This window comes from Apium graveolens, chromosome 5 (assembly GCF_009905375.1).
Source record: "Apium graveolens cultivar Ventura chromosome 5, ASM990537v1, whole genome shotgun sequence".
Classification (NCBI taxonomy): Eukaryota; Viridiplantae; Streptophyta; class Magnoliopsida; order Apiales; family Apiaceae; genus Apium; species Apium graveolens.
In genome coordinates, this window is record NC_133651.1 from 18552225 (window position 1) to 18623067 (window position 70843).

The 70843-nt window shown below is 34.4% G+C and overlaps 8 protein-coding genes and 1 non-coding gene across 14 annotated transcripts in view; 5 read left to right on the forward strand and 4 right to left on the reverse strand.

Annotated features, from left to right (window-relative positions):
* Positions 1-9518: 9518 nt before the first annotated feature.
* Positions 9519-11600, forward strand: LOC141659877 (uncharacterized). The gene is made up of 2 exons (XM_074466804.1): positions 9519-9581; positions 11055-11600. Exons 1-2 carry the CDS (start codon positions 9519-9521, stop codon positions 11598-11600), a joined length of 609 nt encoding a protein of 202 aa, XP_074322905.1.
* A 1153-nt stretch (positions 11601-12753) lies between these two features.
* Positions 12754-12826, reverse strand: TRNAE-CUC (transfer RNA glutamic acid (anticodon CUC)). The gene has a single exon. It is a non-coding gene; the product is annotated as a tRNA-Glu (tRNA).
* A 16-nt stretch (positions 12827-12842) lies between these two features.
* On the forward strand, positions 12843-15683 carry LOC141723562 (protein CHAPERONE-LIKE PROTEIN OF POR1, chloroplastic). The gene is made up of 5 exons (XM_074525396.1): positions 12843-12997; positions 13332-13460; positions 13551-13657; positions 14508-14952; positions 15222-15683. Exons 2-5 carry the CDS (start codon positions 13333-13335, stop codon positions 15370-15372), a joined length of 831 nt encoding a protein of 276 aa, XP_074381497.1. The 5' UTR covers positions 12843-12997; position 13332; the 3' UTR covers positions 15373-15683.
* A 969-nt stretch (positions 15684-16652) lies between these two features.
* LOC141723566 (fructose-bisphosphate aldolase 1, chloroplastic-like) lies at positions 16653-18846 on the forward strand. The gene is made up of 6 exons (XM_074525402.1): positions 16653-16857; positions 17290-17559; positions 17665-17774; positions 17872-17962; positions 18053-18322; positions 18415-18846. Exons 1-6 carry the CDS (start codon positions 16675-16677, stop codon positions 18685-18687), a joined length of 1197 nt encoding a protein of 398 aa, XP_074381503.1. The 5' UTR covers positions 16653-16674; the 3' UTR covers positions 18688-18846.
* Positions 18847-19040: 194 nt separating this feature from the next.
* Positions 19041-29535, reverse strand: LOC141723565 (putative serine protease EDA2). Its single transcript, XM_074525401.1, has 12 exons — positions 29217-29535; positions 28168-28293; positions 27691-27846; positions 26431-26613; positions 25389-25505; positions 23527-23580; positions 23375-23446; positions 22491-22684; positions 22246-22340; positions 20682-20756; positions 19912-19995; positions 19041-19471 (listed from the first exon to the last, which is right to left on the reverse strand). The coding sequence occupies exons 1-12, from the start codon at positions 29394-29396 to the stop codon at positions 19356-19358; spliced, it is 1452 nt and encodes a 483-aa protein (XP_074381502.1). The 5' UTR covers positions 29397-29535; the 3' UTR covers positions 19041-19355.
* Positions 29536-29952: 417 nt separating this feature from the next.
* On the forward strand, positions 29953-38680 carry LOC141723564 (kinesin-like protein KIN-7F). 3 transcript variants are annotated; one of them, XM_074525398.1, is made up of 15 exons: positions 29953-30070; positions 30298-30548; positions 31400-31489; positions 31587-31687; positions 31779-31892; positions 31969-32050; positions 32125-32192; positions 32292-32357; positions 32452-32570; positions 34060-34396; positions 35598-35702; positions 35787-36233; positions 36312-36470; positions 37705-38006; positions 38148-38680. In XM_074525398.1, the coding sequence occupies exons 2-15, from the start codon at positions 30332-30334 to the stop codon at positions 38479-38481; spliced, it is 2541 nt and encodes an 846-aa protein (XP_074381499.1). In that variant the 5' UTR covers positions 29953-30070; positions 30298-30331; the 3' UTR covers positions 38482-38680. The 3 variants fall into 3 exon arrangements, with proteins under 3 accessions (XP_074381499.1, XP_074381498.1, XP_074381500.1); XM_074525397.1 differs by having other exon boundaries at positions 35787-36470; XM_074525399.1 differs by lacking the exon at positions 29953-30070 and having other exon boundaries at positions 30420-30548; positions 31404-31489; positions 35787-36470.
* A 7226-nt stretch (positions 38681-45906) lies between these two features.
* On the forward strand, positions 45907-49653 carry LOC141723567 (uncharacterized). Its single transcript, XM_074525403.1, has one exon. The coding sequence runs from the start codon at positions 46154-46156 to the stop codon at positions 49511-49513; it is 3360 nt and encodes a 1119-aa protein (XP_074381504.1). The 5' UTR covers positions 45907-46153; the 3' UTR covers positions 49514-49653.
* Positions 49654-52768: 3115 nt separating this feature from the next.
* On the reverse strand, positions 52769-58386 carry LOC141723569 (protein ANTHESIS POMOTING FACTOR 1). 2 transcript variants are annotated; one of them, XM_074525404.1, is made up of 11 exons: positions 58267-58386; positions 58063-58157; positions 56657-56757; positions 55835-55935; positions 55685-55751; positions 55493-55592; positions 55299-55412; positions 55060-55197; positions 54863-54947; positions 54061-54110; positions 52769-53331 (listed from the first exon to the last, which is right to left on the reverse strand). In XM_074525404.1, exons 1-11 carry the CDS (start codon positions 58271-58273, stop codon positions 53188-53190), a joined length of 1002 nt encoding a protein of 333 aa, XP_074381505.1. In that variant the 5' UTR covers positions 58274-58386; the 3' UTR covers positions 52769-53187. The 2 variants fall into 2 exon arrangements, with proteins under 2 accessions (XP_074381505.1, XP_074381506.1); XM_074525405.1 differs by lacking the exons at positions 58063-58157; positions 58267-58386 and adding an exon at positions 56037-56110.
* A 5847-nt stretch (positions 58387-64233) lies between these two features.
* Positions 64234-70843, reverse strand: part of LOC141723570 (transcription initiation factor IIF subunit alpha) — a 6728-nt gene continuing 118 nt past the window's right edge. The window contains exons 1-10 of one of the 3 annotated variants that reach the window (XM_074525408.1): positions 70832-70843; positions 70576-70751; positions 69274-69429; positions 67638-67783; positions 67145-67524; positions 66513-66628; positions 66236-66379; positions 65363-65578; positions 64912-65118; positions 64234-64560 (exon numbers count right to left, since the gene is read on the reverse strand). The exon at positions 70832-70843 is cut by the window's right edge and continues 118 nt beyond it. In XM_074525408.1, coding sequence (XP_074381509.1) covers positions 64456-64560; positions 64912-65118; positions 65363-65578; positions 66236-66379; positions 66513-66628; positions 67145-67524; positions 67638-67783; positions 69274-69429; positions 70576-70746 — 1641 coding nt within the window. In that variant the 5' untranslated portion in view covers positions 70747-70751; positions 70832-70843 and the 3' untranslated portion in view covers positions 64234-64455. Of the gene's footprint in view, positions 64576-64911; positions 65119-65362; positions 65579-66235; positions 66380-66512; positions 66629-67144; positions 67525-67637; positions 67784-69273; positions 69430-70575 lie in introns of all 3 variants that reach the window. The other 2 variants (XM_074525406.1, XM_074525407.1) reach the window with 2 other exon arrangements.

Here is a 70843-nt window from a genome sequence, read left to right on the forward strand (position 1 = left end):
CAGAAACAGAGAAAAATAGAGAGCTGCGAATTTTTACCTGAGAATCCTATTCCGTTTAGAAGTCTTACTTGTAATTCTATTAGAATAATATATTACTTGTATTATGAGAATACATATCATATTTTATTATTAGCTTAGATATAGAATACATACATACCTATAGTTAGGGTTTTATATACAGAGATAATTAGAGGAAGTTATAGATTTTCTTCTTGTTGAGACGATTGGAGATTTCATGTTTTCTAATCTAAATTTATTTTTTGTTATTGTTAGATTAATTATGTTCAATTATTTTATTAGTTATTTTACTTGTGTAATTGTTAGCGAATAGTCATTTCTAGGGCATAAAAGTGAAGTCATATTTGCACTATAATCTTGACACGATTTTCATAGTAGTTTGATTGATTATTGTTATTCTAGTTGATTATATTTTAAATATTAATTTATGTAATTGGACGATATCATGAATTAATTCTGTGTAAATAGGATTAATAGATCAGGAGATTTTACTCACTAGAGGCACACATACGATTAGCAAAATTGAAAGTGAGAGCGGGAACTGATAGAAACTATTAATTCTATAAACATATAATTCTCTAAAATAGAGACAAGGATTGAAACATCATATTAAATTATCAAGATTAAACCGAAGGCGGAAGCATATCTGAATCCATAAGGCGATAACTGTGACGGTATCTGAATCTGTATAATGTTTTTACTTATTGTCTTTCTCAGCCAAGTACTCCTTAGGGTTTTTTAATAGCTTTCTCTGATGGGTAGAAAATAAGCCGCGTAACGTACTTGATATTTTGAGGACTATAACCCTTTTTATACACCACCTAATTAAATCTCCCATTATAATTTAATTTGGCCCGGTATTGGGTATCCACTTATTAGATCCATACAACAAATTAAAATCTAATTAGGTTTCTTATTTGATCACTTAATTTAGCCCAATAAAATAAATAGCTAATATAGCCCATAAATTAATTATTATTATTAAAATAATAATAACAATCTCTCACTTGGGCTTCATATGAATCCATAATAAATTATACAAATATTTAGTGCGCAACTTTATGTTATTTATCATTCTTAGATTTTACCAAAACAATTCGGCCCGTCTACTATATATGCATGAGATTCTGGAGGCATTCGTCACAAACTTTATGTGATTAAACCTCCCGTGGTCACCAGAAAAATATATTCAACATTATGAATCAATGCATGGATAAGTGACATGTAAATTACATACAATGTGATCTATATAATGTCTATTTCCAACTAGTCCTTAGTCAATCTCCAATGAGATTGATTTCAATTTTCCCAACTCGATGTTAAATCACAATAAAAAAAATTGAACAAAAGTTGAGTGATATTTAATAGAATAAAATTACATCAATTGTGTTTTGTAGAACATAAACTGTTATTTCCCAACAATACAACGATAGAATTACAGAAGGGGGATTGAATAGAATTCTGATTTCTTTTTAATTTCTGAAAATCTCTTTATAAATATACAACTGTGTTTTTGAATAAGCAAGAATCCAGATTAAGCTTTTGAAGTATTCTATTAACACAAAGTAAATAAACACACAGTTTAAAAATTTTCTGGTGGCTTTGTCTTTCCACCAGAGATGTATTCTTAGAAATCTCTGTGATGCAAAATGCACATAGCTGCTTACAAGTATTTTCTTATAGCTTTGAACTTTAGAGTGTTTTCTAAAGTTATAGCTTTCTAAAATGTGTTCATACTTCATATTATAAAATACTTTCTACACTTGATTTATGTTGAATCAAGTTTACATATGCAATAAGACAAGAACAATATTCATATCACGACTAGAAAAATGTCAATAGACATTGGCTACAAAAATCGATGTCTATGAATAAAAAATCTGATGTCTTCGTGGGTGATGTTAAAGACCCCCCATTTAACATCAGTTTTAAACTGATTCTAAATAAGACATATTACATCAGTTATTTATTTGAAACCGATATTTGTTACTTGATATTAAATTTCTCATGCATATCTAATCTTCATATATTATCATAATATGATATTTTTATCAATTTAAATATATGTGAGCTAAACAAAATCTTTCCATTTAACCACTAAACTGATGTTACTAATACCATTAACAAAGGTTTTAGTTTAAAATCGATGTAAAAATGACGTTTGACATCGGTTCTTTATTGGAAACCAATTTTTATTGGTGCCAAACCGATGTCTATAAATCTTAATAACATCGGTTTTATGTTTTAAGATTTTTTTTTGCTGTAGTATTTAACATCGGTTTAACTGATGTCAATGCTCAATCAAAACTGATGTATTAAACTTTGACAGACGTCATTTTTTTATTTTGTAACAGATATTTATAGTGTTAAATTAACATCAGTTTTATCTTAAAAATGATGATAAATGGCTTTGTTTTAAAATCAGTTGCTTTGTATAAAATGATGTCTGATCACCTGTTTTATCCATGCAAAATTTAAAAACACATATGCCAAAAAATTGCCAGAAAAACAAGCAATTGCCAATTAACAACCGAATTCAGCTTCCAATATTTACCAATCTCCTTCCAAACATCTAAATTAACATTCCAATCTCCAAACATCCAAATTAACATCCCAATCTCCAATCATCCCAACATAGTACTAGCTACATAATTTCAAATCTGAACCACCAAACATGAACTACTAGACATTCATCCATAATCTTTTCCAATTACTAGTCACAATCTGAATACATGCAACCAAAATAATGGTGTTTTCAGATTGTAATATAAGTACCAGTCGCCAAGCTAGAGTCGCCAACAGCTACATGATGGATTGGATATAATCAAGCGTCTCATAGCGAACGACGTCAAGGTCATCATCTGTATAAGACCTGCGACTCTTGGAGGCCCACTGGAACACAAATAAACCTATGTCATTCATTAACCAACTAAAAAATAATATTCACAGAATTGAGAAAGGTAAAAGATTAACTATTGTTGCACTACAATTGAGTACGGAAATCTATGTACCTTTTCTAGCAGCTTCATCTCCTGGTCCTCAATTAAATCTTTCATATATCGCATGACCACATATCCACATTTTGTGCCACCTGGTTGTTTAGGGCATCCCTATAGATTCTAAAAAATTGTTGACAATTAATGACATCGTAGATTAATCATAATTCCATATTTCACAAGAATGAAAAATTGAAAAAATGACTAAATACTCACAACAAGGTTTTTAACTTTGGGATTCTTGTTTACCCGTCCTTCCTGAGATTATAAGATCTCACTGCTCTGTAAATGTTATAATTATAAAATACAGTGTCAAATCCAAAAATTACCGATTACATTCTATATATAATTGTAAATTGAAGTAAGAAATTACTGCATTAAAGCCTTTTCAAGGTCCTGGGGATGAGGATGATGAGGCAATGGATTAAGGATGAAACTTTCTGATTCCCAAAACACGATCAAAACCCAATGTAAACTATTTTCAATATAAATAAAGTGAGAATTTAAATTACATATCCGATAATTTTACATATTATAATTATTTTAACAACTATATGACTAATCAAGGTCATATAATATTTTAAAATAGGACACGTAAAAAAAGACGTACTTGTAGTTATAAGGCATAAAGTTCATCCGAAGAACTCCATCTTTCAGCCTTTGCACAACATATTCATTAAATTCATCATTCATCTTGTATGTGGACGGATGAAGAAAAGCAAACATCGTTGTCAAATCTCTACTCGGCGTATACCGAAACACTGAATACAAATATCTAAAAATAAAAAAAAATTACATTTTTTGTAAATAGATCATTACTATATAAAATGAGACCAGATTCTAAAAAAAATATAAAAAGATGTGTGTGAAAAAAGGGGGAGAATTTTACTAAGTCAAAAAATAAGGGGGGAAACAGATGGAGGGAATGAATTATTTGGTTAAGGGGGGAAAACGGGGAAGGCGCGTTGATTAATTTTTTTAAAACAGAAATATAACATCGGTTGAGCTAAAACACCGATATTTATAACAACAAAAGACATCGGTTGCCCAAAACCGATGTAGAAAACACTTTTTATATCGGCTACAGAAGCAACCGATGTCTAAGAGGCGATGTCTATTCTACTTTTTCTAGTAGTGTATCGGCTAGATCCAAGTACATGTTTCTTCATTTCTCTGTCCAGTGCAATCCAAGTAAGATATAGCATCTTTGAACATCATTGTTTTGTATGGAAATGGAAATCCTCCATTTTCTTCTAAAACCTGTGAGCAGACTGCCACATTCCTTTTGTGTACTATCAACTCATGTGACTCTGTCAGCCTCTGTCAAGTAACTATCAACTGCTATCTTGTTGATCATCCGTTGAAGCTTCATTGATGTTATTCATTGAAGCTTTATTATTGTCATCCGTTGGCACTATACTAGTGTCATCCGTTGAAGCTTTCTTGATAGCATCCGTTGAAGCTTTATCTGATATCAGTTGAATACCTCTTGACTAGCTTATCCGTTGAAGGCATATTGAGTCATCTGTTGAAATTTGTAGTTTCGTTGTTGAAGATGTTTCCTTAGCAGTTGATACTCTTTCACTTCTACACAATTACAAGGTATTTTATATTTACACTTAGCCCGCCTATTTTTTATATCTTGCAATTAGTCAACATGACTTAAAAACTATAATAACTACCAAATCCCTCAGCTATCATAGTGTACCGAATGTTCTACATACTTATTAAAATAAGCTACTCCTTCAATGGATAGATAAACTGTGGTTATCCGTTGAAGGCTTCTAAATGACATAAAACAAATCTACTTAAGGTATTTTGGTGAGTTATCATCAAGAATACAACATATTCCTAATATAAACAACTCAATGTTTATTACATAAAACACCAAAAGTACAAACTCCCGCTAAACCAAAGTATCACATAGGTAACACCCATATGAGCCGTATGCTCTGAAAAACCTTAGATATTAACGCCTTAGTAAGCGGATCCGCAATCATGGAGTTAGTGCCAATGTGTTCTATCAAAATATGTCCACTATGAATCTTTTCTCTAACAACTAGGAACTTAATATCTATATATTTTGCATCTTAGTATTTCTATTATTGTTTGAATACTCCACTGTTGATTTATTATCACAAAATATCTTTAATGGCCTTTCAACACCATCAAGAATACGCAAACTGGTGACAAAGTTTTGCGGCCATAAAGCTTGTTTGGATGCCACAAAATATGCTATATATTCTGCAGCCATGGTGGATGAAGCTATGAGCGTCTGTTTGGCAAACCTCCATGAAATCGCTCCATCATCCAGTAGATAAACATAGCCCGGAGTAGATTTTCTTTCATTTTTGCATCCTCCAAAGTCAGAATCTGAATATCCAAAGATCTCTCAGATCTCAAGCTATTTTAACTGCTGACAAAAAGCTTAAAGGAAAAGAGAAGATAAGAGAGATGTCAGAGATTTCAAAGCCTAAAGTCAAAGTTGTTGTAAAGAAGAAATCAGTATCTAAGGATACTAAATCTCAAATATTGATAGATCCAATCTATACAGTAGTTCAAGCTTATGATACTGAAGAAAGATGTGAAGAGGAAGAAATCAGCCAAGCTCGCCAAAGAAGATTATGGAGCTGACTGGGCTGATAAACTGAAATTAACCTCTGCCATTGCTCAAGTTAAAGAAGAAGTTGTTATTTAACCAATCACAACCATTGATTTTACTCATGTTGTTGGTTTCTTAAACCCAATTCAAGCAGATTTATCAAATCCTGATTCTGAAGACATAGTCTCTGATAAGTCGGGACTTACTTTTGAAGAAAAGAAGAAGCTACTATGGGGAAGCAATAAACCGGCACCTAGAAGAGATTCTTCTGAAATATTAAAGAAGATTTATAGTAGAAGTTCTCGATCTAGACAACCCGGAATCACAAGTGGTCTTGGAAGATTAAATTTTGATGATCCATTTATAGGACATGCTTTGACTCTAAGAAAGCATTCTTATTTGACAGAAATTGGAGACAATGTAATGCTTGAAGACTTACAGAAGATCGTATCAGTGCAAATTGTTATTGATCATGCTGAAGAGAAAATAATCTTTTTTCTGGAGTCTGTGAGAAGCTTAAGGTTGAATCAAGAACAGTTAAGAAACAAACCATGGTAGAAATTGGAACTTATTGCTACAATTCTCAAGGTAACTACTTTTGTAACTGCCAGATGGTCTGCATTCATAAAGAACCTGATACAGTTAAAGCAGAGAGGAATGTCTTATAAATCAAACTACATTCCAAAGTACATTGATCAATCTAAATATGTTGTTGATATGCCTATTGGAGGAGCCAAGATATAAATGAGTCTAGGGACTAAAGTTTTAACCTTTAATCCTGATGGAAAGAAAATTGAGTTTCTGGAGCTGGATGATCTATCTCTTGGAAATTCAAAGTTACATAATCTCAAGGCTGCCATATATCAGAATGATGAATTAATAGATGAACTAAGGGAGCATAAACTGAGGATGTAATGGTATTTGGATGTAATGGAAGAGAATCTACTAATGAAGTTTCTTGAAGATTTTCCAAACTGTGTTAGAGTTCAGAATGAAGAGTAAAGTCTGATATTCACTAAAGTAAGAATGAATATGATTACTTGATTTCTGCATTTAGATAGTTTTGACATCATCAATTGGAACTTGTACATATTGCCATCATGCACAAGTTGGGGGAGATTGTTAGATATAATTGATGATATCGGTAGAAACTCTCAGAAGTTCATATCAATACTTATATCAACATTTACTGAAGATTGACGTCATCAGTACTTATATCAGTACTTGATGATTTGCAGATGATGTCATCAGAACTTGTCACTTCACTAGATATTCGAAGAAAAGGAAAGCAGGAATTCAAGGCGGTGAAGGACTTTATCTCAAAAGCATTGTATTAGGTTTTCTTGTTGTTAATAGAATATGATTCCTTATACATTGTGTAGTTGTGCTCTATATAAAGCACAGATTAGGTTCATGCTATATGCATTGCGAACATTGTTATATTATTCGCATAACCTAGTTGCTCTCAAGGATATTTGTTCATCCTTTTGAGGGGTACGTTTGTAATCAATTTTTATCTGTTAATATAAAAACTGTTGATTTTGTTGCTTTGTCGAATTGATTGTATTTAACTGTATTCACCCCCCCCCCCTTGCAGTTGATTACGGGCCTAACAGAATTATCAGGAGATTCATCTGCATCTGTATTAAGTGCCAATATCTTTTTTAGATGAAAATCATCTTCTTCATCATATCTGCGTAGCTGATTCTCAAATTCTTTCAGTTCACTAAAGAGTGTAAGAGTGTCCATAGTAGAAAGAAGAGTCGAATCCTGCAGTATGGTGACCTAGGGAGAAAATTTCTTTGGCATAGCCCTGAGAACTTTCTGATTGATTTCAGATTACGGAATAGTCCTTTCCAGAAGAGATATAGAATACATCAAGGTCAAGAACCTTCCTTGATCATCTTTGACACATTCATCTCTTTTCAACCTGAAACCTTCATAATCACTCATTAGCATACTAAGTTTGACTTCACGTACCTTAGATGCACCTTCATGGATAACTTTGATAGTATCTCAGATTTGTTTAGCCGTGGTACAAGCTGATACTTTACGTAACTCAGTAACCACCATTCCATTGAGAAGTGAATTCATAGTTTTAGCATTAGAATTCATAGAATTGAGTTCTTCAGGAGGGAGTTCCTTGAGAGATTTAGGCTTGCCATCTTTCATTGGGACTGTAAAGCCATTTTCTACAGCATCCCATTCAAAAGCATCACGTTGGAGGAAGATTTTTATGCGAAATTTCCAGTCGTTGTAATTTTCAGCACCGTGAAGCAATGGATGGTAATTATTCGAATACCTATCTGACTGAGCCATGGATCGCTAGCAAAATAAACACTAAACAGAGAATTAAATGCACTTGCTTTGATACCAAATAAAATTCTAAGGCACAATCTAAATATTCGATAATATAATTATTAAGACAAATGGGATAGTCTCTTTTGTAAATGGGATAGACCCTTTACGGATGAGACAGAAAATGTGATAATCTCAATTAATCTGCAGAATATAGATTACTGAAATATAAATGCAGTAATATGGAAAATGAACAATGCAGAACACCAAGAGTTTTCACTTGGTTCGGCCCTTAATCCTAGTCTATGGCCTACATCCAAGTCCACATACCAACTAGCATAGAGAATGTATTATATCAACTTCAATAAAAGAACTTACAATCTTTTCTTTGATTACAAAATGATGGCCTTGAAAGAACCCTTTCCCTAGCACATTTGCTACCTAGCACACCTGCTATAACCTAGGTCACTAGGTACCTTGGATAAACCTCTGGAATCAAACCCTTGCCACAACCTGTCACAAGTTGATATAAATACACGTACAATCAAATGAATATGAAATTATAACTCAACTAATCTCTTGTTCAACTGGGTATTCAGTATATATATGTAGAACATGAATCGTGTTTTAGAATGAAGATAGAGCGTGTAAGCATTAGCCATAAATCTGAAAACAGGAGTTGTATTTATAGGCACAAGTTCTAACAGATTTGATTTTCAAACAATGGATAAGATAGATGAAGTTGAAAACGATTTGTTTGAAAATAATTTGAATACGTCATTATAATATAATTTGTTAGTTTGTTAAAGAGATAAACCTTGATAAAGATAAGTGTTTGAAGAGTTCAAATAGGTTTATCTTGAAGGAGTTTGTTTGAGATAAAATAGGAAACAGATACCCAATCAAACTAGAGTTACAAAAAACCCTATCAAAATGAAACAGTTATAAGTTCCTGGAATATTTGATAATACTGTAATATATCGGATAATACTGCTTTGTTCTTGATTGATTGTCTAAAAATATATCATCAGAAACTGGTGCATTAACATGTTATGCATGTCTAATTATAATTTATCTAGGTTTTAGTGATGATTGAAAATTGTTAATATATGTTTCTGCATGAGTAGTTGTATGTGAAATTATGCTAATTATATTATATTTTTTTGGCATTTTGCAAGTATGCTCTAAAGTTTTGCTCATTATATTACGAAGTTATGCACATTATGGATAGTGTTACGCATATTCTCCACCATTTTTTATATAGTGAATGATTGTTACGGGGAAGATGATGACATAAAAGATTGTCAGTTAATTTTTGTATAATAACTATCGGATATAATTTTGTGTCCAGTCTCCACCACAAGATTTAATCTAATCCAACTGTTATAAATAAGGTCTCCATGGTTTCCAGATTAAATAGGTCTCCACATAACTATCATATATAGTTTTAAATGTACAACTGGGTCTAGGTTGATATATATGTTTTGATATGAATAGATTGTCTAGCGGAGGCCATGTTGAACTTAAACGCAATGAACCAATCTCCCAACCCATGGCACGTTTCATTTTCTTATGCAATAGCTCTTCAGAATAATTTCTTAAACATGGGGAGAAAGACCCAAGAACATAAAAGCTGCTCGGCTAAGGAAGGAGTAGTTGCCGAGAAGGTATAGGCTTAGATGATAAAATGTAGCGCTTTAACACAACAAATTACATTACGCTATAGCCATTGGAGCTACTTATGTAAACATATGCTGCAATTTTATCATTTCACTAGTAAGTTTCTGAAAAGAACCTATTGAAGACCATATTTTTTATCTATTTACTAGAAATACCAATCTTCATTCAGATAAGAATCCAAGAGACAAATCAAATAGGAGTAAAAGTGGGATCTCCTGACAATGTTTTAGGTACATTGTGAATGTCTGTTAATGCCATTGCCATATGTGAAGTAGTGACTCCAAATCTTTTTTCCAGGGGTGAAAATCAGAAAAAAAATGTTGAAATGTCAAAAGAAGTTGTGTGTCCCTTTTACCTAGATTTAGGGTTCTGAAATGGTTAAAATATATTTTTTTGTTAATCCGGTGTTGGGGCCCGTTTTCGCGCACCTCAACTAATCCGGAGGACTACTAGCACATTTGTACGCACCGAGCATGGCAATCCACTTACTTCCGTGTCTTCTAGTGAATTCGAACTTGTGACCTTGGGGGGTTAGCCCCTAAAGTCATGTAATAAACCAAATAGGATACGCGTGGTGGGTGAAATGATTAAAATATTAACCTGGTAAGAAGTCGGGTATTTTTTTATTCTAATGGAACTGGAAACTATTAAGAAAGTATAGTTGTCATAAAACAGCTAAAACTAAAGATACACAAAAATCAGATTGGAAGTTTTTAAATATAAATGTGATATAATACTGGAAAATTTTAAATGCATATCAAATTTTTAGTTGAACAAACTCCGAATCATTAATATTATGACACATACTCAAAGTATAGGATATACAGTAAAACCTCTATAAATTAATATAGTTGGGACCGGAGAATTCTATTAATTTAGAGAGGTATTAATTAATCGATAAATTAATAATTATTAATTTATAGAGAATTTTCGGTAGCAAACAAAATTAACTTTTGATTAAATTTTTATTCACATAAATTTAAATAAAATGAATTGTACAATTTATATTTTATACTTAATTCAATTAATTCAATGTATATGAATTTAGAAAGTCAATGTAATGTACAATATATTAGATTCAAAGTCCATGTAGTGTATAAGTTAAATTCATTGTATTTTACATAGAAAATATTCAATGTACTGTATATTAGGAAAATTCAAAGTACATGAATTAATTTAATTCATTGTATTTTACATAGAAAGTATTCAATGTATGTGTAGTCATAAAATATATTATATATACTGTATATACTAGATTGGGGGAAAAATTATACAAACAAAACAATGGCTTCTCATCTAAAAGGTGTCACAAAATCAACAATGACGGATGAAGCAAGAAAAGCATTATGTGAATATAAAAGAGAAAATTCATCATGCACTCAAAAAGATCTCCGGTTGTGGCTCGAGAATAAGTTTCATCTAAAAGTTAGTCAAGGTACAATATCAAATACACTGAAAAGGTCAGCAGACAATCTGATCCAGGAAAGATTAATGTTTTGGATGCTATCAATTATGCAGTCGCGACGTGGACGACAAATGTAAAACAAGAGTCAATAGCAAGGTGCTTTCAACATTGCAAAATTCGTTCCATAGATGAAGTTTCGAGCAATTTAAATGAACATACAACTCCGGAAGAATACATTCATGAACTTGAGGTGATGATTAAGGATCTAGGTTATCGTAATAAAATGGATGTTAATAACTTCTTAGATTATCCGGGTGAAAATGAATCATGTTCCGAGGTCCAGAGTATAGAAGAGATTGCAAACACCATCCTTGAAAATAGTGTTGAAGATGATCTTGAAGACGATACAACACCGTTAGAGCCGGTTACACGTAAAGAAGCACTCAAGGCATCAAAAATGCTTAATAACTTTTTGATGCAACATGAAAGCACCACACCCGAGTTTTTGGATGCAATAAGGAAGATTAGGGATGAGTTTCATGTTGATTTAAATTATATGAAAAAGCAAACTACAATTGAATCATATTTTACAAAGATGTAATAGCTATATTTTTATGAATATAAGGGAATTATTAATTTATAGTTTTATTGGGACCATATTTTTATACAGGGTTTTCAAAAAAATTATTATCTTATTATCTTATCGAAATTGATCATTTTTTGAACTGGCCCAAGTTGGGACCGGACAAAATTATTAATTTAGAGAGATTATTAATTAATCGAGTATTAATTTACAGAGGTTTTACTGTAATATATTTCAACATATTCCACTACAAGAAAAACATCTAGACACAAAGGTTTTTCACTGTTGTGTTGTCTGATACTTATTTTTCTCGTTATATATTGAGGCACCGTCGCCAACTGACATTTAATGCTTTATAGACAACGAAATAGGTTCAGAGATATGTTGTCTAATACCCAGAAACAACAACGATAGACTCGGAAATTGTTGTTAGATTGTATATAACTCGAGTGTTTCCTGACTTCAGGAAACACTTTGAGTTAGTGATGTCACCGATGTATGAGTTTGAAGAAAGACATAGAAAACATGTTGTAAACCAAATCATCGTTGTGCTAATGCTCTACAAATATCAGCTTAAAACTTAAGAACAACGTGCAAATATCTATACACAACAGTTTATTTCTGAAAACATGTGGTCTAAGTTTCACCGAAACCATGTTTTTAGCTTTGTATAGACAATTTACGAATTAAGATAATAATATTTAAAAACTATTTATTTTAGTTCATTTAAGTAAAAAAGATTTAAATTATAAGTAAAATTATTCAAATACGTATATTACTTATAAGTATTAAACTGCTTATTACTTATAAGTCACTTTTTTAATTTAATTCATTATTTTTTAAATTTTTTTAAACGGGCACATTAATTTTTCTGAAAAAAATAAATAACAATTTATTAACATCGCTTGCACAGGTTAAATAACTAGTTTTATTAATTATAAATTGGTTAATTGTCCCGTTCATATAAGATACTTGATAAATTTAAAATATCCATCAATTATTATAAATTATTCATAAAAAAACGTAATTATTCATAAAAAAACGTGTATCATCAAAATTGACAATTTGTCTCAAACTCGTTATTTTTGTCTTGGCAAAAGAGTTAAATAGAAGTTTATTTTACGGACCTTTTTAACAATTTTCGAGCAGAAAATGAAAAAACATAAAACAATTCCGTTGCCGGGACTTGAACCCGGGTCTCTCGGGTGAGAGCCGAGTATCCTGACCAACTAGACTACAACGGATGATATACCATTTCTTCATAGAATCATAGACGTACAACAACTTACAAAACAGGGTTTTAGCAAGAATAGAATGAACAATTTACAAAACAAGAAAAATCGAAGCCTCTTTGCTGCTATCCATTGAAGAATACGCCTTACAGTTCTTCATTTTCACTACCCTTTTGCTCTCAGGTTTATTCTTTTACCATTATATATACATATTTATATGTGTATCTTTATTTATTGTGCAATTTGTACTAATTAATAATTTAATATAATTATCTGGGCTTCAATTGAATGTTTGGCTAATGCATATTTAACTTTAGGATTGTAATATTAGTGAATTTTAAGTTATGTTTTTAGATAAATTGATGATATGGAGAAAGATTGTTGCTTTTGCTAATTGGTACTAATTGTCATCTATAATTGTTGTTTTGTGTTAAAGTTTGTTTCTTTAGTGACCCTTTTCTTGAAATTTGTATCTGCTTATTGGGTTTTATATATTTATGTTGTTGTTGATGTAAAGCATGAATCTTTCGGGGTTATCCGGGAGCCCTTCCATTTATGTGCTACCAAAAGGTCAAGGATCTGTTTTGAAACAAGTTTTAGTTTTTAACAGTCTCGGGAAACCTCAAGAGGTGCTTCGGTTACAAAGGTATATACTTCATTGTTTCAGCTAGCTAGATAAGGTTTGGTTTGTGTTTTTTGTTAAGGTTATTTATTTTGTTTTTTCACTATGGTGTAGGAAAAGTGATTGGGCTGGTTTCGCACAGAAATGCGTGGGGCGAAGAACTCCTTTGTTAAGGTGTGCCATGGATGCTTCTTATGGAAATTATTCGGATGAATCAGCTGGTAATGCTTATCTTTTTTGTGAATTATTTATATTCGTTACTGTTTTAAATAGCCCTCTTGCTTTGTTTTCTGAGAATAGTCTGTGTTCTATGTGGATTTTTAGAAAAGGAATATCAAACCGGAAAAAGATTAGTGTTGAACAGTTTTCTCTGTTGAAGCAAATGATAGTACAATGTCTTTATTTAATGTACATGTATGTTAGACGTGAAAAACATACACCACATTTTTTTGTGTATTTAATAATTGAAAAAATAATTAATATGCTTAGTTGACATCTGGAATATGCTCTATCTGCAAAGTGTTTCAATGTACAGTTGATCGCACTCCTGCCTTCATATACAAGCTTATGTAGTCTTTTCCAGGCATATATAATTTCCAATATCATTAGGGCCATTAGGGTCATAATTTAATATCCGCGGAAACAGTTTTTGCTCCAATTGATAGGATAAATGCTCTATTTTGACTTGTTATCTGTTAATTAGCTGTTATAATTGAATTACATGCTTAATCTCATAGGAAAAATGCTATATTTTGACTTGTTCTCTGTTAATTAGCTGTTATAATTGAATTACATGCTTTATCTCTTTGTGTGCCGCATTAGAATTTTGCGCAATTATATTGCGGGGGAAACAGATTCTCAGTTTGTTCATTGTTTTGTAGTCCCTCTTTCCATAATTTTATTTACTGTTGGTTGCTCAAGCTTCACCCCGTGTATTTCACGTTGAATCCCAAGTCCTAATTACTATAGTTGAGTTGCAATAATGACCTACATTGTGTTCATCTTCATACGATAATATGGCATTTGAATTTCTAAGACTAAAACTGTAGTCAATTGTTTGATCAATTACAGATATATTTCCAAGAATTAATGTAAGAGATCCATACAAGAGACTTGGGATTAGCAAGGAAGCATCTGAAGACGAAATTCAAGGTGCTAGAAACTTCTTGGTTCAAAGATATAGTGGGCATAAACCAAGCATAGATGCTATCGAGTCGGCCCATGACAAAATAATCATGCAGCAGTTAAACGATAGGAAGAACCCAAAGATTAACATTAAGAAAAAGGTCAGGGAAGTTACTCAATCTAAGGTTATGCTGGCTATCACAAGCAGATTCAGAACTCCATCTACAAATTTCATTGTAAAGACTTCCATTGCTTTCGTGATACTGGGAGCACTTACTGTACTTTTTCCAACGGAAGAAGGACCAACCCTTCAAGTAGCCGTTTCCCTAATAGCTACAATGTACTTCATTAATGATCGATTAAAGAACAAGCTCAGAGCTTTTCTCTATGGGTACGTTAGTGTTCTGTTTGATTATATTGAAATTTAATCTGCCGATAGTTAATATGAATATATGATTATTGACAAGAGTTTCTTACAGTATAATTGCCTTGAGAATTTGTTCTAACAAATATGAACATTGTATCAGAACAAATATTACCTATATCAGATTAGATTATATAGCGATGTACATGATTTCACTTCCCACGGCTTGTCTGATCACTGACTTACATTTTGACCGTCAAATTCCTCTCACCTCTAAATTTGCAACTATGCTGCAGGGCTGGAACATTCATTCTCTCATGGCTAGTGGGAACCTTTCTGATGGTGTCTGTGATTCCACCTATTATCAAAGGTCGCAGAAGTCTGGAAGTGACAACATCCTTGATCAGTTATGTGCTTCTCTGGGTTTCTTCTACCTATCTTAGATAGAACCAAATAGTGATTTTAAGTTCCTGTTACAGTAAAGAGTAAAGTCTCAATCTCTTACTCGGGCATTTTCGTATATCTCAATTTAGATCATACAGTTCACTTCTAATTTTTGGTAATGGAGATTTAGTTACAAGGTCCTGTGTTCAATTACATGCGTAGATTCTGGAATCAGAAGTTTCAGAGTGCCTGTTTGATGCTCCCGGATTGTGATCATCAATTAATTTTTACCCCGCTGAAAGGGGTTCGGAATGTAGACTGAATGACCTTTTCATTTGCAAATGAAATTTATTTTTTAATTGCGTTTACAGTAATTCCTTGAATTCTAATTATTCCTACCATGTTCATAAAAGAAGTTGAGGATTACAATTTACAAACACATTTAGAGATATTTTTCTGAAGTTCTAATTATTCCTACAATGTTCGTAAAAGAATTTATTTATGCGGTCTGCTGAACTGGTAGTCTGTTGGAGGAAAATGTTAAAGCTGCTGTGACTCAAATTGCGAAATGAACTAATATGTGTGTGCCGTTCAATACAATTATGGGCCAACACTGAACAGAATCAAATAGTTGCCATTACCATGACAACTTCTTGTTCTGAATTTTGTGCCAGGTTTTGGGTAGTTTTGGTTACGCCTTCAAGAAAGAGTGTGCACGAAAGAAAGATCCTTTCAAGACCCATTAGGGGCCGTGGACAAATAATAGGTGTAATTTAGCTTTAGCTAAGATCCTCCCCTTGTGCAAAAAGATCTTCAAATGGGGGAAAGCAAAAGATAAAACCATTCTAATATAAATGAACGCTCTTTTGTGTAATTGTTTTAGATTTTTTGAGTGAGACCCTACTCTTAACTCAAGCAGTCAAGGCTCAAGCAATGGCTAGCCACGGTTTTGTAGATATTATGTGAAATAAACATTAGAGAAAAAATATCTGAAAATATCTTATTAAAACTTCAACCATTGTACTTTTTGAAAAATCCAAACACGAAAAGTGAGTAAATAAATCCCAATAGGTCGAATTTAGTATACATCTAATTTGCGTACGCAATTTTGAACACTTAATATTTCGGAATTTTTATTGGGGAAAAAAACCATAGTGTTTATGTTAAATAAGGAACTTGTAAATTTTAGACGTTCAAAATGCAAGTGTGCGAGGGAATTTCTTCTAATCACATCCCTCCACATAAAATACTCAGCAACCCCACATGGCTTGAGTTGATTGGGCAGTTTATATTAGCCTCAAGAGAGATATCTGCAATGCAGTATGAGAGCTATATATGCAGCCATTCAAACAATCTGAATTTAAAATGGCATCATCCGCAACTTCTCTACTCAAGTCATCCTCACTTGTTAACAAGTCTGAATGGCTTAAAGGCCAGAATCTTCGATACCCTTCTGTTTCGGTTGTCAGGTGCAACCCTGGTGCTGCTGCTCCTTCTGCACTCACCGTCCGTGCTGGCGCTTATGATGATGAGCTCATCAAAACCGCGGTATGTTTTTTCATTGTCTTTCTTTGGACTGAATTTCATGGATATATCTATATGTTGAATCAGTGTTGAAAATATGTTTCTAGTCATTATAGTAAAAACTATTAGGTTATCAACTCTCTTATGTAACTCCCACAATTCAAACTCGAGACCTGATCAAAGGAGTTCCGATATCATGTTAAGCTAATCCTCTGAAACTTAAGGTGTGAGTAGGACTTAGTATAAGTTTCATGCCTATATGTTACCATGTTAGTAAGAACAAAAAAATCTCTTAGATACTAGCTACAGAGTTTATTATGAGAACCCAAAGAACGACGACCTTATGAACAATTGTACAGAAAAACATGTCTTCGTCAATTTCAATTTTAAATCATAATTAAAGAGTAAAAAATATTCGTTAATATTCAAATTTTTTTCTTCTTTGGGTACAAGTAGAAAACTGTGGCATCTCCGGGCAGAGGAATCTTGGCCATGGATGAGTCAAATGCTACTTGTGGCAAGCGTTTGGCTTCAGTTGGCCTAGAGAACACTGAAGCTAACCGTCAGGCTTACCGGACACTGCTTCTCACTCCCCCTGGTCTTGGGAACTACATCTCTGGAGCTATCCTCTTTGAGGAGACACTTTACCAATCAACAGTTGAAGGAAAGAAGATAGTTGATGTTCTTATTGATCAGGGAATTGTTCCCGGGATCAAAGTTGACAAGGTAACTAAAGCTAGCAATATATTATGTGATCCACTCAGACTTCTTACTTAAAGCAATGTAAACTTGGTATGTTGTGCTTGATGGCCTAATGGGTGTGCATGACAGGGTTTAGTACCACTTGCTGGCTCGAATGAAGAGTCGTGGTGTCAAGGTCTTGATGGCCTTGCTTCTCGCTCGGCAGCTTACTACCAACAGGGTGCCCGTTTTGCCAAATGGTACAAATCCTATACTTCTCTTCTTGATGGTATATATAATTGTTGATTTCATTCCTTCACATATCATAAATTACCTTCATTTTACATGATTTTTTAGGCGCACTGTAGTTAGCCTGACCAATGGTCCTTCTGAACTTGCTGTGAAAGAAGCAGCATGGGGTCTTGCTCGCTATGCGGCCATTTCTCAGGTCATCTTTTATATAAAGCTAAATGGGGCAACCTTTTGTTTACTACAATGACAGTGCATCTGAAGTTAATCTGCCTATCTGAAATTGCAGGACAACGGGTTGGTCCCTATTGTGGAACCTGAAATCGTGCTTGATGGCGAGCATGGAATTGACAGGGCTTTTGAAATTGGGCAGAAGGTGTGGGCTGAGGTCTTTTTCTACCTTGCCCAGAACAATGTTTTGTTCGAAGGTATTCTCCTCAAGCCAAGCATGGTTACTCCCGGATCAGGGTGCACGGAAAAGGCTACCCCCGAGAAGGTCGCTGATTACACCCTCAAGCTTCTCAACCGAACAGTTCCCCCTGCTGTCCCTGGAATCATGGCATGTATCCTAAAACCTCAACACACACACACACACACACACACATTGTATGACTAAGGTCTAGATTGATATATATGTTTCTTTATCAACAGTTTATGTCTGGCGGACTATCCGACTCGGAGGCTACCTTGAACTTAAACGCAATGAACCAATCTCCCAACCCTTGGCACGTTTCATTCTCTTACGCAAGAGCTCTTCAGAACAATTTCTTAAAGACATGGGGAGGAAGACCCGAGAACATAAAAGCTGCTCATGATGCTTTGCTTCTTCGTGCAAGTGCAAACTCTGCTGCTCAGCTAGGGAAGTACACTGCAGAGGGAGCATCCCAGGAGGCCAAGAAAGGAGTGGTTGCCGAGAAGGTATAGATTTAGATGATTGAAATGTAGCACTTTGCCACAACATATTACATTACGCTATAGCCATTAGAGCTACTTGTGTAAACATATGCTGCAATTTTATCATTTTACTAATATGTTTTTGAAAAAGACCTACACCTATTAAACACCATAATTTTGATTTATACATCAATTTTTTCGTTGGCACCCTCAGCATGTCAATTCGATGGCTGCAATATTTGCCAGTTGGGACAGGTTTTCACATAATATAAATTAGTCGTCAAATTAAAATAGAAAGAATGCAATCAACCACGCCATGTTCTACAAGAAAAGCTTTAATTAAGCCTAAAGTACTCGGTCTATAAGATTGCTCAATAACATCATATAGTGCCAACTGCTAAAGGAGTTGACGTGTAACGTAATATTTTAATCACATTGCATAATCTTTCATACAACTTGACCATTTGACCATTTTTATACTCGAGCAAACAGTCACAGAGCTTTAATAGATAATACTAAAACCCTGTCACAGAGCTTTAATAGTTTCTTACTGAACATGCACCAACCATGCATAACTTTACAACTTATGTTTCGTAGATGTGTTTATTTAACTGTAAACTTATACGGGCCGTCATCTTCAAGGATTACGAACTATACATCTCTTGGAAACTGACATGAGCTCCCTTCATTTGAAGTGTTTAAATGGCACTTTTGCCTTTATCTTGGCACTGAGACAGCCACAAGTCCATCTGTTCTATAATCTGTTGTCTGACCTTGTGTACGGCATCAGGCACACTGCAGTTCTTAGCATTCCCTGCATAAGAATCAAATAATGTCAAAAAATTACCAGTGAAAAGAAGGTTCTGGTCCTCCAGCTTCACAAAGAGGTTTAAGGAAACAAGCCATCAACAAACACCATAAAATGTGTGCCAACAACTATAGCTATTAATGAAAATGACAATTCGAACACAAACTTTAAGCATAACTTTTCCACTCAGTTTGCACTCAGCCAGTAAAAGTAAAACTGTTATCCTCAGCTCCTCATTTCAACTTAAAATGGGTAGGTTAAGAAATTTATGATACATAACAGGCCCATCTATGTGCCTTATGATGACAATTTTCACATTGATATTATAGGTATATTATTTACTACAATAAACAATGCAAATTATTTATTAGAAAGAAATATTCAAGTGACAGACTGACAGGACAACTAGAAAGAGCAGTGAATCTGTAATCGGACAGAGCATGTACCTTCAAGTTGTAAAGGGGATTGCGGGCACCCTCTCATGTCAGTTCCATGGCCGCAATTTTGGCAAGTGATGATATAGGAAGGCACTAAAAGATTTAAAAGTAAGATTGGATCCATGTGAAAATATGATATTTATGAAGAAAAAAAACATGTAACATTCTCCTGAGCAAATATCATATGAACATATTATTCGTAGCAGAAACTAGATTTCTTGATATGTAAACATATCACTTCGCACTTCGCAGTGTATGTGTGTGTGTGGGCGCGCGCGCGCACAAGGGGGAGGGGCCCTCCCAGAGTACTCCAAAGTCCAAAATACATGTACAAAAAAATAGGAACAGTTTATAGCAAAATTTGAACCCAGCCCATTACGAGTAAAATTATTTCTTAGACCAACTGACAGGGAGCATTAGTCAAGATAGTAATAAGTTTTCATATTTTATTATCAAATACTGTCAGCAGATCCAGTATGGAGAGGATTATGCCCCTAAAGCAAGTTATAAATTTGAATATGTTAGACAGAAGCAAAAGGGCATGATACATCTTTTTTTCGTATTAAAGGGGCATGCATACTTAAGCCTGTTTTAATACAAAGTTGATGATCCTTAGAATGAGATTGACAAGCCTGTACAGGTGGAATCCCAGGAACTGAATTTTTAACGTCATATATACCAACCTGAAGTAGTTCATGGCTAATCTTGGAATTAAATATTTGTCTGTGTTTTATCAACTGAAATTATAAAACATTTAATCCAAGTAATTGGTAACTCACTATCTGGAGATGAAGTCTGCTTGGACGCATGCCTCCAAGGATCTTGAGATCCATTAGTAAAGACTATTTTTGTACCTGTAAGTGACATCCCATAAGAGTGCGATGTAGAAATAATAGTGAAACTCCAACATAGTAATAACACACAGAAGCAGATTTAATGTTATCTGGAAAGGGCTAAGGAGGGCCTTAAAAATTTGAGAAGTACGAAATCGGCTCGAAGGGCCATTTGTTAAAAGAAATCACATGGAGGGATGACTCGAAATATAGGCCATCTGAGCTCTCATAATTTGCAGAGAGTTTAATAAGTATAAAAGATTGAGTGTAAAAATATATCTATTCTTTTCTTTTAAAAAAAGATTATTCTTATCATCCCAATATTGTTCAAATATAGTAAGAAAATATATAAATATACAGACTGATGTCTTATGTCACTACACTTTGCATATGACAGTACAACTGTACAAGTGAAAAACCTCTGACCTTCTGGAAATACAAACAAAATCTGAAATTACTGTAGCCGGTGAAAATGGGATAAATAAAAATATGTTCGTGTATATTTTGAATTCTAGTAAAATTATGAGAAAAAAGTAGCCATGAAGTCATAGACGCCTAAGAAAGCAAAGAAGAAACATATATTAGTTCTCATTCAGACAATGGATATAATTCCATTTCTGGATCAGAATGACCCTATACGAGAACCAAATCCCATATTTATAAAAGTTTAAAAATATCCTCATTTAACTACCAATTACTTGGTTTCAGTTGCATTAGCCAAATTCAACTGTACAGAGTATCATTGTAATTCAAAATTCACGTTTCCGGGTTTTTCATGATGGTCCGGAATTTTTTCCCAGAAGTAGAAAAAAAGTTCAATTTAGTTTATCTTTTTACAAGTTTTACAAGAGTTGTTCCAGTATACGGTACGTGAACGTCATCTCCCATAAATCGGGATATGCAGGCGATTCAAAGACCCCATTTAGTTACTTTTATAGTTTTAAACCATTATAGGATGTCATGGTGTCGCCTTATAAACAATTGGTTTTACTTTCTCTTTTTCCTTTTTTTTGTTGCTAAATTGATCTCTTATTGTTCCTTCTGCATGTTCAAAATTTTCATAGAGTTGTCTTCAATCTCAAGTTATCGGCCTTAGATCTTCATTTCTAAATCGGGATCTTTCAGGGTTATTATATGCTTTTTTTAAGATTTTTGGGTCTCCAGATTTGGTCAATCGGTCGCGTTCCACGGTGAACAGGACAAGCTGGAATTGCAATCTGGGACGACTGACGAGGAATCAGTAACCTGGTTTCATGGGCCTTGGCATGACTCACAAATCGTTTAAATGGACTAGCATGGTGAATATAAATGGCAAATATAACTTCCTTCGAAAAATGGCAATTATAATAAGTATAAAAAGCATGTACTCTTGTGAACATATATTTGAAAATTTTGATTCCTACTATCGACTGGCATTTGGCATATATACTCAACTAAAAGCAATCAAACAAAATCTTCTAAAAGAACATATAGGTAGTTCAGATAACTACAAAACAGATGATATTCGTACCAGCAATTTTTGTTCCTCCATAGTACAAATTTGTTGCATCCACCTTAGGGTATATCCCCTCTCCAAATACATTTTTGCAAAGATCCAAATGGTATCTGTCAGAGTGAATCAAACAATTTGTCATATAATATACAGCCTTCCTGGATGAGAATCCAGATTATGTAGCAACTAAAACCAAAAGATGATATTAACTCGAGCATTGTGGCAAAGGTCTATTATCATGTGACTTGATAATATACACATACTTTGTATCAACCTTTGAAGAGCGTATACTGTCATTTGCAGGGGCAATCTGGAAATACGCAACTTCAGTACAAACTTGGAACCACCACAACCGATCATCATTGCTAGTATCTTTCAGATATTTCTGGTTGTAAGTTTGAGTGCCAACACCGAAACTCTTAACATAGTACTCTTTCACATACTTAGCATATGCACTCTGAGTAGAAAACGTAAAATAATTATTTAGTATTACAAACCGAATATCGGCTGCTTGCTTCAGCATGCATCACATATATTTCCAGGGGGAAATGAAAAAGAGAGAGAGAACTATAAAACTATTCCCAAATAATATCATTTCACAAACATGCCATAGAACACGTAACTGAGAAACAGCAGTTATTCAGGAGACCCTTTTTCTTAAAAATTACAAGAAAGTACGAGTGATTAAAATTATGCATATGGCATACATTTAATATCTAGGTAGCTGCTCGGAATAAAGTTCGGCAACTTAGCCAGGAAATGGATAATGCCCGATATTATCATAATTTATTTGCTAAGATTTTAGCCTGTCCAAAATCTTGGGAAGATCAGAATATGTAAGACTGTAAACCCATGCCAAAAGTTTTTAAAGCAATTACCCCCAAGTGTCCCACACGGATAAGTGTGTCCAAGTGCCGGACTTGGCAATATTTATAATATGTTTCATATTTTTGGCCTAATGCAAGTGTTCGAATGTTCAGTGTCAGCATGGGTATTTGAGGCACAATGAAGAGTTGGGGTAACAGAGAGCAAATAAGAACCACAAACAGTAAGAGTTGACAATCAAATCACTCTTACGCATAAACACTCTGCTAAACTTTCAAGATTCTTGTAAATTGTCATATATCTGGCAAGAACAAGGGCTTACCACTAAATCCTCTCCAGCTTTCTTTGCTTCAATTAGGGGGGAGCATAGTTTATCTGGATTTCCGTATTGAAACTGCAATATACCACTACATAGTCATGGCTAATATTCACCATATCTGTAAAATATTGAATCAATAAAACATGCAAACTCACCGCAATGGCTGCAGCATCAGCTAGAAAATACAAAAAATCACCATCAATCTTTAACTGCAAAAACAGAGAAACTTAAATGCAATTTCAGTTGTGAAAAAGGAAATGTATATGCATAAACAAAACTGAAATGACATTATATCATTTCTTGGTAACTCGGGTTGCATTTCTCTAGTAAGGGGTACATATTTGTTTTAACTACATTCCATAAACTGGGTAAATTTAAAATAAGCTGCGTTCACAAGGATGGAAAGTAATGGGATAAATATGTAGTGAAATATAAACATTTAGGGACATGTATGCACAAATAAACGGTCCTTCTTCATTACTTTTCGCAAGGTTGAAGTAAGGTTTGTTTCTTTCTTTTCAAAATTAATGGCCAGTCCCTATCTTACCATAAAATGTTTGTACCCCTTGTCATATTCTACACTCTCTATTCTGCATTCTTACCTAGGGCTGTCAAACGGATATTTCGGATACGGATCTGCCTATATCCGTATCCGGATCCGGAAATATTTAAAGAATAATATCCGAATCCGGACCCGACGGATACTATCCGGATACAGATAATATCCGAATTCGATTTTCAATCAGATTTTTTTATTTTAATATTAAATTTTTTTTTAATAAAAAATTATAATAAAAATTAAAATTTTATTTTTAAAAATTAAAATAAGAGTTAAAGTGATTTAATCCTATTTTAATTTATTCAAAAATTAATTTTTATTTATCTTTTCAATATATTTGTTATATTTAAATTGTTGAACTCGATTAATTTTTTTATATATGTCAATACTATTTTTACAATTATATAACATTTGTATTAATATAATATTTAATTATATATATGTGTGTGTGAGTGTGTATTTATATACACATACACATACTATAAATTCAATATAATAAATTTTAAATAATATAAATATTTAAATATAATATATTTATTCGGACTCAGATATTATCGGATACGAATATGCCTAAATCTGTATCCGTATCCGCAATCATCGGATTCGAATACAGATAATATCCGTTTTGTTCGGATACGGATAATATCCGTTTTATTTCGGATACGAATGCGGTTTTTTCGGAAGAATATCGGATTTTTCGAATTTTTTTGACAGCCCTAACCACTCTCAAGTTCTCTTCATAAGTTTCATGGCATTCCATCCAAATGAACACAACCTACAGTGAGAAGCTGTATGGCAGTTCTCTAGCCGGTAGCCACTTTCTTCCTTCCAAATTAAAATCCAGATATCGTGTAATGGATTACCTTGTTATATTTACGGGCAAAGGAACTGACTAATGTCCACATAATACAAGACATCATTTTCAGATATTGGAACCATGTCAACACATTATCAACATATCAAAGCCTTTCCGTTCAACTAAATTATATGGTAAGGGCTCTAAGCATCTATATTCAAGCCATGTTGAATACAAAAAAGTCGGCTCACATATTTTGATTTGTGAAGTCCATTAAGAAACCGTAAGCCTTAGACTACATGTTTTTATATAACCATTATACATGTCAAAAACCATACTTCCGATATATACTCTAACAGAAGTTAATTTTTCATAGAGCAGCAAGAACAGAGATCCTTGTATATAGAACCCAAATAAAGACACAAGCACCAAAAAGTAATAAATTTAGTAAATTGCAGCCTGGTGATCATTACATTTTACGACGTGGTACACTATATATAAATTACAACTTTGCCATAATTTGCCAGTTCTACATATTACTCAACATCTATCGAATATTAGAGATACCTGAAAATATACATGTACAATGATGTACTCACACACTTGATGAGGCTATAACAAGAACAATCATACAAGCTGACCTATAATTAGAAGATTCATACCTCAGCAGCACCAAACAATTTCTTCAAAGAATTTCCATCTGATGCAAGCCTTTTGTCAACAAGGGTCGTGATTTCTTGTAGCACAGATTTACACTCTGAGCCTGCAGACTCACCAATCTGCACCAAGAACATTTAGGACTGACGTCTTGCCAAATAACAAAGTGGATGCAGTTGCAAATTTTAAACACAATCATGAGATACTTTTCCAAGAAATCAGGCTTCTAACAACTATCTATTTGAGGATAATCAAAAAAAAACTTTTACACCCAAATGGCACCCAATCCCTCTCTTATCAACCAGGGTTTAAAGTTTTTCAGAAATCGCCATCTAGACTCCCTCCCTCGCTCTCTCCCTCCCTCCCTCCCTCGCTCTCTCCCTCCCTCCCTCCCTCCCTCTCTCTCTCTCTCTCTGCCAGACACACACACACAGGGACACATTCCTAGAGGCTTCTAAATCTGGTTAAAGATGTCTAATAACAATTAATCTAAAGGGAATAGACTAACTTCAATTAGTAATAGAATTCACAATTTATGTATTTAAGCTACTGGCAGACAAAATGCATTGAACTCCCGTTTCTGTCCAGAAGTGTATCATAGATTCACAGTAGTTGAAAGAACATACACGAATTTTAAAAAAGACTGAACCTTCAGCTGGGAGAATTCTGAAGTCTAGGAATTCTTAAATCTAACAATTACCTTTCTAAACACACTTCTTTTTTTATCGATAGTGAGGTAGCTAAAGGAACTTAGTACACCCTTCTATTTTTTTCTTGCTGATTTATCATTTAGCGGAAGGGCTGCCCTGGAGGCTGTGCAAAGTTGTTCTTTTCTATACTGCTACACACTTTCCGCGCACATTAGATATATATTCTATTTCTCACATTTTTTAGTAGAAATCTAATGAGATTGCTTGCACCACTAAAGTCGTTGGAGGAGATTTAGGGCCCATCAAGGTTTTCTACAGGTGCAACTTTAAGTAATACCTTGTAAAATGACCCCTAGATGCCTAATCACTAAAAAAATATATACAATGTTTATTCCACCTGCTGATCAAAGCCGGTGAAGTTATAAACAGCAAGAACAACTCCAGAACTTGAAAGACTTCCACATGTCAGGTGAGGAAACTTCAGACGAAACCACGCGCTAAGAGCTCCAGAGTATGAAGTACCAAATACAAACCAAGGATTCTCAATGCCTGACTTATTAAGCTTCGCATTTAAAGTTTCCTGCAAAACAAGGCAAAAAAGAATTTTCAGGGAAAAAAGAAAAAGTTGTCCATGCAACATATAATGAAATCATTAAAAGGTTGCACCCTGTTGAACATATCTACTTTTTTGTATAATAAAGCACAATGATAACAGTCAAGTTCTAGTAACGAAAGTGAATCTCAATTTGTCCAAATGTCTACCTATGTGCATGCATCTGTCACTAATTTACTATGCTTAAATTATCTAATACTATTTGCATATTACTAAATAATGTTATATGCTAGTTTCTCAATGACTTCATCGTGACTAAACACGTTTTAATATTATTGTGCATAATATATTTATTGCCTATTGCTAACTAGTACTAATAATAAGATACATATAAATTCATAATTAATATTTCCACTATAAGTGCAAAACACCATGGACACCAAGGTCCTCTACTGTCATATAAAGCATACTTTTCTCAGATATCGAATTCAAAATCTACATAAGGAAACAGTACACTTGAGTAGTGATATTAATTACCAAAAAGTAAAGTATCCTTACACTTGGTCTATTGATTACGCTCACAACAGTATCACGAAATATATATGGCTAGTTGGCTACTGACAATACAAATTGCACGAAAAGAAAGATAAGAAGTAATCCTAATTAAATATGCTACACAGTGAAACATACTACCCTAGAATTACTCACAGAGTATCATTTTATAGAAATCAATGTAATGATTAACCAATTTACCATACCTTCTTTAGGTGGGTAATGGTCAATTACAGATCACTGAGGCTTAAATCCTCAACGGATCAACCTCCTACTTTCAAGAGGAGAGGGTTATCTGATAGAATTAAGTTACTATACTTGTTGTAAATTAATAAATATATCAGTGATTTATTTAACAAATATATCGATGATTTATTTAAGAAATGTATTTCAATAATAATTTACTTTATTTATCTAAGAGATCCCTTTATCTAATATGCTAACAAATACTTATATTTAAAAAGGTGATTTATATAGATAGGTACAAAACTACAAATCCAGTAAGCAAAAGCAATTATGTCAGCGAATCATTCCACTGAAAGAACAACTTGCCTGATAATATTGACGAAAAACGGCCAAGTCAAAAAGTGCTTGGTTTGATGAAAGATATTTTAAATTCTCTGTCGTAAAATATTTGAATGGGGAACTCTCCCCATAGTAGCGATGCTCAAGAGAAACCACAGCAGCTCCAAATTTCTTCGCCAAAACCTATTTAAAAGAAAGGAAATGAGACATAGTCAACTAATGACAATAGGACATGACCTAGTAGGAGTGCACACTGGACTAAGTCTGGGTAAAGCTGCGCCAATCAACAGTATTATAAGGTTTACAAAAGAAAATACTGGGAGTAAAGCCTAAAAGACTCCTTAAGACGATAAGAATATCATATCACAGAAAGAATGAATAATAATACTGGGAGTTAACTAAAGGGGGGGGGGATATAATAGTTGTGACAATATGATTATCTGCAATATCATGATTCGTGAACCATCATGTGCTAACTTTTTAAAAGGATGTAGTGGGACTTACACCAATATAATCATTTACTATTCCACGGCATTCAGCTTCGCCACAAATTTGTAAAAAAATTGGTCCATCTGGAATCCTGAAGTTGTCAGTATATTCATAATACCTCTGCCCAAATTTACGATGATCCTGTCGATACAAGAAGGCAAATGCAAGTATTACCAACGGCAACTACTTAAATCTATTCTAATATAACACTGAATTTATTATTCCCTTTTTATTCAACCTTTTTTATGGAACATTCGCATTCAATACAGATACTGTAACCAAAAAAATTCTCAAACGCATTCCTTATAATCTATAAAACTTCTATTAATGTGGTCTCCACTAAGCAATATATCTCTCATCTTTAATCTGCTATTTCAAATATTAGTTATCATTCTGCAAGCTATATACTGAATTTACTTATTAACCTAAAACCAAAGAAAAATTTCAATTTCCAATTATATTGTATTATATCTCATCTTTACTCTTTATCGTATTCTATATCATTCTGCAAGCAATTTACTGACTTCATTCACTTATTAACTTAATACCAAAGAACCATTGCACAATTTACTAAGCACTGCCACAAATTGAACATCTAAAACTGAATCCTTATAACCACAACTTAGTGATGCAAACACAATGTTCCTTTAGTAAGTATAAATGTATAACAGATACATAAGAATATATACACCACTACACCAGAATCTCGATATAAATATATAATATTAATCTCAATAAATGAATAAAATTCTTCATTTCCGAGATTATTCATTTATTGAGGTTTAACAGTAAATATCACTATAAAATAGTAAAGATATACTTATCTAGACAGGGAGAGGGGAGAGAAGATAGTGAATTGAAGTCATGGAGAGTAGAGGGAGATTGAGGGGGAAGGAGAGAGAGGGGGGAGGGAGGGAGAGAGAGAGAGGGAGAGAGAGAGAGAGAGAGAGAGAGAGAGAGAGAGAGAGAGAGAGAGAGAGAGAGAGAGAGAGAGAGAGAGAGAGAGAGAGAGAGAGAGAGAGAGAGAGAGAGAGAGAGAGAGAGAGAGAGAGAGAGATGCATACATAGGGAGAGAAGTGATCAAGAGACTGATTGAACCAGAGAGGCGTAGAAGTAAGATAATTGCTGTTGCTGATCAAACGGTCCGTCAATCGTGAAGTTGAAATTCCAGTAGCGATACTTGTTAAGAACGACGAAGCAACTAGAAATAACAATACTGAACTCATATATGCTTTCAGCTTCATCCTTCATCACAGCTAATAGTTATATGTACATATAATTAGTTCAGACAATCAACTCCAGAAACAGAACTGTGTGTGTGTGTATTTAATATTTATGTATGTTAAGTCAGATGGTTGTGACTTGTGAGTTGTGATTGATCATGTTCTGTCTAACTAGTTTGCTTAGCTTGGTAATAAAGTATGGGTGGGTGGCTTTGGGCTTTTTCATTTCATTTTAAACCCATGATCCGATCTTTTGTTGGGTTGTTGGCCCAGGCCCAAGGTCAATACTTTAACTAAAAAGTACATTATATTTTTTTATTACGTCATTAAACTTTGAAAAATAGGGTGTAAAAGCATACGTAAGAAAGAAAGTGGAGAAAATTATAAAAACTAAGAATGAATTAATATTTATTTATTTATTTCGATTATGTACATTAATTAATTAATTTTACGTGCACATATTATATCGAGGAAATTATAGCCTCTTTTCTCTTTATTTTTCTATAATCTGGGGTGGATAATTAATATTGCGATTGAAAACTCCACGTGCAGTTTTGGTCTCCTTTTAGGTCCAAATCAAACCCAACCTTCTTCTGTTTAGAATCAGTTCATAAATCTCTCTGTTTCGATCTCTCTCCTCGAAACAGAGAGATTTATGAATAATTGTTCTGACCTGTTAACATTGATTTCTCCTGGTAATTTTAAGCTTAATACCAGCTTCATTTTATTTTTAGTTTGTAATCTAACAAATTTCATGACATTTGTAATTAATTTGTAATCAGAAAGTGCCATTTTTTCAAGACATAATTCATGCATGCAAACAAAGATTGTACATAAATTAATTTGGACTTGATAAACGTTAATTCTTGATTTATTTTTGTTAGTTTCAATATAATGATTGAGGTCGCCCTGTATAATGCAGATAAGATATAAGTTGTTGTAGCATTGAAGCTTCCATGGCTGTTAGAATGGGAGCATTTGGAGATGTGGCAATGGAAAGGGGCAAGGAGGAAAAGTTTTTTGTATCGGTTAGGTTGCGGCCTTTAAATCACAAGGAGATTGCAACAAATGATGTGTCGGATTGGGAATGTACTAATGACAATATCATTGTCTGCAAGAATAATAACTTTTTCGTGCAAGACAAATCCTTGCGTCCAACTGCTTATAAATTCGGTATGCAAATCTTTCTGGCTTTAAGTTTGGTTATTCCCATTTAAGTTTGTTCATCACAATGGCTACTAAATGTCTGAGATGGTTGTAATGGAGCTAAAGTCTACCATATACGTTTAATTTAGATTGGGGTAGGCCAGTGGCGTTTCCAGGAATTTGGAAACGGGGGTACAAATTGCACAAATAAACTTAATCAAATTGTCTAATACTGTAATACTTAATTTTCCCCCCCCCCCCCTACGAGTTTTCATTGACTAAAAACGATATGTTATAACATCATTATCAATTTAAGAAGCTAAATCTCTCTAAATAAAACATACTAAACAATCATTAAGCTACTCATCCCCTTACAATTAAGAACACTGGTCTTGACATGCTTCATCGCCGAACATTCTAGGATGGGGTACATAATAAACATATCATACTTTAGTACAAAATTGTTTTTTTTTTAAAAATAATGGAGGGACAATTATCACCCCGCCAAACACTTTACAATCGCCCCTGGGATAGGTGCTTGTTAGAATATAATATAAGATCCAGTTGGGCCTTCCTCTAACACTATAAGGTTTTAGAAGAGCTGGTTACTTAACATAGTATCATCCTTAAGGTTTTAGATGAGTTGGTCACCTAAGAGTGCGCTCTCTTATATATTTTCCCACTCAGATAGAATTTTTGTATTGTCCTAGATGAGTCCTGATAAGCTCTTTGTATGTTTCATATGTCAGTTGTCCACAAATTTACTGAATTAGTCCGTCACCCCTTTTACATAGTATATTTCTGCTTGCGCATGATAATCTTGTCTATGTTTAATTATTCACAGCATTAATTTCTTAGCGGTATATTTTGGTGTCTAGACAGAGTTTTTAGTCCAGACTGCTCCACGAGACAGGTGTACATGGAAGGAGTTAAAGAAGTAGCCCTTTCAGCTGTCAATGGTATTAATTGTAAGTATCCGTTCTTTCTTTTTCTTATCAATTCTGTTCCTCTTGAGTTTGAGCTTAATGATCAATCTGTAATTGTGACATAATGTGTATACTACAGCAAGTATTCTTGCATATGGACAAACGGGCAGCGGAAAGACATACACCATGAGTGGCATTGCGGAGTATGCCATATCAGATATATATGACTACATAGAGAAGGTAACTAATATTTATTAATCATGAAGATGATGTATTACCAGTTAGTGGCTCTTCCTAGTGCATTGATTGTTTATGGATGTGATATTGCTAGCACAAGAATAGAGAATATCTTCTGAAGTTCTCTGCTATGGAGATATACAAGGAATCTGTCAGAGACCTACTGAGCACAGATAGCTCTCCGCTCGGACTTCTTGACGATCCAGAGGTCATTTCATCCCCGGAACATACTGTTATAGATATATTTATCTTGCATGACTATTAAGTGTTGCCTATTTGGACAGAAAGGTACTATTGTTGAGAATCTAACAGAGGCAACTCTGCGGGATTGGGATCATGTAAGGGAGCTTCTTTCTGTCTGTGAAGGTAAGGACACATAGATTTTCTGAAGTTCTGCATATTGTTGTTAAAGCCTGATATGTCATGGTGCATTCTTGCAGCTCAGAGGCAAATAGGAGAGACCTCGCTGAATGGAACAAGCTCTAGGTCTCATCAAATCATTAGACTGGTACTATTATTTATTAGCATAGCATTTCCTTACAAAGTTTACAGTGTTGCGTCTATTGGGATATTGGCTTGTATTTACCTTTATCGACTGATTCCACAGAAAATTGAGAGTTCTGCGCGTGATCTTTCAGGCAATGATAACCCAAGCACTCTTATTTCTGCTGTGGTATGTGCTTCTTATATAGAGAGAAAAACATAGCAGCAATTGTATGACTTTAAGCTTTAAAGTGTATAATATTCTCTTTTTTATTTAAATGTAGGATTTTGTGGATCTTGCCGGAAGTGAGCAGGCATCTCAGTCATTAGCTACAAGGTCAAAGGAAGGCAGCCACATAAATCGAAGTTTGCTTACCCTTGGAGCTGTCATCCGCAAACTAAGGTTTAACTCCTTAAATTTCTATGGTGGTTATGATCCCTAAAAATCAATTTTAGTTACTAAAGAAATTAGTAAATAGGATTGGTACATACATTCAGTGTGGAAAATATCTTCCCTAGGTGTCAGAAAGCCCGAGTTGAAGAAGAATGGATGTGAGCGAGATGATTTCACGATGCTAACGAAGAAATGCAAACATGGATAAACTAAGGAACTCTAGTTGTGAGAGTCGGATTAAATAATATAAATTGAGTTTCAGAGAGAGTTTGAAGTTTGTTAAAAAAGAAGATAGCCACATCCTCCTGTTAGAGTGGTATCCTTGCTACTTCACTAGTCATAACTGTATGTTATTGGGATAGCAGTGATGCTTTAACTCACTAGAGGTTGGCAAATGGTACCACATATCAGTGTAGGTATAGTATAAGGAGGGAGGGCTGTAATTCGAGTTGAGCGGCTCGCGAACCAGTCGAACTCGAACTCGTTTATTATGGATCTGCTCGGCTCGAGAGTGAATACAAGTTGAGTTCGAACAAAAATTTTTACCCGTTTATTTACACGAGCCGGACCGAGTAGACTCGAAACTTGAAAGTCCGGCTCAACTCGAAATCGCCCCGAACTCATTTAAAAAAAACACATATTTTTAATAGCATGTATTGTCAACATATAGCCAAAGCTAGCATAATTTTAATAGTTAAGTACTTTCTTCACTGCTCCACTACTTGCTCCATTTACATTGATCTCATAATCAGTACAATGACACCTTTAGAAAGGCTAAACAAGTAGCTAGTTCCAGTAGCAAGCTATAGTTCTACTAAAGTACTAATATCAAAATTAGCCTCTATTACGAAATGTTAAAGTCCAGGCAAAATAAATATTAGAGCAGAGCATCCAGCCTCCTCCATCCATCAAGACTATCAGCAAAATAAAGCATCCAAGAGAAATCAGACAAGTGCAAAAATTGCAAAATTTAGATTGATTTAAAACAAAATCTTGCAAATAATTAATCATATAAAATATTAGTAATTTCATAATACAAAATTGCAGAATCCAAAATTTAGAGTGGTAAAACTATCTCCCCAGTTTTCAAATCCTTTTTTTCTAAAAAGCATTTAAAAAATAATAAATTGGAGAATAAGAAGTTTAGAAAGTCTCAGATAAATGAAAGAACACTGAATGTTAATAAAATGTACCTGAGATGATTTCTTAAATTTACAGACCCCATGGGTAAAAATAGCGGCTCAAGGATACCATGGCAGCTCACGGGATATCATCTCTCATACTTGTAAAACTATATCTTCAATCTTGTTAAATAAGCTCTAATTTAAAAATGAAGTAGAAAGAGGACGAGGAAAAGAATAGGCATCAGCACAGCAAATAGCTATAGGAAATTTATTCTTTGATTATTTGAAGTTCTGTATACATTTTCCTTCTTCACCTGATCACCTCTGTCCTGAAAGGAAGTAATTATTTACTCAGATTTGTTGCTCATTTGCAGCAAAGGGAGAAATGGTCTTGTTCCCTATAAAAATTCTAAGCTAACCCGCATACTGCAATCCTCTTTGGGGCCCAATGCTAGGACTGCCATCATCTGTACGATGAGCCCTGCACGATGTCACGCTGAACAATCAAGAAATACTCTCTTGTTTGCAAGTCGTGCCAAAGAAGTATCAACCAATGCACAAGTTAATGTGATCATATCAGATAAAGCTTTGGTCAAACACATGCAAAGAGAATTAGCTAGGCTGGAGAGAGAGTTAAATAATCCAAGATCTACTTTTGCCGAGTCAAAATTATCTGCACTTCTTCGAGAGAAAGACCTCAAGATTGAAAAGGTAACCATGAAGTAGTTGTATTACTAATATTCCAAACAAATATTTTAACTATGAAGAACTCTTTTATGACATTTAAATAACTGTGTTATTTTATATGGATAAACTAGAAACATATTATAAAATAAAATTACTACATTGTATATATTAAAGTGATCGCTGCCCTGTGATAGAAAATTATTATAGAATCTTTGGTAAATTTTGACTGTATAACATTTATGTTATAATGCTATCTAGAAGCTGTTAAGCTCCAATGCTCCATCGAACTTAGGTTGCTATTTTTACATCCAAAAGTGTACCAATCGTGGCTAATTTGGTAATTGAAATTAAATTTCGCTGTTGAGGGCTTCCATAGAGTATGTCATTGGATTTACTAGCATGATTTTATATAGCAAAACGTCATCTTGTTTCTATTCTGCTTACATATTCGGGTTTCCTAATTTGTTGTCTGCATTATCGAACTATTTAATGAAACCAGTTTCAGAATTCCTCTTTGATTTTTTTCCGGAAGTTATATATTTTTTACTGTGGTTGTGCAGCTTCACCATCTTTGTTCTCAGCCATGCTTTGTCTGAGAGAGATGTCTCAGGGTTTCTTGCAATGTATTCCTGCACATTTTTCTGGAAAAAAGTTTTATTTTCTAGTTTTCTATATTGCCCCTGTTAAACTAGGCCACATTAGCGGTTTTTAGATATTTTCCAAGCGGAAAAACCCAATTGTTACATCCAAGTGGAGTATTAGACAGTGCACCCTAATTTAACAAGTTGACAACTCATACTCCATTCCACCATTTAGGCCTAATGTTTTTTGAAGTATTTTTCAAAAGTTGTCAGTGTTGTGTTTTGATCATTTGCGCGAAAATTCTAAATCTGCCATTTTTTCTTCAGTTACAACACTAAATTGTTCAAAATAAAGTAGCATATCTTGAGCAAGGGAGCATACTGCATTGTAATGCTCTGTACTTCCCACAAACAAAGATTGCCATTATAAATCACTGCAGGAAATTCAGTTGGATGTAAGATTACATTATCTAGATTACACATCCTCCTGACATTTTTTTGATTGAATCTCAAGACATTACTTTCTAAATTGTATTATTCAGATAAATATATCAGTACATGTATTGGCATGTTTACTTCCAATAACTAATTACATCTCCGGTGTAATTATATTCTATCTATTTGTTTTATATAATGTTGTATAGCTGGAGGAAGAGGTGAAAAATCTGAGACTGCAACGAGATGCTGCTAAAACAGAGGTTCACAATTTGCTAAAGCAGATTAGTGATGAGCGACGTCCGCCATCAAGGGTAAGTATATATGCTTCCAAGTGAAATCTGTATTTATCCTCATATGTTGTCTGTGCTATGTATTATCTGTTTTAACTCCTGCAGGAAGGTTTGAATCAATACCCTCACTTGCGAATTCACAAATCACCGGATAATGAACATATATTACAAGATCACAATAGAACGTGTGCCTCATCTCAGTTTTCTGATGAATGCAGTGCTAGTAGTTTCAGTGAGAGCTACGCCGAATTTTCTAGTATAAATAGGTTTCCGCGTAATGATATATCTGATAGGCTTCAAATCAGTACTTTGCAATTTAGTGAAAGTGAATCATCTCATGATATGGATGAACTTGATAATAGAAGTAATGATACACTTGAGGATGTGCTCAAAGAAGTTACCAACAGCTATTTTTATCCCGGCTGTTTTTTGGAAGATAATACTGAAAGCTCGCCTAATATGACTATCACGGAACTAGATACTGAACTCCAGAATAGGGTTATACCTGTATCCCGGGATTATGGAGTAGTACGGTTCTCACCCTTGTTGAAGGTAAGCAATGATCACAAACTGCCAAAAGGGTTCGTGAAAGATTTTACTGGTAGACCATATGCTAAAGTTTCTGTGCAGAATCATGGTGCCAGTGATTCTGATCCTCCTGCTGGGACCAATGAGATTGAGCATAAAATATGCAAGCAGGGAACATCGACTATTGCAAATATTAGTAGTGATGCAGAAATGAAAATTACGGCTGAGCTTCAGAATGACGACCATGCTTCCATATCTCCGGTCAGTTTTATTTTGTTATTAGATTTTTAGTACTCCAACGTTTCTCATTGCGTGACCATTTTACTTGGAGAAATCTCGTATAATCAATATGCCTAAAGTAAGTTAAAAGGGTGTTTCCCTGTAAATAAGCACTTTAAGAAAAAGTACTTACAATTCCCGAATAAGTAGTTAATTTTCCCAAAACGCTGAACCAAACACACTCTTACGATATAAGTGCTCTTGTCTCCATTCATTGTTGAATATTTGTCTCTTTGCACATTTCTTGTGTTAGGTTTATTAGATACAAAAACTAGACACCACACACAAGCACACAAGAAGATACAAATATATGCAGTTTCATCCATTATCGAGGGGATTCTACAAGTAGAACAAACACAATGAATCTTTGATACTTACTCTCAAGATAATCACTATTAGAATATATAGGGCTGTATAATAACAAAATTTTAATGTGCCTAATACACACTAGGTCAGATACTCAGATCCAAAAAATTAAGATATAATTTCTGATGAATCTTCACCTTCTTTTGATTTTGATCAACCACTTAAGTACATAAATAATCCCACAAAAATATCCTTAGATTAGGTAATCACACTTGGATGTAGGAAACAAAAGACATGAAATGGATTTCCTTACTTCATCAAAAAACATATAATTCTTCTCATAATCAGCATGAGAATGACCCAATCACCCCCTGTAGCTCCACCTCAACTCCCAAATAATCAGATGAAAACCAAAACGAGTCTACGTACTCACTATGATTATGTGATATATCTCTTATAAAGTGTGTCACGTTGTACCCAGAGAACTTGCATCAGAAACAAGAACAGGAATGTTGTAATCACCAAGAAAGAAGTGGATTTCCGTGACTTAACAACTGTATTATCCTATGAACAAGACCCAAAATCTAAATATATAGGCTATAAAATAATCTAAATCTAATGGACTTAATAAACACTGAACCACCCCTAATATCCCTATAACTACAATATCTTGCTTCATAAAGAACATAGTTTTATTGTAAATGAATTTTTCATAGCCCTCTACGATATTCATAATTAAGTGTGCACAAATTTTATCAGATGATTTTTTTATAGATTAAGTGCTTTAGTAAATACTTAAGGATTTACTTTTTCGGATCAGATAAGTACACTTTTTATGTTATTCTTCTACATCAGCCTTTTAGCTTTGTTTAACGACTTTTGTAATCTTATTTTCTGCCAAACATAATAGGCAACTGATACTGAAGCAGAGTCTAATAGATCTTCAAAGAGTGTTAAGGATGTTAGCTTGGATCCAGAGGTAGATGATTGGCCCTTGGAATTCAAGAGACTCCAAAGAGAAATCGTTAAACTTTGGGATGCTTGCAATGTGTCATTACTGCATAGATCACATTTCTTTTTGCTATTTAAAGGTGACCCTGGTGACTGTGTATACATGGAGATAGAGCTTCAGAGGTTGTCATTCCTCAAGGAAAAAATTTCAAATTATAATCAAACTACACGAGATGGTCGTATTCTCACCTTAGCTTCAAGGTAAGCTGATAGTTCAAATAATACATTACACAGCATTGTACATTAAGTTTTTTCTTTTTGCACTCTGCGCCACTGTTATGTCGTTAATTTGTTTGTTGATTACTCAGAACTACATTATACTTGATAAAATTCTGATAACAGTGCAAAATCTCTCGGACGTGAGAGACAAATGCTAAGCTCGCAAATGCGGAAAAAACTATCTGAATTGGAGAGGGAGAGCCTCTTCATTGAATGGGGCATTTCATTAAGTGCTAAAAATAGAAGATTGCAGTTGGCCAACCTCTTATGGTCCGAAACAGAAGATATGGATCATATCGCAGGCAGTGCTGATGTCGTCTGCAAGCTAGTTGGACCTGCTACACGCGAGAAGAATTTCAAGGAGATCATGGGCCTTAACTTTTCCAACTGGGGTTCAAAAAAGAAACGTGGCTTGAGAGACAGCCTGTCATCAATAGTACATTATCAGAAGACATAATTTTTCACAGATGCTCGTAATTAAATAGATCTTGCAATTTCACGTCCTGCAGGTATATCTACGTACTGGCACTACTAACCTTAAAATTCCATGCAACAAAAATTTATTTACAATGCTTCAGCTTTAGCTTTGTGTTTTACATTGCTACTGCTCAGTCATCGAGTGTTCTGTTCAATTTTAGTCCTTGAGTTCTGTTCAATTTTCAATCAATGGCGGCGGGATACGAACAAATTACAAATTCGTCAGCTCTGAACTTGAAATTCATTTGGTCTTCAAATGAGCTGAAATTTTTGATTCATACAAGTATCTATAGGTCTAAAAAGTATTTTTACAACCAATTTTCAGGTAAAGAGTTATATTGAAGAACAAATTTGCTAGGCATAGAAACTGGGATCTCCTAAACTCTTAAGTAGTAGTATTCCAGAAAAAAATCATAGAGTGTTGTGTTATATAGAGACACCAGCCTAATAACCTGTGCGAGGCACGAGAATTCTTTTGTGCATCATGCAATTATAATGTTCTTAGAGTAACTCCAACATTATCCTTATATAAGTTCTTAAGTCAAATTTTGAAGAAATGGACATCAAATTTCTCTCCAACAAACTCCTTATCCCTCTCTATGACATTGGGAGCTTCGAATACTTGAGTGAATACCCCCTCCCCAATTATTATTATATTATATTTTTCTTACCCGTCTATTTAACATAAATGACTTTAATGAGTAAAAAGATAGATAGAGACTGAGTTTAAGGACAATTGAGAAATTGTTTGATTTTGGCTTCTAAATAATTAGAAGCTCGTTTATTTATATCGTTTGTAGTGAAAATGCAAGGAGGTTGTTGGAGTTGCTCTTAGTTGTTTTCTTATTTGTAAATGTTGTACAATGTCTAACATATATCAAATACAAATTTATTGTTTATGAATGTATATTAATTTCATACAAGACATTACCAAATTAAACAGCGCTTCTAATATAGCTCATTAAACAAAATATATATATATATATATTCTTGTTTGTGTTGTATAATTTGTATTTAATGAATGAATATAAACATGGTAGTTAGTGTATGTTTAAAACAAAATGATTAAACATAATCTGTAGAATGCCGTTAGTATGTTTACAAATAAAAAGCTAAAAATTAACATATATGTTAAATACAAAGTTGACCAAAAAATTTGAATTTATTTAAATAAACTATATGTATTGGTCTATATTATTATTGAGTTTATTAATAACTTACAATTAACTTACTCAATTTAAAAAGATAAAAAATGCATAATTGAAGCCAGAATGACTTGCAATCATAATATACAATAATGTAAAATTTACGTTACTGTTAATATAAAATTTGATTTTAATGAAAAAAGATAGTTTTTGAAATTCAACGTATGTATCTTTACAACTCTTTGGACTAAGTCAAATTTCTTCAAGGGGAGGATCTTCTTCAAGAAGTCAAATTAAATTACCTTTGGACTGAGTCAAATTTCTTCAAGAAGTTAACTTTGTATCTTAAAGATAGTTTTTGAAACTGACAGATAACCCATTATATCTTTACAACTCTTTGGCTAAGCGCTTGCTCACTCGAAAACTTTACTACCTGCTCTGGCAACCGGAAGCCCTCAACACGATAGGGACCACCAGGTACGCTCTTACGAGCAGTGCGCCTAAGTCTGACCATCTTCTTGCTTAACTGCCATGGTTAGATTAAAACAAAACATATGAGTATAAAACTCAGCAAGTAACTAAAAAGCAGTTCTACGATATAAAATCCGCAATATACTTTACTGATCTCAGGGCATTCTACTTTATCAATTCTAGGTGGCAGATTTCTATCTTTTAGGTTATGAAGAAAATTTTGGGCTTTCAAGGAACAAGGCTCAAGGCAGGGTGAAAGCCGACATTCATCACAAATCATTAACATGATCACAAATGATCTTTCAAATGGAAAGCGACAATCTTTTCATTATAAGGAATCAATTATATGATCAACATAATCAAAATCAGGGTTCACAAGCTGTAAGCTTCACAATATCACAATCAACTCTTTTCAAAGCAATATAAACCTTTTTCATTTTCAAAGAATCGGTTACTGGGTAGGAAATTTCAATTCCTTTTTAATTAATTATGGAACCCTTGATTGGACTACTTTATCTTTCATTTCATAATAATAATACGGGTGATCAGCCCGTACCGACCTCCATCCGGTTTTTAAGGTACAAATGGCATAATTTCAGCCTTAAACTGGACTAGCCCCGTTAGCCTCTTACTATGACTGGACTATTCCCACTAGCCTCTTACATCCCAATCCAATCCATCAGGAATTCGTTTGGAAAATCTTGAGTTGGAAAAAGGTAGGTTTACTAAATTCATTTTGCCATTACCAAGAATATGAAATCATTCAGACTCTTTCAAATCGAAACTCATTCTTAAGTTCAATTTCAAGAATTCAAAGTTAAGGGAATGAATCAGGAATAAGCAAAGTTCAGTTTTAGGGATCTTGATCATTGATAACATGGTACTCAAGTTAAGGAAATCAAAACCGTTTCAAGGATCAAAAGGGGATAAGGTAAACAACGAATTGAAGCATCATTACAGGGGTTCATAATGGTACTTATAGGGTTTATAACAGTTCATCGTATAACAAGTGAATAGGAAAAAGTTAACCAGGGTTGGATCAATAAGCTTATCAATAACAAGTTCACAAGATCAATGACAGGGAATCTCAAAATCAATAACAGGGGTTCATTACTTTAACAGTTCAATACTCTACTTGGCATGAACAATATCCTCTCTATAACCATTTACGCAAGTATATAGAGTTATTTGCCTGAATTCGCTTTCCTGAAGGTTGAACTACTGCCACCTAGTATACATTTCCCTTTCCTCAACTCTCGTTCCCAGAACGTTCACTCAATACGATAGCTCGATTATGGTTTTGACTCGAACTATACGAGTATAGTTTATACACACATGCACATAGCACATTCTTTTCTCATAGCCTTAATATCTTTATATACTCAATAATCAACTTATACTCGCTTTAATCTCGACTATTCTTCAAATCAAACTAGTATAACTCATACGAGTACACGATTCATTCACAACTAAATCTTTACGACCATAACTATCACTTATAGCTTTTAAAATCAATCAACTTAGTTCCCAATTTCTTTTATTCCTTAATTCGAACCACATACCACAATCAAACAATCAAATCCATGGATATTCACATATACACACCCAATCATTCTTTCGATTATCAAACCAAGTTTTGACTTTTAACTCTTAGGGCCTATTCGGCCTTATTGTGCAAAAATCAATCCAATACTCACTTAATTCACATAAACACATAACTCATTCAAAAACCTTTAAAGAATCATTTTCCTTTCTTTTAATCATCAAAATTTGAACCATAACCATATATATTCAATTAAATTTCTCAAAAATTACACCATGCAACTTTAGTTCTAGCATAATCCAACATTTAAACTAACATCCTTTTCTTTATTAACAAAATTCGAACCAAATCATACATATATGCTTATATGCAATTCAAGTTCATCTCTTAATTAAATCGAACACTCATTTTAATTACAATTTTCGAATTACACATCAAAACATCACTTAGTGACTCAAACCCTAATCAAATTTTCTAATTAAACATGCATGCATTCACTTAGCATCAAACCAATCTCTTTTAGACCTATTTTTCATTCGGCTATAACCATAAATCACAACTCGAGAACCAAACAATGACATGCATCACTAATTTTTCTTTTAAACCAACATGCTATCACATTTCTTACTAATTAAACTTAGTTTACACCAAGATCAAGTCACAAAATCCAATTCCCTTTTTATTAGTACAAAAGCCAAACCAAAACCTCAACATGCAACCCTCAAATTTTGATTTCTCAAGCATCCAATCAATTACACAAGTCCAAATACTTTTAAAACAATCATAAAAATCCTTTTATCAATCAACACACTTAAATTTCAAAAGAAATACAAAACCCTTTTTGAACTTTTCAAGAAATCAAGACATGCAAAGGCTACATACAATTTTTAAAGTGCATAAAGCTCAAAAATCACATTATTTCAACTAGCACATCATTTTCTTAAAATCCCACCGGATTTCCTTGGATCATGGCCGGTGGTGGTCGAACTTAAGAGTGCCCATAACGGGTCTCCTCTTGAGTTTTAAACCACAAAATCACTTTAATATTCTCTTATGATCATATATCAAGAAATCACATTTCCTAGAACACAACCATGGAGATGGAACTATGAAACTTACATAAACACTTACATGCAAGTGGTGTTTGAGTAGTATATCGAAAATGAAGATTAAGGATAATAAAATCTTTGAATTTGGTTGAGTTTTTGTTGTTGCATGTAAGAGAGTGAAGAGAGATGGAGAGAGAGCCGAGAGAGAGAAAGAAGAGTGATCGAGAGAGAGAGAAAGAGAGAAAGAGAGAGAGATGAGTGCCACGGTAAAAGAAGAAAAAGAAAGCGGGAAAAGAAATGAGTTATATATAATAGGGGGCAGAGATAGTTTAGTAATTTACTAATTCCCCTTTTGATTAGATTTCCTTTCTCTTTTTACCCCAATAAAATAAAAATTGAATATTAAATATATCTCTCTCAGAAAGTTGAAAATTATTGCAAATAATAATTTTAAGACGTAGATCTCGAAATTAGCTTTCCAACCATTACTCATAATAAACTTTTGAGCGTACGGTTGATTTTATATGATTTTTACAAGTTTATGCTAAAAATAGCATTTTAATACAGAAAATCATTTTAAAAATACAATGATCATGAAATAAATCCGTCTATCATTTTTAGAAAGTCCCTGGGACTATTTTGAAGATAACAAAACAAATGCCCTACCTTTACCTTACTCTGATAATTTTATAAAAATGTGCAAAGGTTAAATAAACCTTATTTAAATCAATTAATTCCATTAAATCTATAAAAATATACATATCACATAATCATGCATACAGACAAGCAAGCACGTATACTCACACATCACAACTCATGTCTGTTCATAAAATTTTTCTCTTTTTATTAATATATTCTTTACGCGTACCGGGTCACGTTCTGCCTAACGACCCGACGCTCAGCGTTTCAATTACGCTTCACAATTACCTTTACCAACCGACACGTCAGTGGAACACAATACTTTGCTCAAACATTTCATTTCACATAATAACACATATTTCACATTTTAAATTCTTTAATCCCTTTTTAGGACGGGTTCCGTTCTACCTGACGGCCCGACAACACAGCTTAACTCATAAGCTGACTCTTTAAATTAGAACGCTTCTATCTACGCTCCCAGATACTAATATACAATACAAACAATCAATCAACACTTAATCACATAATTTATAATCACGACACATAAATTACGCTTTATTCACTTAATTACGTCGCAAAATTCTCAGTCATTACACAATTGACTTGATACTATAAAGATCTCAAACACTATAATTTATACTAACATAAGACATTAAAAAAATTCACATTATTGGTAAGATATTCTCGCCAATCTTATAATTTAAATTTACCAAACGTAGAATGTGACGATGTTTTTCGGCTGAGTTATGTAGTCAAATTTAGAGTATTTTTTGAACAATGGACTGATTTCAAATTCGAAATAAACTAAAATGTATTGACTCATTATAATTCGAACTTATCTTATAATTCGAACCAATATAGATTATTTATACATAAGAGATTCTATATTTAATATTTTTTAAAAAAATATATATGTACATTTTAATTACTTTTTATAATAAAAAATATGTTAAAAATATATAAGATATATTTTTAAACTAAAAAATGATTAGTAAATAAGATAATAATCAATTTATGTACTATGTCTAATTTATATGTGAGATTCAATTCTTTAAAATTAACCGTACAAGTATTCAAATAACTATCGACAAACGCATTTTACAATCATGATAGTTTATGAACGAATATAAATTGTGGGTACAACAAAAACGCGTCCTAAATATGGGATTTAAAAGAAATATTAAATTTTTAAAAAGAAAATTAATTAAAAAATGAATGTATTCTACAACAAACAGGAGACGACCCGGCATTCCGGCAAGATCTGAGGGAAGAAAAACTGGGGATATTTTGGCAGTGTGGCGTGGCCTAGTTTAAGTAATAAGTATAATAAAGTAGAATACGGGAACAATAAACAACAATAAGAAGAACCTGAGAGCTAATTATCTCTCCGCAGACTAGTATTGAGTATTGACTAGTGTAATTACTTTGTAATTTGAATTTCCTTGTGAATATTTGGGAAAAAAATATTGGGTTAAAAGCCAGAATATTATCTGGTGTAATATTTAGAATATTAATTGGTGGGAGTGTTTATCCAAAATATTCACAAAATATATTTTTGAGAGATGTGTATTTAATTTTTTTTGAAAAATAAAAAAGTATGTATTTCAAGAATACGTACTTTACTTTTATATTTTAATAAATATATTCACATAATATGTGTTCTTTTATTTTTTTAAGGGAACATACATGTACAGAGTACATATTCTTTAATTGTTTAAAATAATTAAATATGAGTATTTTGAACGGAATTGAAAAAGAGGTATAATTTGAACATTCTGTCGTGTAATTATGGGTCAAAATCGATGCGGCAAGCTTATATTCGAAATGTTTACTTTTACATGCTTTTCCCAACCACTTTACAACTTTATCTTGTTACAGTATTAGGTAAGGAATTATATTCTCCTATTTCTTAATTGGATACCTTTATTGATTAAGCAGTGAAGCTGAGGCGCCAAAAGCAAAGAGAGTAGACAAATCATTGGCTCAACCTGTGTTTAAATTTAAATTTTTAAAATTCTTCATTGCTAAACTATTTCAAAGCTAATCCACTTTCTGTTCAACAAGGTGTGCGTCATTGATTTTTTAACTCGGTCATTTTTTCGGAACTAAACATATCCGATGTTTTGAAACAACCGACTGTTGAAATATTTTATATTACAGAGTTATTAGCTAAAAAATATAATCAACTTTTTAAATTTTTACAAAAATATAGTATTACGGAGTTATTAGCTAAATAATACAATCAACTTTTAATTTTTTTGCAATGTAATCAATTAAATTACAAAACCATACATACAAAAAATAGACGTCCTCAAATACACACCAGAATTTTAGTTATAATAAAAAAGTTACGATACCGAATACTTGGTTAAAAACCAAATAACGAAACAATTTCATGCATAACATAACCCAGTAGGCCTCAATGATTCAGCCCATGCGTTGTTAAAACTTAAAAGTTGAAACCCGTACATTGATAGCCCAGTCTTTTTCAAGAAAGTTCATTTCAAACTGTCTTGGAAAAAACAAAATAAATAAATAAACACCAACTCATCTATTAACTCCTCCCTTTTAAGTGAACTGTTCACTAAAGACGCAACACATGGTACTCTCTCTTACTTCCAACTGCCATTTCTCACTCTCTACTATACTACCTCCTCCTCCGGTTACTTCTACTAACCTACGCACCCCTCGGACTATTTATTCGTAAAACTCGAAAATCGGTTCTACTCGATAAATCGAATAAACTGACTCATTAGTTATAAATTAAGTCAGTTCACATTCGATTTACGAGTAGTGTGACATACAATGCCTACCTTACTTCTAATTTTCCTGTTACTATTCTCTCACACATTCTTATCCTACGCCGATTCGGAAATCGAGGCACTCAACTCGTTCAGACTGAGTCTCCACGATCCACTCGGAGTGCTCAACGGGTGGGATCCAACAACTCGGTCAGCTCCGTGTGACTGGCGAGGCGTTACTTGTTTCAACGGCCGAGTCACTGAACTCAGACTGCCTCGTCTTCAACTCAGTGGTCCACTCACTGATAAAATCTCTAACTTGCGCATGCTGCGTAAGTTAAGCCTCCGTTCAAACAGTTTTAACGGTACTATTCCTTCTTCTATCACTAAATGTACTCTGTTAAACTCTGTTTTTCTTCAGTACAACTCGTTTTCCGGTGAAATATCGCCGGAGTTGTCTAACATAACGAACTTGTTGATTTTCAATGTCGCCGGAAATTCTCTCTCCGGCGAGTTTTCCGGCGAGCTTCCGAGGAGTCTCCGTGTGTTTGATGTTTCGTCTAATGCGTTTACTGGTGAAATACCTAAGAGTCTGTCGAATTTGTATAAGGTTCAGCTGATTAATTTGTCGTATAATCGATTTTCGGGATCTATTCCGGCGAGTCTAGGTCAGCTTCAGAAGCTAGAGTATTTGTGGTTAGATTATAATGTTTTAGAAGGTACGATTCCTTCTGCGATTGCGAATTGTAGTTCATTAGTACATTTAAGTGCGGAGGGGAATTCTCTCAGTGGCGTAATTCCAACTGGCATTGGTGTTCTTCCGAAGCTGCAAGTTGTTTCGTTAGCGCATAATAATTTGTCTGGTTCCATTCCGCTTTCGATGTTTTGTAATGTGTCGGTTTATCCTCCAAGTATTAGGAATGTGCAGCTAGGGTTTAATGGATTTACGGATATCATTCAGCCGCAAAATGCTATGTGTTTTAGTGTTTTGCAGGTTTTGGATATTCAGCAGAACGATATAAAGGTTGAGTTGCCTGTGTGGTTAATGAATGTGTCGAGTTTAACAATGTTGGATATTTCGGGGAATTTGTTTTCAGGTGAAGTTCCTGTTGAGATTGGGAATTTGTGGCGATTGGAAGAGTTAAGGATGGCTAATAATTCTTTGAGTGGTTTGGTTCCTGCTGAAATTAAGAAATGTGGAAACTTGCGTGTTCTTGATCTCGAAGGAAACCAACTTATAGGGGAAATTCCTGATTTTTTGAGTGAAGTTGGAAGTTTAAAGATGCTATCACTTGGTGGCAATCACTTTTCAGGCGCTGTTCCTTCTAGTTTAGGCAATCTCACTCAGCTAGAATCTTTGAACTTGAGGGATAATAATCTTAATGGAAGCTTGCCTAAAGAGTTGACTGGTTTCAGCAACTTAACTGTGTTAAATCTCAAAGGAAATAAGTTATCTGGGGTAATCCCATCAGAAATTGGAAATTTACGGATGTTATCAGTTCTTAATTTGAGTAATGCTGGTTTTTCGGGTTCAATACCTTCTAGTATCGGAACTCTTTACAAGTTAACTACTCTTGATTTAAGTGGGCAAGATCTCTCTGGGGAGTTGCCTTTTGATATTGCTGGTTTGCCCAACTTGCAAGTGATTTCGCTTCAGGAAAATAAGTTGTATGGTGATGTCCCTGAAGGATTCAGTAGCTTGTTAGGATTAAGCTACTTGAACCTTTCGTCCAATGCCTTCTCTGGGCACATTCCATCAACTTTTGGGTTTCTTAAATCATTACTTGTTCTTTCCTTGTCCAACAATAACATTTCCGGTTCTGTTCCACCAGAACTTGGAAATTGTTCTGCTCTTCGTACATTAAATCTTGGTTCTAATTTTTTTAGTGGTCAAATTCCTCCTGATCTCTCTCGTCTGTCTTATTTGACTGAGCTAGATTTGGGAAAGAATAATTTGACGGGGGAAATACCAGATGAAATTTCCAGATGTTCTTCCTTGGAATCATTAGCATTGGAATCCAATCACCTTTCTGGTAATATTCCTGACTCGCTCTCCGGTTTATTGAATCTCACATACCTGGATCTCTCAGCAAATAAACTAAGCGGGAAAATTCCCACAAATCTTACTCTCATTCCAAATCTGATGAATCTCAATGTGTCAAGCAATAACCTTGAAGGTGAGATTCCTGCAATGCTTGGTGCTCAATTCAACCAGGCATCATTTTCAGGGAATGGACAATTGTGTGGAAGACCACTGGACAAGAAATGTAAAGGGGAAAGTGGCAGTAATAGAAAGAAGAGGCTGATCCTTTTGATTATCGTGGCTGTTAGCGGGGCTTGCCTCGCGGCATTCTGTTGCTTCTACACTTACAGCCTTCTCAAATGGCGAAAGAGATTGAAAGAAAAGGCAGCTGGAGAGAAAAAGTCTACTCCGACAAGAGCAAGTTCTGGTGGTCGAAGCAGTGGAGATAATGGGGGGCCAAAGCTTGTAATGTTCAATAACAAGATTACTTTGGCAGAAACAGTAGAGGCAACAAGGCATTTTGATGAGGAAAATGTGCTGAGCAGAAACCAATATGGTTTAGTTTTTAAGGCTTGCTATGCTGATGGAATGGTACTCTCAATCCGAAGACTTCCTAATGTATTGCTAGATGATAACATGTTTAGAAAAGAAGCCGAGGCACTTGGCAGAGTGAAGCACCGCAACTTAACAGTTCTTCGTGGCTACTATACAGGGCCGGACCTCAAACTCCTTGTCTATGATTACATGCCAAACGGAAACCTTGCAACACTATTGCAAGAAGCATCTCACCAAGATGGCCATGTCCTTAATTGGCCAATGAGGCACCTCATTGCACTTGGAATTGCTCGTGGCCTTGCATTTCTTCATACAGCAGCCATGGTTCACGGAGACGTGAAGCCCCAAAATGTTTTATTTGATGCAGATTTTGAAGCCCATCTCTCAGATTTTGGCCTAAACAAGTTCACAGTTGCCCCTCCGGTTGAACCTTCCACCTCAACTTCAGTTGGAACTTTAGGTTATGTAGCTCCAGAAGTGATATTAACCGGGGAAACATCGAATGAAACAGATGTTTACAGTTTTGGAATTGTGTTGTTGGAGCTGCTTACAGGTAAAAGACCAGTGATGTTTGGACAAGATGAAGATATCGTAAAATGGGTGAAAAAGCAATTGCAGAGAGGTCAAATTTCAGAGTTACTAGAGCCTGGATTACTCGAGTTAGACCCTGAATCATCAGAATGGGAAGAGTTCTTGCTAGGAGTCAAAGTTGGATTACTATGCACTGTCCCAGATCCCTCAGACCGACCTACAATGGCTGATATCATATTCATGCTCGAAGGATGTCGCGTCGGTGCCGATATTCCATCATCAGCTGATCCAACAAACCATCATTCACCAGCTTAGAATCCTAAGGAAGAACAAACCATTTAAGTTTCTTTCACATTTCATTTTAGGAACTATTTCTTTTACATTTTTATTTGTTCAACATTGTAGTATCTAGTATTAGCTCTATTAAATTAGAGATTCGATTTCAATTTTTCATATAGTTTATTATTCCAATTGCCAGGTTTGTTTCTTGTTGTGAAAAAATTGTAGTAATATACTATTATGTGTTTGCATGCATACGGTCTATGTTATAGAAATCAACCGATATTTCAAAAATTGTCGATAAATTGTTGATAAATTGCTTAAATATTGGCGAAATCATTGATAAATCGGTCAAATATTTGTCAAATCACTTATAAATCATCCTATTTGTCAAAAAATAATCAGATATATTATAAAATTAATAGCTCACCGAGTAATAGTTGCGATTTTCGAAATTTATAAAAACACGATCTTCTTGCAAATTATATGGCCAGGGGAGCCTTGATAGGTTGCAATTCCCGCCAGAAAAAGAAGCTGGGAAACTGTTGCCATCACGTGGGGTTATAACAGGAGTACTTTTTGGTGTTTGTGTCAGAGACTGAAAATATAGCCGTTAATGCGTGTGGGGGAATCTTGATATATTTAACCCAATTTTCTCTCTCACGCCCTTTTAATAGGAAATGATAATTGCACATGGCCCAGTTTGTCATCCACTTAGACCAGAAAGACCCACAGGATCAGCCAAGTGAAGGACATGGGGTGATCCAGATATTAGATTATACAAGATGATTGAGTGAGCTCAATGTCCCACCCCCCTTCAATCAGTATGTCTTTTTGGTTTCATTTACTATAAATTTTGTCATGTTATTTTTGTTTTATTTCTACCACATTTTGTAGCAACATTTCTGACTTGTTATTATGTTTTGTTGTATACATGTAAACAAGCATTATGTTTGGTTTGCTGAATAGTTTATTTTGTGAGAGAACATGTAGATATATGATTTTCAAATATCTGCAAGTGATACGTTTTTTTTAAATAATTTTACACATGCACTTGGAGTGCTGGGTTCTTTTTAGAATTAAGTATTTGTCGTATTGGTACCTTCTTTCTTGGTTTTCCCCAAGTAAATACATTTTTATTTGGCTCACGGTCTTGTATTTCAGTATGGTCCTAACAAACTCAACAGGTGAATTGTGATAATTTTGTTGGTATTGCAAGCGATTCAATGTTCTTGCTTTTTTAGAATGTTCAAACTGTGCTCTATTTCATCTAAACTTTGCACTAATGTTTTTACAGTCTTTATGATAATCTTCCATCTTACCTATTCGATACAAATAACTGTTGCAGTATAGTTTATTATAAAAACCTTTGAATGATTATTGCAGAATATCATACTTACATCTTTAATTTATATATACATGTACTAGAAAAAAAATCAGGTGTAATTTACCAAACATACGTGTGTATCCGATCATAATCTTATAATAAGAACAAAAGATCTTTCTCGATCAATCCATTTGTCCCTCATTCTCCAAGGATCTTTCCCTTTTCAAGTTTGAATTTGTTCATTTGAAATCTTGGTTGTTCTATATTTACTTAGTTTATTTATTATCTTTTTTTTGTTGAATAGTTTTCGTATTTTTTATATCCTTAAGTCTCATACCTAATTTCACCCATTTGTTTAGTTTATACATATTACGAAAATTATTTCAGGTACGATAAACTAAAACAAACGTTTACTCTTGAACATCTCCCAATTATTTATCCCGAGAATTCAAAACCCTTTTCCTAGAAATTCAACCCGAATAATACATAATTGAAATACTTGTCCTCTCTATTTTTAACACAAGCACAAATCGACAAAAAAAGTCATCAGCAGGAAAAATAAAATTGTAAGTGAAATCATATTAGTGCTCAGTATGAATTTATATATCAACTTGGTAGATACCATATGTTTACGTTAATCACAGATCTGCCGCCACAATTATTGACCCGGTGGTAGTATCAGAAATATGCAATCTACGGCTCCAACGTACTCCCTCTATTTTATTGAATTTTATATATTATTTTTTGGTACATATTTCAATACTTCTTTAAAATATAACTTCATAATATTTTTTTAAAATATTTTTTTTCTAAATAAAAGTTTAATATTTAAACTTTTATTTCAAATTTTTTTTTTAAAAAACATTACGAAATTATACTTTCTACCAGGCTAAAAATGCGTGTAAACAGTAGATGTATATAATCTAGAGGGACGGAGGGAGTATTTAATACGACAGGGATACACAGTCACTAAATTACAATATAATGCATATGCAGAAGCAGACTTTTACAATGGCCTCAGACTAAGGTACAGTCCACAGACACACTTATACAAATCAATAATGGTAGATGGTCCGGTACACCATTACTTAACTATAGGCTCGGTGATTGACCATAGGTCGGACAAATGTAATGAACGTTACCTAGGTTTATTTATGAATGTTCAAGATAGAAAATTCCATTTGATTTTTCTTTTTCTCAATTTATGTAAGTTCAAAATTAGTATTTAGGTACCCAAATAAAATAATATTAACTAATAAAATTTATACTTCCATGAGGAAAATTATAGTATTGTTTTGTTAATAATTGTGTCAACTCATTTTATTTTTTAAGTTGATAAATTATTAACTTTCAAATGAATTAAGAGGACGTTAGGAAACTTTTATCTCATTTCAAATAAGCGATATCAAATGATAGGATTTGATTTGAATTGTCATTTTAAATTATCATGTTTATACTAATATTTGAATGTTCTAGATTTCATTTGATATTCAAATATAAATTCTCAAAAAACTTATTTGATCAAATCCAAAATTTCAAATGAAATCCAATTTGTCAAATGAGCCGTAACACTAGTTTAACATGATAAATCAAGAATCCCGGGACCAACGTGATTCCTACGAATATATCCCACAATTTATGATGTTTGATTACAACTTGCAAGTGTTATCTACTTATATCTGGGCTAATAACATGGGCTTTTTATCTTAATGGTTAATTACAACTTACCAGTGTTATCTTCTTATACGTGTTAGTGGACTTTTCACATAATATTGATTTTAAATCAATAACCTTAAACTTTAATTTAAGAAACCTCATGAATCTTCTCGCTCTCATCCACTAAATGGAGGACCATTAAATTTAGACAGATTTCATGTTAGAAACAAGACATATAATTAGTTGCTAATAAACAAAGATCAATGTCAAGGCAAATGACGAACAAAGATCAATGTCCAGTACCAAAATGTACAAAGGGTATTAGTTAGCCGGATGAAGAACATACATGTCAATGAAATCATGATTCTCGCTGATCAACGTGTTAGCATCTCTTCCTACTTCAAGGACGTTTCTCACTAATCAGTTAGCATCTCTTCCTACTTCAACGATGATTCTTACTAATTAACATGTGAGCATCTTTTCTTACTTCAAAGACCTCCAGCTCTGAAGCTAAACTTCTAACGGCAGACAAAATGTGGTCTCCATATTTTATAAGGCTCTTCCATATAGTTTCCAACATATTTATAAACCATACCTGAGCATATAAAGAATGAAGTCCACCTGCATCTCCGATATTCCAGAGCAAACTAATCAATTCTCCATGTTCATCATTCAGGTCACTTGCATTATATTTTACTAAAACAAGTGTTCTTGCTTAAATGATTGTCTACTTTCTCCCCACATAGGTAGCCAATTTAGACAAGTCAGGAATCCAGAACGATAGCTCAGAAGATCCTGTAACAAACATAAGACTTCCAGGAGCCCATTTTATGACAGGAGGCTCAGTCTCACTACTCATCCAACTAGCAGCCTGGATATATGATACGTCAGAGTCTTATTGTCCAGGAAAAGACTTAAAGATAAATCATCATAAATTAGAACAGAAACGTACAAAACATTCTATTCGCAAATGAAAACCATGCTTACATTGAAGAATTAGAACAGAAAAGTTATTATACCCACTTTAAAGTCTACATATTCGTTCATACTACACTACTACTCACTGCATAAGGTTTAAGTACATTGTAGCCAGTAGCATTTGGATATAAACATGACACTAACAAGACACCTTAAATATTACGGTCTGCACTAGATTGAAGGTTCCCTACTCTCATTCTCTGAAAGGTTTTTATTTATATAACTGAAGTAACTGCATAAACTCTAATGGTTTCTAACATTTCTATTAATTTCTCATGTGATATATAATTTACATAACTAGTTATTACAGTTTTTCAGAGAACTGGATACTGGATAGTATTACTAAAGCCACAGTCACTAGTAACATGTTTGAAATTCAAAGTATAACGGCCAATAAAGTATTAAATGGCTGAACCATAAATTAAGAAAACCGGATAATTTGCAAAAACAGAGAAGGTTGGGAGGTTAGGAGAGTGAAAATAATTTGAAAGGAGCAAGTGAATCATACTAAAGTATTAAATGGCTGAACCATAAATTAAGGAAACCGGATAATATGCCAAAACAGAGCGGGTTGGGAGGTTAGGAGAGTGAAAATAATTTGAAAGGAGCAAGTGAATCATACTTCTTTTCCGCTCCGAACACTCCAAGCATAGACACTACCATCACCTGAACCTGCCAATTAGCCACAAAATTAAAGAGTCAAACTAGTATCCAGAAGTTAGCAACTGAGTAAACTCATTTATCCTCTATCCTCCATAACTATACAGCTGGAACAGCTTTCTCAGTAGTCCTAAATTATTCTTGCTTTAAAGGGACAAGTACAATTCCACAATGTTATTTGTGTATAGGGGAACCCACTGCATAATAAAAGTAACTATGATGAGGAACAGAAGCACAAATAAAATGAATATTTATTTTTTTAGGTAAATAGTTTAATCATATGGAAATTAGCATATATATATATATATATTTCTACATTTAATATGTGGGGCTAGTAGTTTTGTAGTAGTCTAGTAGGTAACTATATAAGCCCAATGGTTTACGGGCCTTATTCCATTAGGTTATGTTATAGGGGTTTTCTATTGACTATATAGTTTTAAGCCAATTCATTCATTCACAAGACTTTCAACAAAATTTGAAGAATAAGTGTAGGCGCTATAGATATTTTACACCTACAACGCTATGGTTTCAGTGGAACTAGAGACCTTACTGGCAGTGGGTTCTGTCAGTTGCATATTTTTATTCTCCAAAATTAATTATAAAATTATTCAGTAGTTATCCACATGGTCATTTCATAGCTTTCTCATTATGGAATTAGTAAAATACGGATAATGTCAAGTGTCACATCTTCAGCTCAGATAAAATGTACGAGAGAAATTACCACAATAATGTCCAAACTTGTACATGATAGAAAGTATCCTTACCTGATATAACATACGATCCCTCAGGGCTGAATGATGCATCCAGAGTGGAAGTGCTAGAAACTGGCTTGACATTGAATGTGTTTACCTGATGAAAAAAATTATTAACTAAACTATATCGGGAGCAATCTCTAAGACAAATTATGAGAAACGTGTGAATCCCTTCCTTCCAGAAAAAAAGAATTGATAAGACAACTCACTAGTGCGCCTCGGAAGGAATCAAGTAGATGTATATGCCCATCCATGGTTGTCAAAAGCATATGTTTTCCATCATTGCTAAATTTGACAGCATTTGCATCAGACATATCTCCGCCAACAGAAAATATTTCAAAAGGACCCTTTCATGATTAGATTTGAAAAATTAGCATTATGTTTAAAACTGAATATGCTTTTGTGCAGGTTAACAACCACTGAACTGATATTTTTTCCAGCTACAAACCTTTTCGTAATTACGAACATCAAACATCCTTATGTATCCTCCGAAAGCTATTGCAAAAACAAGTCCTTGGTCATCATAGGCTGTAGCTGGTCTTCCTTGTACTCGTAAAAGACCCTGAAACGCACAAATAAATTGGTAAACAATTCAACAGTGAGCTACCTTTTAAATTAAGATTTAGGTAGTTCATGTCTCACTTGACATTTATCCGCTCTTTGGTCCCAGAGCAACACAGTCCGATCAAGAGAACCTGAGATAAAGTGATCTTTTCGAGAACACAAGCTAAGGGAGACAACTCTAGAAAATTAAAGAAATAAAATGTCAATTTAAATCACAGATGATTACTGTATGTAAATAAATAACTGGTAAATGTAGGGAGAGAACTGTGCCTGTCATGGTGACCTTTAAAGTACCGCAAATACTTGTTGTCATGCAATGAAAGTAGGCGCAGTGACTCTGAATAAAAATGGCATAGTAAGTTATTGTCATTATATATACAATGGTAGAATTTTGTTTTGACATACATAATACAAACATACCGTCCCAACCATTCTTTGAGGAGTATATAACAGTTGTGGGATGAGATGTAAAGCAGACCAGATCAACCCCGTACTTTTTGCTATTTATTGTCTTTAAACATCTGATAAAAAGTGGGTTTTTCTCATCAGTTTACTATTAAGAAGTCCGAAAGAGAAATTTAACCACATACTTCAGATAATGTGAAGATCACAAATATATTACATCATGGACTAGCATATCTGCATATTGTTCCTTTCTTTTCCTCTTTCTCTGATGCATATTCTTATGTAGAAAAACTGTTCGTCACAAAAGAAGCTTTTTTTGAGTCATTACAGTTCATTAACATTAAACAATAGTTTTTAGAAAATAACATCTTGAAAGGTACCCTTGCTTCACTCAATATGTAACATTTTAACCAATCAGACAGCCAATTTAACAGTACTAAAAACTACGACTTTAAGTTTCAGTATGTTACTATCCTACAGACTATAGAAACCATAAATAGAAAAAAGAGCAGAGTGCTACATGCATTAGGCATATATTGGAGTTGAAATACAACTCTACAACACAACAACATTTTCCAATTTGAAACATTTTCTTGTAAAATACATTCACCACATTTGAGGATATGAAAACACATATTAGTTACACAAAAAATTAACAGCTATTCCTATACTAATTTCCAAGAACTACAGAACATGTAGAAACATGGCAAGAGGAGAACAGGAAGATAAGAGTATAGACATCCAAGATCATTCTTCAATAAATACAAAATAAACTGAAAGTGAAAATTTATCGTCTCTTAATTATATAACTTCAAAAATTAAAAGTGAGAGGCGAACGTTGCATTGCTGATATCATATAGACGAATCGATTCATCATCACTAGCAGTCACCAGGAAATTTGATGTTTTATGAAAGTCCAATGAACTAATTCTGCCGTTCTGCCGAGGAAAAAAAGGTCAGTACTCTGATTTTAAAAATATTATCATAAATTAACAAAATAAGAAGCCTGAATAATATCAAATTAATAAATCACAAAGATAATTTAATAACAAATCTTATAGTTTAGAGGGCAGCATTAAACATAGCCTCTAAACAAACAGGTGTTATCACCACAATAATAATGATATATTAGCGTCTACTCAGCAGTAATATAAAGGTGGTGAAGCTCAGATAAGTTAGATATAATCAGTATTGTGTAGCCATACTACAAACTGCTGAATTTATCTATGATTTAGTATTCACAAAAACAATGCTTAATTTTAAATATGATCATAGTAATTTATCAAGAAAAAAAGGAACTCCAGTACATTAAATCATATCGATGTTTGATCATTTCCAAAGCATCTACTAATAATAAAGGAATTTCTAAAATTCACTTAAAACTTAATAACCTTGTGGGGGGGGGGGGGGGGGGTATACCTTACTTTCAGGTATGCAATCAACTACATCTCATTTACATTTCTTATCACTATTTCAAATACAATCCCCCTTGGTTTTAATAATTGAAATGCTGTAGCTTCACAAAGTAGAAAAATAAAATAAATGACCGCCTTCAAAATCTTTTATGCATTTCCTGGTTATTTCAGGTGCACTTGGATTGCAACCTCCAGTCTCCTCATCATCGTATTTTTTAATCAGTTAATTAGCTAGATTTTAAATATTGCTCGTGCACAAAAGAAGCTAAGCTAATATGTTCAACAAAAAATACTGGAAACAAACTAATTAAACTTAAAAATCTCTCCCTCTCCCTCTCCCCCCCTATCCCTCTCTCTCTCCCTCTCTCTCTCTCTCTCTCTCTCTCTCTCTCTCTCTCTCTCTCTCTCTCTCTCTCTCTGTTGAGTGAATAGATATATAGATAAGCATATAATATTAAACTTGTACTCTCCCTCTCTCCCCCCCCCTCTCTCATTCTCTCTCTCTTTCTCTCTCAATCTCCCATTCTCCCTCTCCATCTCTCTCTCTCCCTTTAATCTCGCATTCTCTCTCCCACTCCATCTCCCCCCCCCCTCTCTCTGTGTGTGTGTGTGTGTCGTGTGTTGAGTGAAATCATACATAATAAGCATATAAATTAAAATTTACATCAATCTCTCTGTGTGTGTGTGTGAGTATGTGTTGAGTGTAAACTACATAATTAAGCATATAAATTAAACTTAAAATTTCTCTCTCTCTCTCTGTCTCTCTCTCTCTCTCTCTCTCTCTCTCTCTCTGTGTGTGTGTGTGTGTATTTGTTGAGTAATACATACATAATCACGAAAAGCCATGCCGACTTCCATGCTTTGAAGAATCTCTTCATTGAGTTCAAGAGAAACCTTGTCTTCTCTATCAGATTGTACTCCTCCTATAAACATTAAATAAAACAAACAATTATTCATATATACAGAGCATTTTTATAAATTATCATCTATGAATTAATTAAAAAGCATAAGCAATTGTTGTCGAATCAATACCTGGCATCTTTTAACAGGATTAGAGTTCAACTCAGCAACGAGAGCCAACGACAAAATCTGTTTCTCCCTCCCCCAATTGAACAAAATGGGGGGTTTTATATATGGGGTCTTATACGAACGAGTTGGGTTGGGTTGGGCCGAGAACATATTTGTCTTGTGGACGGGTACACAACAATAAATCTAGGCATTGTAAAATTGTATAATTAAAAACACTTTAGCAAAAATAAATAAATGATTAAAAACGGGGAAAAGAATTTTAAAATTTTCTTTTCGAGTTATGCTCATAATCTTTTTTTGATGAGAGAAAGAAAATTAATCGTAGAGAAAGTTTTATTTACTTTTCTTCAAAAACTTTCTTCCTACAAATGGATAGATTTGTGTTGGACCAGGAGAATACGGCCCAAAAAATTCATAATTAAGATAATTATGGAATATAATATAAAATCCAAGAAGACCCATTTTGTAAGAAATAGCTCATTTGGGACTTGGTATAAATATAAGACAACAACCTAATTTTAAGGGGTTGGCTAATTAAGTAAAGAGATCTTTCTTAAAGATTAGTCTTAGTTATTAATAATAATATTAAGACATATCATTTGGTGCTAGAAGGAGGGGTACTTCACAGATCCAACTAGTCTCTAAACAAATAAACGGGGAGTTCAAGGCACACAGCGAAAGAATGGCTCAATACCTACCACGAACACAAGAACTACTCAAAAAGTTCTCTTCATGGAAGCTCTCGAATGTTGATAGAGAAAAAAACCAGTGGGCGGATTCCCTGGCCAAGTTAGCATCCTCCAATTTACCTGTCAATCTCGATCCGGTATATGTCGACGTCTTAACGGCCTCTGCCATCGATGAATTTTATGTCAACCAGATCCAGGATAGCCCCGACCGGCGAAAGCCATTCCTCGACTATATTATCGACAACAAACTCCCTGACGGGAAAAACGAAGCTCGCTCACTCATGTTTAAGGCAAGAAACTACTGTGTAATCGGTTCGTCGCTGTATCGACGCGCCCTATATGAACCTCTGCTCCGATGTTTGACCTCAGAGGAAGCTCACCAAGCGATGGTCGAAGTACACACAGGCATCTGTGTTGAACACCTTGGGGGAAAGAACCTATCACTTAAGATCATCAAACAAGGACTATATTGGCCCACAATTCGTAAAGATTGTGAGGAATATGTTAGAAAATGCCAAGCATGTCAACTACATGGAAGCATAAGCCATCGACCAACGGCCGAGCTCAACTCGATTCTCGCCCCATGCCCCTTCTTCCAGTGGGGAATAGATATCGTAGGGCTCTTTCCAAAGTCTAAAAATCAATGCCAATATATCGTGGGCGCAGTTGATTATGCGACAAAATGGGTCGAGGCGAAACCCCTTTCCAAGATCAGAGAGAAAGAAATGATTGAGTTTTTCATGGAGTATGTGGTATTTCGATTTGGAATCCCAAGGATTTTAGTTTCAGACAATGGCACGCAATTTATGGGGGCACAATTTGAGAAAGCTTTAGACGAATTAAAAATCCAGCATATTAAGGCTTCGATTACGTATCCACATGTCAATGGCCTTGCAGAAGTGACGAATTGAACCATCCTACAAGGATTAAAGAAAAGAATTGAAAAAATTCCCCGCTGTTGGGTTGATGAGCTCCCAAACGTATTATGGTCCTACAGGACAACTCCCCGAAGCACAACAGGCGAAACTCCTTTCCGCCTCGTGTATGGCGTCGATGCCGTCTTGCCCGTCGAGATAAGCCTAATTTCCCCAAGGGTAGAAGTCTTCGACCCTTCCCTCACGCTTGAGGGCTTGCACTTTCACAATGACTTGCTCGAAGAAACAGGAGAGGAATCTAGACTCCGCATGATCGCGCAGCAAGAAAAGACTGCAAAATACTTCAACAAAAAAGTCAAAAACAAGCGCTTCAAGGTTGGTGACCTCGTCCTTCGAGATTTCGCCGCATCGCAGCCCCCCGTTTCAGAAAATTTAAGCCAACGTGGGAAGGCCCTTACCGAGTGTCGAAGGTTGTCAGCGCAGGAACCTATGAGCTCTCACATCTCGACGGTCAACCAATTAAGAACGTCTGGAACGACATTCACCTCAATAAATTTTATCAGTGATTAGCTTTTATGTGTAATGTTTGAAACCGTAAGGCTACAACTTCCATACAAAAAATCAACCCTTAATGCAATTAGGGTCGTTATGAGATCCCCATCGAGGGACGTTTAATTTATGATAATGAAAGCTTCTAAGTTATTTTACGAAGCAGCATGCTTCACAAAGAAATGGTCCAGATTACGAATAATAAATGGTTCTTCCATATCCAAGTTACTTGTACATTCCATTTAAACACTACACGAACAAACTCAAGGACAGACGAGGTTGTAATGAACTCCAAAAGCACCAAGTAATTAAAAAGTTTCACGCTTATGTTCCTGTCACGAAAAAAATCATGAACCAGCGTAAATTTCTCGGGAAATTACCAACGAAAAAAATGTCAACCTACAAGTGGAACAAACCAATCCCTTAAGGAATTGACCAAACCCTCTCAAATAGATAAATAAACTGGAAATCGGTGAGATTAAAATAAACATCTTAAATGTCTAAGGCCGAAAGACCTCCATAAGCATGTCACACAAAATATCATAAAAGTATAACAACCAAAGTATCATCAACAAGGAACATCGTAATTCAAAGGATAGTAGCAGAAATTTAAAACTTGTACATCGTTCACGGGGCATCCAAGTCTAAAACAATCATTTTAAACTGTCACGTTCCTTCTCAACATCGCGAAGCTTTCCCTCGAGCTCCGATATCTTCCCACTCGTTGACTGCTCAGACAACTCTAATTCCCCAACACGCTTTGACAAGGCAGAATTAGTCTCAGCCAAATCACTGACCCTCCTTTCTAAATCTAAACAACTCGAACCTAGCTTCTTTTTCTCAGTCTTGAGAGCCGACACATCAGCTTCCAACAGGGTTCAGGCTTCACTACCATTATCAGCCTTATACTCTTCCAACACATGCATAAAATCGGATAAAAACTGCAGAAAGAAGCATGGTACATAGATTAAACTAAGAACAAGAATAGATAAACACAAAGAAATTCACACGAATTATATATAAAAAGATCATACCCGACCAACTCTGCTTTTGCATCTATCGACAAGCTCGTCGCGACGTCGATCTTCATAGGCAACGGAGTCCTGAGGGAGAAAAAATAGCTTAAAAGCCCTTAAGGGCACGGTCGTACCTCCAGTCCAGCGATCCGTCAGTTGAATTTCAACCCCAACAGAATCCTTCCTCGCCCGAGGGTCGACAGTGTTAGTCATCAAAGCACGACTACCAATCAGGGTTATAGTCTTGTTGACTCCGCTACCCGTCGCAACGGTCTCCACGAGGTCACCACCCTCAACATTTTCTCCCCCAACCTCTCGACGGCTCCTCTTGCGAGGATTCAAATCAGTCACACCAACATCTTGCATGACTCTCCCAGAATCTTCAACCACCTTATTCCCTTGATCGTCTAGTAACTCAATAGACACAAAGTGTCCAACACCTGATGTCCCAGCCCTCGAGGGACCGGCATGCGAGGCATCCCCACTTTTCCTGGAAGCCAGCTGCACAAGCATCAACATCGCTTTATCCATCTCTTTCTTAAACCCAGTGTTCAGAATTTTCTCTAAAGAGGCCCCGACCACTGAAACGAAATAAAAGGAAAAAAGAGGGCCAGTTCAAGACACAAAAACATTTAAGGCAAACAAACATCGAAATAAAAATAATAATCAAAAGATGGGTAAAACAAAGAGAAATAAAAATCGAAGAAAAGTTTAATCATCAAAGACTCCCCCTTACAATAATGCATTTCCAAAATACTAAGTTCTTTTAACAGAAGGTGGGTATACACCGACGTCAAACCATGGAACTCGTTCAACTGACATATGTCAAATTTCTCAATGTTGTTCAGGTAGTCGAGGGTAAGTTGGTCGACTTTCCCACATGGCTTCACAAACTCTAAATCGGGGCCCCCGATGTGTAACCACTTGGAATGATACCCGGAGTTCGATGACCGAACACTTACAATCTTAACTCTATTATAGGGACAGTCAAAATAAACCTGTCCGCCGTGGTAACGGACTGCGTATATCGAAAAAATTAACTTAAAAGAGGGAACCAGACCCTTGTCACAGCAGAAAACAACAAACCCACTAAGTTGAGCCATAGAACTGGTCGTCAACTGACTGACACCACACCCAATAGCCTCGAAAATATCCAAGAAAAAGGGATGCATGGGCAATCGAAACCCGAAATGAAACAAAATCAACGGTATCCCATGCATACCAAACTCCGACATCATCCAGACCCGCTCATCGGCCGTCGGGACCCGATAGCGATACCCATTAACCAAATCTACACACGCCTTCAACTTACTCAGCGGCGGATCCTTAGTAATATAATGACTTAAATAATTTAAACTTAATTTGTCCCCGAACTCTTGCTTCCCTAAACCCAAACTCTATTCTACTATGCGATTCATAAACTCTACGGTCCGAGGACTCAAAGGCGGCGCATGAAGTGGCCCCATAGGAATGCCCTTCAAGAAATCGTCCTCGTTTAAAAAATCAAAAGACCCACATTGGGCCAAATCAGGAATCTCCAGATGGTTCAGATTCAAAGAAGATTCTTGGCCGCCCTTCTCAAGAGGCCTTTTACCGGGATCGCGATTAGAGGCGGTTCGAAGTGAGGAAGAACTAGATTGATCCATAAAGAAATAACAAAATAGTCGAGATTATAAGAAGATAGGATAACAACCCACAAACAGAACAACCAAAGAAGATGTAGAAGAAGAGAAGAGATAAGGAAAACTTACAGGTTTATCAAACTGAAGGGTGAGTGTAATGCTCCTCCGGAAACTGTATCGGTTTAGATAGAGAAGAAAGAAGCCGAACAGCCACAACCCAATCAATACCACTCAAAAAACAAAACAAAAGAAAAACGGTATTTATGCGTTTGCAAATATATATATATATATAATAAATAAATAAATATATATATATATATAATAAAATATATAAATGAATAATTCTCATCTTCATCTTCATTTTTATTTCCTACCTTTTATTTTAACTTCCATTTACTCTCGCGCTTATTTTGTTTCATTTTTGTACAATTTATTATCTTCCCGGTTTTAGCTATTTTATTTTTATTTTGGCACAACATTTAATATTTCAATTTCAGGGATTGAAGAAACTAACATGCAAATCTAAAGATGTTGTTCTAGGGGGACAAATGTTGGATCAGGAGAATACGACCCAAATGAATCATAATTAAGATAATTATGGAATATAACCAAGAAGGTCTATTTTGTAAGAAATAACCCGTTTGTGACTTATATAAATATAAGTCAACAAGCTCATTTTAAGGGGTTGACAAATTAAGTAAAGAGATCACCTTCTTAAAGATTAGTTTTAGTTATTAATAATAATATTAAGGCATATCAATTTGTAAAGATTTTCTTAATCAATATTATGAATAGACCTAATATATCCCTTTTTTATTACTTTCTCTGTATTTTAAGTAAAACGCTGAAAAGAACATACTAAAAGTGTTAATAATTTATACAATTCTGTTTTTTTTGTATTTATGTATATAATTTTTGTTGGTAAAGAGAAACGGTATCTGTAAAGAGAAAAAATTGCTGTTATTTCAATTTTATTTTTCCAAGCAAGTTTCGTCCGGTTAAATATTTGTATTCTTTAAAATAAATTCAAAATTTTGTAATGAACCACTAGATAAACATACTCTATTTTGATATCTTGAGCATTTTATCTAGAAATCAAAAACAGAACAAACAGTTTTATCAATTGAGCCCTCCCTAAAAGAAGATTTTTGAATTTTATCAAATGAGCCCTAGTGTTGATTCTTGGATTTATATTTTCATCACAAAATAGGAAACAAAATTTTCTGTAACAAATTTTATACACCTTTCAATTGTACGTTTACTATTATTATCCCAACTCCCAAGTTTAGCAAAGTAAAAACACCTACCAAGTACTGAGTTTACAAGATCAAATCAACTTGCAGTGAATCGAAATATAGTTGACAATAGTACCCCCTCAAGACTGCAACATTAAAACTGCCTTGTTGAAAGATGAGTTTGAAATTAAGGCACAACATCACTGCTAAGCATCAGGTTTCATTTCTCTCAAAACTACAAAGCTTTTCCCACTGGCGGTTTTCTGTATCTTTGAAATTCTCCTTAGTATAAGCGCAAAAGCATTCTTGTCCTGCAAATCAGAGCCCTAAAATCTTGTAAATTGTCAAGCAGTGTTAATAACTAAACCATGCACCACCTTTGAATCCTTTTTTTTTGTATTATGTTTTTCTTTACTGTTTTCTTCCGTTCCTCTTTGCAAGTAAATTACAGTACTACTATACTCTAGGAAAAGGAAGTATCAGCATGCTAGCATATGTGTGGTAAAAGAATCACATGCATTAGAATGAAAGGTGTTTCAGCTGCTAATTATAATGAGAACAGATTGTTCATCGAAGACTCACTTTTCCTACATCCCTTGTATGATTTACCTTCAGGAATAGCACTGAGAAAGCTCTGATAAATTAAATAATTAACAACATACCTCTTTGCATTTTAGTCTAGATTTGAACTTGGCGACAAGATCTTGTGTGGTCACCGGTTTTTCCTGTGTCAAGACGGCCCTTATTTCATCTTCCGTGACAGGACCAGTAACTGCTGACCCGGATTCGACGGGTGCTGAAGATGAACCTTTTTTGGGCACATTCCTTTTTGAAATGGAGACTGGTTCTTCTTTAACGGGTTTAACATCCTAAAAAGGATTCAGATATAGAGCAAACAATTAGCTAAAACACAACAATTATCTACCCTACCTAGGTTTGCTTTCTATGTAATGTGATTCTATTACTATCATTTATCACCAAGGTCAAGTCGATGGTCACCTTTTCCATCTAAGAACAAAAAAAAGCTTTGTTTAAACCCTAAGGCGCTACATACTAGATCCCGAAAGCAGGTATTAAGCATAAATTTAAACAAGGACGCAAGCGCAAACCTACATTTTCTGTCTTCGCTTTTTTAGAAGGAACAGTTATAGCAGCCTTTGCATCATCAGCAGACACCTTTCTCTTTCCCTTTGCAGACTTAGAAGTAGAAGAGGTCCCGCGAGCAGGTGTTGAAGAAATAGGTTTCAAAGGACTGTTATCAACAGGTTCTTCTTTGGGAGCATCCTTCTTCTTTGGAGCTAGTATAGGGGACGCTGAAATTTCATCTTCCTGCACAAACCAGAGAAACTCATCAAAGCTGGTATTAAAGATACCATAAAGAAATTTTGAGTTTGTTTGATGTTGTGAACAGGAATCAGGATGTATGCTAGAACATAGCTCAACATAGGCGCTCAACTAGGGACAAATTTTATTTTTTGACATAATTGACACACTTCTTTCAACTATCTTCTACAATCTTTGTATTTTATTTCAGAAAGTACCAAAATTATGTTGGTACTAGCAACGCCAGGCGACAAGCTTATGCCGCTGGCGGCATAGGCAACAGCAAGCATTTCCTTGCTAGAGTTGGGAACTTCATATTTAAAGAAACGAACGATGTTAATAGTAGATATCATTATTTATTTAAAATCTTACTTCCAAAATGTACAGCAACCCCGAGTGTTATTTTCAAGATTGTACAGCTTAAGGACTATCTTTTTAGCCATGTTTAAGAGATGATACAAGCACTACCTTGTGAACCAAAAATTTATTATTAAATTCTTTTCTTGACATAACAATAATTATAATATCGTCTCCTCGTTTTCCTTAAAAATCTACAAAAATTGTCATCACACATCATGAAATAATGAAACCTGGGCTAGTGCTGCTGTATTATATTGGTGTAGTGAGAACATTTCCCTTTCTTAAATAATAGTAGACACTTACTTCGTCATCATCATCGTCATCGTCGTCATCATCCTCTGCATCAGATTCATTTAGCCCATTTGTTCGTCCCAGCAATTTCTTCAACTCTTTACCAGAGTTGCTCAATCCACCCTCCTTTTCTTCACCTTCTTCGTCCTCTTCATCCTAAATGCACATAAAATAGCAAATGTATTTCAACACTTTAAAATAGCAAATGTATTTCAACACTTTAAAATAGCAAATGTATTTCAACACTTTAAAATAGCAAATGTCTTCAACACTTTAAAATTAGACAGACCTGCTTAATTTCTGGAGGAGCTGGAATTTCAGGGCCCAAATCTTCACGCTCCTCGGGATCATTTTCTACACGTTCGTCGTCATCTGTGAATATTTCTTCATGCTCCCAGTCATCCCCTAATAATAGTCAACACCAAAATTTTAAAATCTGGAGCTCTATCAAGAACTATTATAGAGCGTTTCACTTAAAAGCTAAATTAGAAAACCCCAAAGTGAATTTCATGAAATGCAAACCACCAAACTATTATATCATGATCAGTTTAAATCATCTAGGGTTACTGATACTGAATAGTAATCTAAAACAAAACCATAATTATTTAGAATTCAAACAATTGGTTGGCAAGACTTCATACTTCACTGCAAACTAAAAAATCTTAAGGCTGAAAAAGAGAGTATTAAGTACAAAGCTTATGCCAACACATAATTTTACAGAGGCAACCGGCAAAGTTTCTTACTGAAATAAGTAATATTGTACACATGTGAAGAAACATAACTGCATGATAGGACACTACCTCTGCCGGGGGGGGGATAAGAACTTCACACATTAATGACCATATAAACCCATATAGATAAATGTGATCCAGGAAGTTTCATGTGTGTAACAATGTAAACATGTATACTACACACACTCACCTTTTTCGATATCATCATCATCAAAATCAAAGTCGCCACCTCTCGGACCTTCTTCATCATCATCACCACCACCACCTTTCCTGTTAAGGCCAAGTCTATTTTTCCTTGCAGACTCTTCTTCTTCATCTTCCTCACCCTTGTCCGAGACATTAGCTTCGTCATCATCATCACCTGTAGTTTTTTTACGTCCTCTTCCCCCTCCAGCTCCGCTCTCTTTGTCATCAAACTTTTCGACTTCACCAAAAGCAGCAGCCCCATTATTTGCTGCCTTCATCATCCATCTTTCATACCCATCTGCTGTTTTCCGTCTATTTTTCATTTTCTCTTCTGCTTCTTCCAGGGTAAGTTGCTTATACTGTGCAACTTTGTTGAAATTGTACCTAAAGAAAGGCAATGTAGATGATATAGACATAACAGTCAAACTTTATTCACAAAGCAAAACTATCTATAACTACGAGCTATACAAAAGAAGCCGCATTTAGATCCCGCATACCATGAACCAGCAGGAATTGCAACAAATTCCTTTCCTTGCAGCATTAGTAGGTAATATGTTGCTGATGGTGCACCCTCGAGCACACCATGATACTGAAATTGACCAGTTTCATCCTCTAGGAGCCAAGGTTTGTTTTTGTATTTCTCCTACAAAGTAAAATAACAATTTTACTTAATTATAGAGTCCAAACACAACTACAAAAAACAACTTTGATGAGCACTTATATACACCAAGAATTAATAGCCTTTTGATAACTATAATTATGGCATTTGCTCGTATGACCAAGGTTTTCACGAAGACAGCTAGTCATCATGTCAAGATTAAAAATAAACTCGAACAACAGAAACCCGGATACAAAATCAAAAACAGGTGAACATCAGTTTTTGTTCGAAAATCTTATAGTCAATTATAATACAAAGTTACAAATGGATTTTATTTTGTTTTAACACAAACATAATTCTTTCTATTACTTTTAATTTAAACAATGAAATTGACGCTTTCATTAAATAGTACATCCAACAAATTTATGTATATGGATGAACAGTAAACTTATAACTATTAGTCGGGCGACTTGTTGACTAGTCTTCTTGAAATACTCAAGCGTCTTGGCACGGCTTGGCAATAACCATGCATATGACTATAGGAAGTATGCATAAATGAATCTAAGAAACATCATATCACACTAAACATGGTTCAATGCAACTGTCATGCTGAATCTGAAGCACATATTCAACGAATACCACTGATAATCCGCTAAGAATCAAATATATAGAAGTGGACTCTAAGAGAATATTTCTGTACATATCTATTCTCTCTCTCTCTCTATATATATATATATATATTTAGAGAGAGAGAGAGAGAGAGAGAGAGATTAGTTGTAAAGGCAATCTGAAATGCGTATCCTAGCTAGAACATTAGTAATTTACACAGACAAAGTTGGTGATAGTTCTCATCTTGAAAACACCTTTTAATGAAATCCTATTTCACAAATAACATAATAAATGCAAATAAACTCTAAAAGTTTTAAAATTTTAACACCAACTAGCTTTTCACTTATCCCCGTTGTTGACTTCAACTCTGACCCTATTAATGACTTTTAACTGATTCACATACATAGGAGTGTAGGACTGAATATGTTCAACAAATCCATGTCCAGTTCAGTTCAAATATATTATTCTTCCAACACATAGGAAAGTATAACCTGGAAATAATTGGGTGTTAACACTTGCTACCATTTCTCTTCTAGATATTGGTATGTACAGCTAATTAATAACAACAAAATTCAAAAAACTATAAATGGATTTTACGGAATTTAGTTCCAATATTGATAAGTAATAACCATAAAGAAAAGAGTGTGCGTGCGAACGCACACAGACATATATACATACACTTCAAGCTTATCAAACCCCGGTGGGGCCAAAGCCTCCCCTAGTAAACAGCTTAGAAATATCAACAGACGGTAAGAAGCATGCATAATTAAAAGCTTGATAACCAAAAATAAAGCACTCCTTGTAAATACAATAGAAGGCTTATCACGGAATCTATATGCCCTTAATGCTAGTAATACTAATCAACAAAAAAGTTTATAGATGAAATAAGAATAAATGTCACATTTTAAGTAACAAAAAGGCGGTACCTTCAATGCATCACTGAGTTGGCGCCCCTGTACCCCTTCCTTTTGAATAGACCATTTCTCAGAGTTCTTTTTCTTTGAAAAATTTGGTAAACCACTCACAAATCTACCAATGAAATAATTCTTGTCGGTGCTAGAGCAGGCCCGGACATTATATTCCTGAATTGATCACATACAAAATTACACAGTGGTGAGGGTACGTTTCAATAAATCTGAAACAGACTTATATAGGTCACGAATTGGTGATTCTTGAGGTAATGGTAAGGTTTAGCACATGCTGAGACAATGTGCAACATAATTATCTGCAGTGCGCAATTTAACAGCCTACAAACTTATTTATTTTGTGTGTGTTGGGGGGGGCCGAAAGCATGCACTGGTTATCTTTTCTCCTTCGATGTTTAAGGAGAGATTTCCATTCATTTTGATGAACATTCTCATGTCTCAATGGTTATCTAATACTTACTATACTGATACTTTATATCAAAATTTGGTGTATGAGGTAAACTAGGATAAACATTCAGAGTATAGGCTCAATAACAGAGTTCATATGTAAGCGTTACTATTATACATAGAAAACATCGTTGGAACCTAGTGAGGTATAACAACTGACTAGACCCTTCTAATTTTCAAAAAAAGGGAAAAACCTGCAAGTTACAATCATCACAACTGCCACAAGTTGTTTCAATACTAGTTCAAAATCACAACACATTCCTACTCTGAAACAAATCATCATCTCTGAGAGATAAAAATTCAAAAAACTAAACAAATGCAATCAGAGCTGAAATAGACCTAAATAATAAAACACAATAAAGCCTCATTAATCAACTCAATACAAGTAGGACTTTGTGTGGTTGTGTATATATATACAAATTAAAATACATACATTTAGCTAAACTTCTCTTAATAAAGAGCCTCGATTACCAGAGAATTCAGTTATTATTTCATTAAGAATTAATTTATCTGGATTTAGCTGTACATATACATATTCAACGCATACATTTCGTTAAACCTCTTTTAGCCTTGAGACCGGAAAATTCATTTATTACTTTATCAAGTAATAATTTATCGAGATTAAACTGTATACAAACATATTAAACGCATACATTTAGTTAAACCTCTTTGAATAATTAGGGAGAATTCAGTAGTTAATCACGTATTAATATATCCAGATTACGCTGTATATAAACAAAAATTAAACGCACACGTTTAGTTAAACCTCTTTCGATAAATATCACAGCCTCGAGACCGGAGAATTCAGTTATTAATTCATCGAAAATTAATTTATCGAGATTACGGGGAACAAACCCTAATTAAACGAGTGATGGGGGCACCGCAATCGTAGCACTTAGTTCGCTTCTCAGCCATTGATTTGCCACAAGAAACGCATAGAGTCAAGTGCTTGCAATTGCTTCCGTACAATTCACTCATCGATCCGCATCCACTACACGCCGAGTTCAAAATCAAATCGCCTGACATATTGTCTGTATGTAAAATCACAACACGATTAGATTATCAATTATCAATTTAAAAAACAAAATCAAACGATATTATATAAGTGTACATAGTTATGTGA

What these genes read in the sequence shown, in the direction of transcription:
- LOC141723562 (XM_074525396.1), top strand. Translation starts at nt 13,333, where the DNA reads ATGAATCTTTCGGGGTTATCCGGGAGCCCTTCCATTTATGTGCTACCA. An exon ending in TTATTCGGATGAATCAGCTG is followed by an intron (nt 13,658 to 14,507) that starts GTAATGCTTATC and finishes GATCAATTACAG; the next exon opens with ATATATTTCCAAGAATTAAT. An exon ending in CTCAGAGCTTTTCTCTATGG is followed by an intron (nt 14,953 to 15,221) that starts GTACGTTAGTGT and finishes ACTATGCTGCAG; the next exon opens with GGCTGGAACATTCATTCTCT.
- LOC141723564 (XM_074525397.1), top strand. Translation starts at nt 30,332, where the DNA reads ATGGCTGTTAGAATGGGAGCATTTGGAGATGTGGCAATGGAAAGGGGC. An exon ending in GACTTCTTGACGATCCAGAG is followed by an intron (nt 31,893 to 31,968) that starts GTCATTTCATCC and finishes CTATTTGGACAG; the next exon opens with AAAGGTACTATTGTTGAGAA. An exon ending in AAGACCTCAAGATTGAAAAG is followed by an intron (nt 34,397 to 35,597) that starts GTAACCATGAAG and finishes AATGTTGTATAG; the next exon opens with CTGGAGGAAGAGGTGAAAAA.
- LOC141723566 (XM_074525402.1), top strand. Translation starts at nt 16,675, where the DNA reads ATGGCATCATCCGCAACTTCTCTACTCAAGTCATCCTCACTTGTTAAC. An exon ending in CCGGGATCAAAGTTGACAAG is followed by an intron (nt 17,560 to 17,664) that starts GTAACTAAAGCT and finishes TGTGCATGACAG; the next exon opens with GGTTTAGTACCACTTGCTGG. An exon ending in GCTATGCGGCCATTTCTCAG is followed by an intron (nt 17,963 to 18,052) that starts GTCATCTTTTAT and finishes CTGAAATTGCAG; the next exon opens with GACAACGGGTTGGTCCCTAT.
- LOC141723569 (XM_074525404.1), bottom strand. An exon ending in ATGTTCGTAATTACGAAAAG is followed by an intron (nt 55,198 to 55,298) that starts GTTTGTAGCTGG and finishes TAATCATGAAAG; the next exon opens with GGTCCTTTTGAAATATTTTC. An exon ending in GTGTTCGGAGCGGAAAAGAA is followed by an intron (nt 53,332 to 54,060) that starts GTATGATTCACT and finishes TCATATATCCAG; the next exon opens with GCTGCTAGTTGGATGAGTAG.
- LOC141723567 (XM_074525403.1), top strand. Translation starts at nt 46,154, where the DNA reads ATGCCTACCTTACTTCTAATTTTCCTGTTACTATTCTCTCACACATTC.
- LOC141659877 (XM_074466804.1), top strand. Translation starts at nt 9,519, where the DNA reads ATGGGGAGAAAGACCCAAGAACATAAAAGCTGCTCGGCTAAGGAAGGA. An exon ending in AAGGAGTAGTTGCCGAGAAG is followed by an intron (nt 9,582 to 11,054) that starts GTATAGGCTTAG and finishes TACACTGAAAAG; the next exon opens with GTCAGCAGACAATCTGATCC.
- LOC141723565 (XM_074525401.1), bottom strand. Translation starts at nt 29,396, where the DNA reads ATGAAGCTGAAAGCATATATGAGTTCAGTATTGTTATTTCTAGTTGCT. An exon ending in CTGATGCTGCAGCCATTGCG is followed by an intron (nt 23,447 to 23,526) that starts GTGAGTTTGCAT and finishes GGTATATTGCAG; the next exon opens with TTTCAATACGGAAATCCAGA. An exon ending in ATCCCCTTTACAACTTGAAG is followed by an intron (nt 19,472 to 19,911) that starts GTACATGCTCTG and finishes ATTCTTATGCAG; the next exon opens with GGAATGCTAAGAACTGCAGT.